General features: G+C 59.6%; 2 protein-coding genes across 2 annotated transcripts; both read right to left on the bottom strand.

The window, feature by feature from the left end:
• Nucleotides 1-3,940: 3,940 nt before the first annotated feature.
• On the bottom strand, nt 3,941-13,416 carry QPRT (quinolinate phosphoribosyltransferase). Its single transcript, XM_085215066.1, is given in 6 exon segments — nt 3,941-4,176; nt 5,071-5,202; nt 7,992-8,044; nt 8,047-9,302; nt 9,621-10,085; nt 13,292-13,416. Coding segments are annotated over 5 exon segments (2,097 nt in total). The 5' UTR covers nt 10,076-10,085; nt 13,292-13,416; the 3' UTR covers nt 3,941-3,975.
• A 3,757-nt stretch (nt 13,417-17,173) lies between these two features.
• Nucleotides 17,174-50,742, bottom strand: LOC146542015 (sarcoplasmic/endoplasmic reticulum calcium ATPase 1; the record flags this gene model as incomplete). Its single annotated transcript, XM_085215076.1, has 12 exons — nt 17,174-17,278; nt 20,783-20,900; nt 25,136-25,253; nt 27,536-27,669; nt 31,019-31,104; nt 34,776-34,978; nt 38,211-38,431; nt 40,490-40,825; nt 42,047-42,265; nt 44,977-45,061; nt 48,684-48,904; nt 50,640-50,742. Coding segments are annotated over 12 exons (1,849 nt in total), but the record flags the coding sequence as incomplete, so codon positions are not given.
• Nucleotides 50,743-52,989: the final 2,247 nt, after the last annotated feature.

Raw genomic sequence — 52,989 nt, 5'->3', positions numbered from 1 at the left:
ATAATGGGACCCCACAACAACGGGACGCCATAACGGGACCCCATAACAGCGGGACCCCATAACGGGACCCCATAACGGCACCCCATAACAACGGGACCCCATAATGGGACCCCATAACGGGACCCCATAACTGAGGGACCCCATAACAGCGGGACCCCATAACGGCACCCCATAACAACGGGACCCCATAATGGGACCCCATAACACCGGGACCCCATAACAACGGGACCCCATAACGGGACCCCATACCGGGACCCCATAACAACGGGACCCCATAAGGTGACCCCATAAGGTGACCCCATAAGGTGACCCCATAAGGTGACCCCGTACCGGCAGCCCGGGCTGGGATCCCATAAAGGGACCCTCGCGATTGTCCCAATAAAGCAGCGCTGTTTCCAGATCTCGGATTTATTTGGGGTGGGGGGTTTATGGGGTTTATGGGGTCTTATGGGGTCTTATGGGGTGGGGGGGTTTATGGGGTCTTATGGGGTCTTATGGGGTGGGGGGGTTTATGGGGTCTTATGGGGTCTTATGGGGTGGGGGGTTTATGGGGTCTTATGGGGTCTTATGGGGTCTTATGGGGTGGGGGGGTTTATGGGGTCTTATGGGGTCTTATGGGGTTCCATGGGGGTCTTGTGGGGCTCTGTGGGTCTTATGGGGTTCTGGGGGTCTTATGGGGTCTTATGGGTTCTTATGGGGTTCCATGGGGTTCTGGGGGGTCTTATGGGGTCTTATGGGGTCTTATGGGGTCTTATGGGGTTCTGGGGGGTCTTATGGGGTCTTATGGGGTCCTATGGGGTTCCATGGGGTTCTGGGGGGGTCTTATGGGGTCTTATGGGGTCTTATGGGGTGGGGGGGTTCATGGGGTCTTATGGGGTCTTATGGGGTCTTATGGGGTGGGGGCTTTATGGGGTGGGGGGGTTTATGGGGTGCTGGGGGGTTTATGGGGTCTTATGGGGTCTTATGGGGTTCTGGGGGGTCTTATGGGGTCTTATGGGGTCTTATGGGGTGGGGGGGTTTATGGGGTCTTATGGGGTCTTATGGGGTGGGGGGTTTATGGGGTTTATGGGGTCTTATGGGGTGGGGGGTTTATGGGGTCTTATGGGTCTTATGGGGTGGGGGGTTTATGGGGTCTTATGGGGTCTTATGGGGTTTAGGGGGTTTATGGGGTTATGGGGTCTTATGGGGTCTTATGGGGTGGGGGGGTTTATGGGGTCTTATGGGGTCTTATGGGGTCTTATGGGGTGGGGGGTTTATGGGGTCTTATGGGGTCTTATGGGTGGGGGTTTATGGGGTGGGGTTATGGGGTCTTATGGGGTCTTATGGGGGTTTATGGGGTCTTATGGGGTTTATGGGGTGGGGGGTTATGGGGTCTTATGGGTTATGGGTTTGGGGGTTTATGGGTCTTATGGGGTCTTTATGGGGTCTTATGGGGTTTGGGGTGGGTTTATGGGGTCTTATGGGGTCTTATGGGGTCTTATGGGGTGGGGGGGTTTATGGGTCTTATGGGGTCTTATGGGGTCTTATGGGTGTGGGGGGTTTATGGGGTCTTATGGGGTCTTATGGGGTCTTATGGGGTGGGGGGGTTTATGGGCGTCTTATGGGGTCTTATGGGGTGGGGGGTTTATGGGGTCTTATGGGGTCTTATATGGTCTTGGGGGGTCTTGTGGGGTCTTGTGGGGTCTTGTGGGGCTCTGGGGGTCTTGTGGGGTCTTATGGGGTTCTGGGGGGTCTTATGGGGTCTTATGGGGTCCTATGGGGTTCCATGGGGTTGGGGGGGTCTTATGGGGTCTTATGGGGTCTTATGGGGTTCTGGGGGGTCTTATGGGGTCTTGGGGTCTTGGGGGTCTTATGGGGTTTGGGGGGGTTTATGGGGTCTTATGGGGTTCCATGGGGCTCCATGGGGGTCTTATGGGGTTCTGGGGGGGTTCAATGGGATAGTGGGGTTGGGTTGACCCCATAGAATGATTTTGGGGTCTCATTTCCATAGGACGACCCAATGCCCCTTTTGGGGTTCCCACAGCCCCGAGTTGACCCCAATGTCCCTTTTTGGGGTCCTACAGCCCCGAGTTGACCCCAATGTCCCTTTTTGGGGTCCCATTTCCATAGGACGACCCCAATGTCCCTTTTTGGGGTCCCAGAGCACCGAGTTGACCCCAATGCCCCTTTTTGGGATCCCATCTCCATAGGACGACCCCAATGTCCCTTTTTGGGGTCCCATTTCCATAGGATGGGGTTGGGTTGACCCCATATGATGATTTTGGGATCCCATTTCCATAGGACGACCCCAATGTCCCTTTTTGGGGTCCCATTTCCATAGGACGACCCCAATGTCCCTTTTTGGGGTCCTACAGCCCCGAGTTGACCCCAATGCCCTTTTTGGGGTCCCATTTCCATTGGACGACCCCAATGTCCCTTTTTGGGATCCCAGTGCCCCGAGTTGACCCCAATGCCCCTTTTGGGGTCCCATTTCCATAGGACGACGCCCATGCCCCTTTTTGGGATCCCACAGCCCCGAGTTGACCCCAATGCCCCTTTTTGGGGTCCCATTTCCATAGGACGACCCTAATGTCCCTTTTTGGGTCCCATCTTCATAGGACGACCCCTATGCCCCTTTTTGGGATCCCATTTCCATAGGACGACCCCAATGCCCCTTTTTGGGGTCCCATCTCCATAGGACGACCCCAATGCCCCTTTTTGGGATCCCATTTCCATAGGACGACCCCAATGCCCCTTTTTGGGGTCCCATTGCCATAGGATGGGGTTGGGTTGACCCCATAGAATGATTTTGGGGTCCCATTTCCATAGGACGACCCCAATGCCCCTTTTTGGGATCCCATTCCATAGGACGACCCCAATGCCCTTTTTTGGGGTCCCATTTCCATAGGATGGGGTTGGGTTGACCCCATAGAATGATTTTGGGGTCCCATTTCCATAGGACGACCCCAATGCCCCTTTTTGGGGTCCCTGAGCCCCGAGTTGACCCCAATGTCCCTTTTTGGGATCCCATTTCCGTAGGACGACCCCAATGCCCCTTTATGGGATCCCATTGCCATAGGATGGGGTTGGGTTGACCCCATAGAATGATTTTGGGGTCTCATTTCCATAGGACGACCCCAATGCCCCTTTTTGGGGTCCCATTTCCTTAGGACGACCCCAATGTCCCTTTTTGGGGTCCCATTTCCATGGGGCGACCCCAATGTCCCTTTTTGGGATCCCGCAGCCCCGAGTTGACCCCAATGTCCCTTTTTGGGGTCCCATTTCGGGGTCCCATTTCCATAGGACGACCCCAATGCCCCTTTTTGGGATCCCATTGCCATAGGATGGGGTTGGGTTGACCCCATAGAATGGTTTTGGGGCCCATTTCCATAGGACGACCCCAATGCCCCTTTTGGGGTCCCTGAGCCCCGAGTTGACCCCAATGCCCCTTTTTGGGGTCCCATTTCCATGGGACGACCCCAATGTCCCTTTTTGGGATCCCATTTCCATGGGACGACCCCAATGTCCCTTTTTGGGGTCCTACAGCCCCGAGTTGACCCCAATGCCCCTTTTTGGGGTCCCATTTCCATAGGACGACCCCAATGCCCCTTTTTGGGGTCCCAGAGCGCCGAGTTGACCCCAATGTCCCTTTTTGGGGTCCCATTTCAATAGGACGACCCCAATGTCCCTTTTTGGGATCCCACAGCCCCGAGTTGACCCCAATATCCCTTTTTGGGATCCCATTGCCATAGGATGGGGTTGGGTTGACCCCATAGAATGATGTTGGGATCCCATTTCCATAGGACGACCCCAATGCCCCTTTTTGGGATCCCGCAGCCCCGAGTTGACCCCAATGTTCCTTTTTGGGGTCCCACAGCCCCGAGTTGACCCCAATGCCCCTTTTTGGGATTCCATCTCCATAGGACGACCCCAATGCCCCTTTTTGGGATCCCGCGGCCCCAGAGTTGACCCCAATGCCCCTTTTTTTGGGAACCTTTAATCCCCACCGCGTTCCCCCCGCACAACTCGGAGGGTGAAATCAATGGGGTGGGCGCTGTGGGTCAGCGACCCCATAGAGACGACGTCGACGTGCGGCCCTATAAAGAGGGGCAGCGCCGCCTCCGTGATTCCACCGCTGGCCTCAACCAGAACCCCGGGATGCCGGGCCTTCAGAGCCGCCGCCGCCGCCTGCAGCGCCTGCGGGAAACCCCACACTTAGGGGGCAGCCCCATAGGGAAGGGGGGTCAGTTATGGGGTCAGTTATGGGGCCGGTTATGGAGCCGGGTAATGGGCCGGTTATGGAGCTGGTTATGGGGTCACTTATGGGGTCAGCTATGGGGCCGGTTATGGGGCTGGTTATGGGGTCACTTATGGGGTCAGCTATGGGGCCGGTTATGGGGCTGGTTATGGGGTCAGCTATGGGGCCGGTTATGGGGCCGGTTAAGGGGTCAGTTATGGGGCCGGTTAAGGGGTCAGCTATGGGGTCAGATATGGGGCCGGTTATGGGGCCGGTTATGGGGTCAGCTATGGGGTCACTTATGGGGTCAGCTATGGGGCCGGTTATGGGGCTGGTTATGGGGTCAGCTATGGGGCCGGTTATGGGGCCGGTTAAGGGGTCAGTTATGGGGCCGGTTAAGGGGTCAGCTATGGGGTCAGATATGGGGCCGGTTATGGGGCCGGTTATGGGGTCAGCTATGGGGTCACTTATGGGGTCAGCTATGGGGCCGGTTATGGGGCTGGTTATGGGGTCAGCTATGGGGCCGGTTATGGGGCCGGTTAAGGGGTCAGTTATGGGGCCGGTTAAGGGGTCAGCTATGGGGTCAGATATGGGGCCGGTTATGGGGCCGGTTATGGGGCCGGTTATGGGGTCAGCTATGGGGCCGGTTATGGGGCCGGTTATGGGGTCAGCTATGGGGCCGGTTATGGGGCCGGTTATGGGGTCAGTTATGGGGTTGGCTATGGGGCCGGTTATGGGGTCAGCTATGGGGTTGGCTATGGGGCCGGTTAAGGGGTCAGCTATGGGGTCAGCTATGGTGCCGGTTATGGGGCCGGTTATGGGGCCGGTTATGGGGCCGGTTATGGGGCCGGTACCTGCGGCTCCATGTTATCCAGCAGGACGATGTCGGCTCCGCTCAGCGCCGCTTCCAGCGCCTCGGCTGCAGTTCCGCACTCCGCCTCTACGCGGCGGCTGAAACCCGCGGCGCGGCGGGCGGCGGAGATCAGCTGGGGGAGACCGGGTTGTGGGGTCACGTGGGTTGTGGGGTCACGTGGGTTGCGGGGTCACGGGGGGGTGTGGGGTCACGTGGGTTGTGGGGTCACGTGGGTTGTGGGGTCACGTGGGTTGTAGGGTCACAGGGGGTGTGGGGTCACATGGATTTATGGGGTCGGGGGTCGTGGGGTCGGGGGGTGTGTGGGGTCACGTGGGTTGTGGGGTCACATGGATTTATGGGGTCTGGGGTTGTGGGGTTGTGGGGTCGGGGGGTTGTGGGGTCACGTGGGTTGCGGGATCACGTGGGTTGTGGGGTCACGGGGGGGTGTGGGGTCACGTGGGTTGTGGGGTCACGGGGGTGTGGGGTCACATGGATTTATGGGGTTGGGGCTTGTGGGGTCGGGGGGTTGTGGGGTCACGGGGGTTGTGGGGTCACGTGGGTTGTGGGGTCACGGGGGTGTGGGGTCGGGGGGGGTTGTGGGGTCACGTGGGTTGTGGGGTCACATGGATTTATGGGGTCTGGGGTTGTGGGGTTGTGGGGTCGGGGGGTTGTGGGGTCGGGGGTTGTGGGGTCACGGGGGTTGTGGGGTCGGGGGGGGTTGTGGGGTCACGTGGGTTGTGGGGTCACGTGGGTTGTGGGGTGTGGGGTCGGGGGTTGTGGGGTCACGTGGGTTGCGGGGTCACGTGGGTTGTGGGGTCACATGGATTTATGGGGTCTGGGGTTGTGGGGTTGTGGGGTCGGGGGGTTGCGGGGTCACGTGGGTTGTGGGGTCACGGGGGATGTGGGGTCAGGGGTTTTGGGGTTGTGGGGTTGTGGGGTCACGTGGGTTGCGGGGTCACGTGGGTTGTGGGGTCACGGGGGTTGTGGGGTTGGGGGGTTGTGGGGTCACGGGGTTGTGGGGTCACGTGGGTTGTGGGGTCACGGGGGTTGTGGGGTTGGGGGGTTGTGGGGTCACGGGGTTGTGGGGTCACGTGGGTTGTGGGGTCACGTGGGTTGTGGGGTCACGGGGGTTGTGGGGTCACATGGATTTATGGGGTTGGGGGTTGTGGGGTCGGGGGGGTTGTGGGGTCAGGGGGTTGTGGGGTCATGTGGGTTGTGGGGTCATGTGGGTTGTGGGGTCGGGGGGGGTTGTGGGGTCACGTGGGTTGTGGGGTCACGTGGGTTGTGGGGTCACATGGATTTATGGGGTCACGGGGGTTGTGGGGTCACATGGATTTATGGGGTTGGGGGTTGTGGGGTCGGGGGGGTTGTGGGGTCATGTGGGTTGTGGGGTCGGGGGGGGTTGTGGGGTCACGTGGGTTGTGGGGTCACGTGGGTTGTGGGGTCACGGGGGGTGTGGGGTCGGGGGTTGTGGGGTCATGTGGGTTGTGGGGTCACGGGGTTGTGGGGTCACAGGGGTTGTGGGGTCACATGGGTTGTGGGGTCGGGGGTTGTGGGGTCACGGGGGTTGTGGGGTCACATGGATTTATGGGGTTGGGGGTTGTGGGGTCGGGGGGGTTGTGGGGTCATGTGGGTTGTGGGGTCGGGGGGGGTTGTGGGGTCACGTGGGTTGTGGGGTCACGTGGGTTGTGGGGTCACGGGGGGTGTGGGGTCGGGGGTTGTGGGGTCATGTGGGTTGTGGGGTCACGGGGTTGTGGGGTCACAGGGGTTGTGGGGTCACATGGGTTGTGGGGTCGGGGGTTGTGGGGTCACGGGGGTTGTGGGGTCACATGGATTTATGGACTCCGGGGTTGTGGGGTCACAGGGGTTGCAATTGCCTCTCCCACCCCACCCCCGATATTGTCCACTCCGGAAGTGCCCCTCCCCCACCGGAAGTGCCCCCTCCCCCACCGGAAGTGCCCCCTCTCCCTCCGGAAGCACCTCTCCCCCCTCCGTTATTACCCCTCCTCACTCCTTAATTTCCCCCCCTCCCCCGTAATTGCCCCTCCTCCCCGGAAGTGCCCCTCCCTCACCGGAAGTGCCCCTCTCCCACCGGAAGTGCCCCCTCTCCCTCCGGAAGCACCTCTCCCCCTCTGTTTTTACCCCTCCTCACTCCGTAATTTCCCCCCCCCCCCCCGTAATTGCCCCTCCTCCCCGGAAGTGCCCCTCCCTCACCGGAAGTGCCCCCTCCCCCACCGGAAGTGCCCCCCCCCCCAGCGGATGTGCCCCCTCTCCCACCGGAAGTGCCCCCTCTCCCTCCGGAAGCACCTCTCCCCCCTCTGTTATTACCCTCCTCACTCCGTAATTTCTCCCCCCCCCGTAATTGCCCCTCCTCCCCGGAAGTGCCCTTCCCTCACCGGAAGTGCCCCCTCCCCACCGGAAGTGCCCCCTCTCCCTCCGTTATTACCCCTCCCCCCTCCATTATTACCCCTCCTCACTCCGTATTTTCCCCCCCCCGTAATTGCCCCTCCTCCCCGGAAGTGCCCCCTCCCTCACCGGAAGCACCTCTCCCCCCTCCGTTATTACCCCTCCTCACTCTGTAATTGCCCCCCCTCCCCCGTAACTGCCCCTCCCCCACCGGAAGTGCCCCCTCCCCCACCGGAAGTGCCCCCTCCCCCACCGGAAGCGCCCATCCCCCCTCCGTTATTACCCCTCCTCACTCTGTAATTGCCCCCCTCCCCCGTAATTGCCCCTCCCCCACCGGAAGTGCCCCCTCCCCCACCGGAAGTGCCCCCTCTCCCACCGGAAGCGCCCCTCCCCCCTCCATTATTACCCCTCCTCACTCCGTAATTGCCCCCTCTCCCCCGTAATTGCCCCTCCCCCACCGGAAGTCCCCCCTCCCCCACCGGAAGTGCCCCTCCCCCCCGGAATCTCCATGCTTACCTCCGTCATCGGGACCCCCGCTGCATCCCTGTGGGTGTCCTTCACCATCAGCATCCCCCGAGGTCGTAACGGTGGGGGTCGGCTCCTCCCACCCACAGCCCGTATTTCTCCACCAATCGGAAGCCGGGCGTGGTCTTCCTGGTCCCGCCCACCACCCCGCCCCACCCCATCCCCCTCCCCACCTCCACTGCCCTCCGGGCCGCCGTCGCCGTCCCGCTGCACCTCCCCAACACCTCCAGCACCACCCGCTCCCCCTGCAGGATCCGAGCAGCCGACCCCCAAATTTCCGCCACCACCGTCCCGGGGGTCACGTGACTTCCTTCCGGAACTTTCCAACTCGACCGACAACCCAACTCTGCCCAAACGGCGTCGACGAAGGGCAGGCCGGCCAGAAGCCCCTGGGATTTGCAGACGATGCGGGCGAGGCGTGGGCTCAAACCAACCAGTAGGGCGGCGGGGTCGAGGCCCGGGCAATCTTCCTGCAGCCAATGGCGGGCCAGGGTGTGCAGGTGGGGAGGGGGCAGCAGGGAGGACAGAGGGGGAGGGGTGGCGGGGTTCATGGTGGGGTTGGGGTTCATGGTGGGGGTGGGGTTGGTGGTGGTGGTGGTGGGATTCATCATGGCGGTGGGGTTCATCATGGTGGGGGTGATGGCGGGGGTGGGGTTCATCATGGCGGTGGGGTTGGTGGTCATGGTGGGGCTGGTGGTGGTGGTGGGGTTCATCATGGCGGAGGGGTTGGTAGTGGTGGTGGGGTTGGTGGTGGTGGTGGGGTTCATCATGGCGGAGGGGTTGGGGGTCATGGTGGGGTTCATCATGGTGGGGTTCATGGTGGGGGTGGGATTCAACATGGCGGAGGGGTTCATCATGGCGGGGTTCATCATGGCGGTGGGGTTGGTGGTGGTGGGGCTGGTGGTGGTGGTGGAGTTGGTGGTGGTGGTGGGATTCATCATGGCGGAGGGGTTGGGGGTCATGGTGGGGTTCATCATGGTGGGGTGGGTGGTGGTGGTGGGATTCATCATGGCGGGATTCATCATGGTGGCGGGGTTCATCATGGCGGTGGGTTTCATCATGGCGGAGGAGCTCATCATGGCAGGATTCATCATGGAGGTGGGTTTCATCATGGCGGGATTCATCATGGCGGAGGAGTTCATCATGGCGGAGGGGTTCATCATGGCGGGATTCATCATGGAGGCGGGTTTCATCATGGCGGGATTCATCATGGCGGAGGGGTTCATCATGGCGGGATTCATCATGGCGGGGTTCATCATGGCGGCAGGGTTCATCATGGCGGGGTTCATGTTGGTGTCGGCCCTGTTGGTAGTGTCGGCCTTGGAAGTGTCAGCCATGTTGATGACGTCAGCCGTGTTGGTGGTGTCAGTCTTGGTAGTGTCGGCCATGTTGGTGTCAGCCATGTTGATGATGTCAGCCTTGGCGGTGTCAGCCTTGGCGGTGGGCTTGGTGAGGTCGGCCATGTTGGTGAGGTCAGCCATGTTGGTGGTCTTGGTGACGTCGGCCATGTTGGTGATGTCAGCCATGTTGGTGATGTCAGTCTTGGCAGTGTCGGCCATGTTGGTGAGGTCAGCCATGTTGGTGGTCTTGGTGACGTCGGCCATGTTGGTGAAGTCAGCCATGTTGGTGGTGTCAGTCTTGGTGACATCAGCCATGTTGGTGAGGTCAGCCATGTTGGTGGTCTTGGTGACGTCAGCCATGTTGGTGAAGTCAGCCATGTTGGTGGTGTCAGTCTTGGCGGTGTCGGCCATGTTGGTGAGGTCGGCCATGTTGATGGTGTCAGTTTTGGTGACGTCGGCCATGTTGGTGTCAGCCATGTTGGTGGTGTCAGTCTTGGTGGCGTCGGCCATGTTGGTGAGGTCGGCCATGTTGGTCTTTGCAGTGTCGGTCATGGTGAGGTCAGCCATGTTGATGGTGTCAGTCTTGGCGGCGTCGGCCATCTTGGTAGTGTCAGCCATGTTGATGACGTCAGCCATGTTGGTGGTGTCAGTTTTGGTGACGTCGGCCATGTTGGTGTCGGCCATGTTGGTGGTGTCAGTCTTGGCGGCGTCGGCCATCTTGGTGACGTCGGCCATGTTGGTGGTGCTGCTCGTGGTGATGGTGGTGCTGTTGGTTTCAGCCCCATAGATCTGGGGGTCCTGACTCCAATCCCGCCCCATAGTCTATGGGTCCTGACCCATAAATCTGGGGGTCCTGGCCCCAATCCCGCCCCATACATCCATGGATCCTGGCCCCCCATCTGCCCCACATCAGCCCATATCAGCCCCATAGCTGCCCCACATCAGCCCCATATCAGCCCCATATCTGCCCCACATCTGCCCTATATCTGCCCCACATCTGCCCTATATCTGCCCCATAGCTGCCCCACAGCTGCCCTATATCAGCCCCATAGCTGCCCCACATCTGCCCCACATCTGCCCCACATCTGCCCCATAGCTGCCCCACAGCTGCCCTATATCAGCCCCACATCAGCCCCCTAGCTGCCTCATAGCTGCCCCATAGCCACCCCATAGCTGCCCTATATCAGCCCCACATCTGCTCCACATCTGCCCCATATCAGCCCCATCTGCCCCATAGAAGCCCCATAGTGACCCCACATCTGCCCCATAGCTGCCCTATATCAGCCCCACATCTGCCCCACATCAGCCCCATATCAGCCCCACACCTACCCAACATCTGCCCCATAGCTGTCCCGCATCAGCCCCACATCTGCCCCATAGCTGCCCATCATCAGCCCCACATCTGCCCCATATCAGCCCCATACCTACCCTGCAGCTGCCCTATATCAGCCCCACATCTGCCCCATATCGGCCCCTCATCAGCCTCACATCAGCCCCATTTGAGCCCTGTAGCTGCCCCACATCTGCCCCACATCAGCCCCACATCAGCCCCAGCTCAGCCCCACATCTGCCCCATATCAACCCCACATCTTCCCCACATCAGCCCCACATCTGCCCCATATCAGCCCCACATCAGCCCCACACCTTCCCCACATCAGCCCCACCTCAGCCCCACATCTTCCCCACATCTGCCCCACATCAGCCCCACATCGGCCCCACATCAGCCCCATATCAGCCCCGTAGCTGCCCCACATCTGCCCCACATCAGCCCCACCTCAGCCCCACATCAGCCCCACATCAGCCCCACATCTGCCCCATATCAGCCCCACATCTGCTCCACATCAGCCTCACCCCCCCCAGCCCCATATCAGCCCCGTAGCTGCCCCACATCTGCCCCACATCTTCCCCACCTCAGCCCCACATCTTCCCCACATCTTCCCCACATCTGCCCCACATCTGCCTCACATCGGCCCCACATCAGCCCCATATCAGCCCCACATCTGCCCCGCATCAGCCCCACATTGGCCCCACATCTGCCCCATAGCAGCCCCACATCTTCCCCATATCAGCCCCACATCTTCCCCACCTCAGCCCCACATCAGCCCCACATCTTCCCCACATCTGCCCCACCTCAGCCCCACATCAGCCCCACATCTGCCCCATATCAGCCCCACATCTTCCCCACATCAGCCCCACCTCAGCCCCACCCCCCCAGCCCCATATCAGCCCCGTAGCTGCCCCACATCTGCCTCACATCGGCCCCACATCAGCCCCACATCTTCCCCACATCTTCCCCACATCAGCCCCACATCAGCCCACATCAGCCCCACATCAGCCCCACATCAGCCCCACATCTGCCCCATATCAGCCCCACATCTTCCCCACATCAGCCCCACATCAGCCCCTCATCTTCCCCACATCTTCCCCATATCAGCCCCACATCTTCCCCATATCAGCCCCACATCTTCCCCACCTCAGCCCCACATCAGCCCCACATCTTCCCCACATCTGCCCCACCTCAGCCCCACATCAGCCCCACATCTTCCCCACATCTGCCCCACCTCAGCCCCACATCAGCCCCACATCTGCCCCATATCAGCCCCACCTCAGCCCCACATCAGCCCCACCTCAGCCCCACCCCCCCCAGCCCCATATCAGCCCCGTAGCTGCCCCACATCTGCCTCACATCGGCCCCACATCAGCCCCACATCTTCCCCACATCTTCCCCACATCAGCCCCACATCTGCCCCACATCAGCCCCACATCAGCCCCACATCTGCCCCATATCAGCCCCACATCATCCCCACATCAGCCCCACATCAGCCCCACATCAGCCCCTCATCTTCCCCACATCTTCCCCATATCAGCCCCACATCTGCCCCATATCAGCCCCACATCTTCCCCACCTCAGCCCCACATCAGCCCCACATCTTCCCACATCTGCCCCACCTCAGCCCCACATCAGCCCCACATCTTCCCCACATCTGCCCCACCTCAGCCCCATATCAGCCCCACATCTGCCCCATATCAGCCCCACATCTTCCCCACATCAGCCCCACCTCAGCCCCACCCCCCTCAGCCCCATATCAGCCCCGTAGCTGCCCCACATCTGCCTCACATCGGCCCCACATCAGCCCCACATCTTCCCCACATCTGCCCCACATCAGCCCCACATCAGCCCCACCTCAGCCCCACATCTTCCCCACATCTGCCACACCTCAGCCCCACATCAGCCCCACATCAGCCCCACATCTGCCCCACATCAGCCCCACATCAGCCCCACATCTGCCCCACATCAGCCCCTCATCTTCCCCACATCTTCCCCACATCAGCCCCACATCTGCCCCATATCAGCCCCACATCTTCCCCACATCTTCCCCATATCAGCCCCACATCTTCCCCACATCAGCCCCACATCTTCCCCACATCTTCCCCATATCAGCCCCACATCAGCCCCATATCAGCCCCACATCTTCCCCACATCTTCCCCACCTCAGCCCCACCTCAGCCCCACATCAGCCCCACCCCCCCAGCCCCACCCCCCCCCAGCAGCGGGGGTCCAAAGTCCGCCCCAAAACCTCCACGTCCCCAACCCCCCCCGAGACCCCACAGCTATGGGGCAGAGCCCTCCGCTATGGGGCAGAACTCACAGCTATGGGGCAGAACTCACAGCTATGGGGCAGAACTCACAGCTATGGGGCTGAACGCACCTCTATGGGACGGAACCCACAGCTATGGGGCCGAACCCTCCACTATGGGGCGGAACCCGCTGCTATGGGGCTGAATCAACCTCTATGGGGCAGAGCTAACTGCTATGGGGCAGAGCCTAGTGCTATGGGGCAGAACTCGGCGCTATGGGGCAGAACGCACAGCTATGGGGGCAGAACTGACCGCTATGGGGCAGAACGCACAGCTATGGGGCAGGACTCACGGTTATGGGGCAGGACTCACCTGTTTAGGGCCGAACCCGGCGCTATGGGGCAGAACCCGGCGCTATGGGGCAGAGCTGTGGGTCCCTCTGACCTTCAGGGCAGCAGAGGGAGCCATAGGGCGGTGGGGGGGGGGAGTCAGGGGGGCTCGGCCCCATAACTCCGCCCATAGGGGGGTGGGAGCCCGGAAATGTGGGGCGGGGTGTGTGGGGCTGAGCCCTGGGGGCTGCAGCCCCATAAGTGTGGGGCACCGCCGGTGTGGGGCAGCCCATATGCGTGGGGCAGCCCCATAAGTGTGGGGTAGACCCTAAATGTGGGGCACCCCATAAGTGTGATGCAGCCCCAAAGTGTGGGGCACCGCCGGGTGTGGGGCAGCCCATAAATGTGGGGCAGCCCCATAAGTGTGGGGTAGACCCCAATAAATGTGGGTCAGACTCGATAAGTGTGGGGCAGCCCCATAAGTGTGGGGCAGACCCCAAATGTGGGGCAGACCCCATAAGTGTGGGTCAGACCCCATAAGTGTGGGGCACCCCATAAGTGTGTGGGGCAGCCCCGTAAGTGTGGGTCAGACCCCACAAATGTGGGGCACCCCATAAGTGTGTGGGGCACCCCATAACTGTGATGCAGCCCCATAAGTGTGGGTCAGACCCCACAAATGTGGGTCAGATCCCATAAGTGTGGGGCACCCCATAAGTGTGTGGGGCAGCCCCATAAGTGTGGGTCAGACTCCACAAATGTGGGTCAGATCCCATAAGTGTGGGGCACCCCATAAGCGTGGGGCAGTCCCCATAAGTGTGGGTCAGACCCCACAAATGTGGGTCAGATCCCATAAGTGTGGGGCACCCCATAAGCGTGGGGCAGACCCCATAAGTGTGGGGCACCCCATAAATGTGTGGGGCAGCCCCATAAGTGTGGGTCAGACCCCACAAATGTGGGGCACCCCATAAGTGTGTGGGGCAGCCCCGTAAGTGTGGGTCAGACCCCGCAAATGTGGGGCACCCCATAAGTGTGGGACACCCCATAAGTGTGTGGGGCAGCCCCGTAAGTGTGGGTCAGACCCCACAAATGTGGGTCAGATCCCATAAGCATGGGGCACCCCATAAGCGTGTGGGGCAGACCCATAAGTGTGGGGCAGCTCCCGTAAGTGTGGGTCAGACCCCATAAGTGTGGGGCACCCATAAGTGTGTGGGACACCCCATAAGTGTGGGGCAGCCCCAATAAGACGCCACCAAAGCGGGTGTTTGGGGTTCCCTTTATTGGCAATAAATTAGCAGGGGCCATTTGGGGCCGCCCCATAGACTTGTGGGGCCGCCCCATAGCGGGTTGTAGGGCCGCCCCATAGACTTGTAGGGCAGCCCCGTAACGGGTTGTGGGGCCGCCCCATAGACTTGTAGGGCCGCCCCATAGCGGGTTGTGGGGCTGTGGGCTCACTTCCGCTTCTTCCGGAGCTCCTCGCCATAGCCTGTGGGGCGGAAATGGGCCAGTTATGGGGTCACTGGGGGGCGGATTTTGGGGCGGTTCTGTGGTCACAATAGGGTCAGGGGTCACATTGGGGCCATAGGGTCGGTTATGGGGTCACCAGGGGTTATGGGGTCACAATGGGGTTACAATGGGGCGGGTTTGGGGTCACCATAGGGTTATGGGGTCACAATGGGGTTACAGTGGGGCAGATATGGGGTCACAACGGGGTTATTGGGTCACAATGGGGTCAGCAGGGCGGTTATGGGGTAACAGGGGGGTTTTGGGGTCACAAGGGGGCAGATATGGGGTCACAACGGGGTTATGGGGTCACAATGGGGTCACAATGGGGCAGATATGGGGTCACAATGGGGTCAGCGGGGTGGTTATGGGGTCACAATGGGGTTTTGGGGTCACAATGGGGCAGATATGGGGTCACAACGGGGTTATGGGGTCACAATGGGGTCAGCGGGGCGGTTATGGGGTCACAACGGGGTTTGGGGTCACAATGGGGTGCAGTGGGGCAGTGGGGTCACAACAGGGTTATGGGGTCACAATGGGGCGGATATGGGGTCACAACGGGGTTATGGGGTCACAATGGGGTCACAGTGGGGCAGATATGGGGTCACAATGGGGTCAGTGGGCTGGTTATGGGGTCACAACGGTGTTATGGGGTTACAATGGGGTCACAGTGGGGCAGATATGGGGTCACAACGGGGTATGGGGTCACAATGGGGTCAGCGGGGCAGATATGGGGTCACAACGGGGTTATGGGGTCACAATGGGGTCACAGTGGGGCAGATATGGGGTCACAATGGGGTCATGGGCGGTTATGGGGTCACAATGGGGTGTGGGGTCACAATGGGGTCACAGAGGGGGTTATGGGGTCACAAGGGGGCAGATATGGGGTCAGAAGGGGTTATGGGGTCACAGTGGGGCAGATATGGGGTCACAACGGGGTGTGGGGTCACAATGGGGTCAGCGGGGCGGTTATGGGGTCACAAGGGGTAATGGGGTCACAATGGGGTCACAATGGGGCAGTTATGGGGTCACAATGGGGTTATGGGGTCACAATGGGGTCACAATGGGGTAGATATGGGGTCACAACGGGGTTATGGGGTCAGAATGGGGTTAGCAGGGCAGTTATGGGGTCACAATGGGGTTTTGGGGTCACAGGGGGGCGGATATGGGGTCACAATGGGGTTATGGGGTCACAATAGGGTCACAATGGGGCAGATATGGGGTCACAATGAGGGCCAGTGGGGCAGTTATGGGGTCACAACGGGGTTTGGGGTCACAATGGGGTGCAGGGTGGTCATGGGGTCACAACGGGGTTATGGGGTCACAGTGGGGCAGATATGGGGTCACAACGGGGTGTGGGGTTACAATGGGATCAGCGGGGCGGTTATGGGGTCACAACGGGGTTATGGGGTCACAATGGGGTCACAGTGGGGCAGATATGGGGTCACAATGGGTTATGGGGTCACAATGGGGTCAGAGAGGCGGTTATGGGGTCACAACGGGGTTATGGGGTCACAATGGGGCAGATATGGGGTCAGAAGGGGTTATGGGGTCACAGTGGGGTAGATATGGGGTCACAATGGGGTCACAATGGGGCAGATATGGGGTCACAATGGGTCACAAGGGGTTATGGGGTCACAATGGGGCAGATATGGGGTCACAACGGGGTGTGGGGTCACAATGGGGTCAGAGGGGCGGTTATGGGGTCAGAAGAGGTTATGGGGTCACAATGGGGTCACAATGGGGCAGATATGGGGTCACAACGGGGGGTCAGCAAGGCGGTTATGGGGTCACAATGGGGCAGATATGGGGTCACAACGGGGTGTGGGGTCACAATGGGGTCACAATGGGGCAGATATGGGGTCACAACGGGGTGTGGGGTCACAATGGGGTCACAAGGGGGCAGATATGGGGACACTTATGGGGTGACAGTTATGGGGTGACATTTGGGGTGACGGGGTGACAGTTATGGGGTGGCAGTTATGGGGTGACACTTATGGGGTGACACTTATGGGGCGACACTTATGGGGTGAGAGTTATAGGGCGACACTTATGGGGCGACACTTATGGGGTGAGAGTTATGGGGTGAGAGTTATGGGCTGACACTTATGGGGTGAGAGTTATGGGGTGACACTTATGGGGTGAGAGTTATGGGATGAGAGTTATGAGGCGACACTTATGGGTTGACACTTATGGGGCGAGAGTTATGAGGCGACACTTATGGGGTGACACTTATGGGGTGAGAGTTATGGGGCGACACTTATGGGGTGACACTTATGGGGCGACACTTATGGGGTGAGAGTTATGGGGTGACACTTATGGGGTGACACTTATGGGGCGAGAGTTATGGGTTGACACTTATGGGGTGGCAGTTATGGGGCGACACTTATGGGGCGACACTTATGGGGCGTCAGTTGCGGGGTGACACACGGGGCTGCGGTGGGGTTGCAGTTGCTCTGGGGTGACACACGGGGTCGCTGTGGGCTCAGCGTTACCTCGGCGGTCGCCAACGGAGGGATGCGGAGTTACGCTGTGAGGGGACAGCAGGGCGGCGTTATGGGGTGGCGCGGGACTATTATGGGGTGGCGCGCTGGGCATGATGGGATGGCGCGTGATGGGCGATGACGGGACGGCACCGGAGCATCATGGGATGGGACGTGGGTTATTATGGGGTGGCTCAGGATGATTATGGGATGGAGCGCTGGGCATTATGGGATGGCGCATGGATTATTATGGGGTGGCACCGGAGCATTATGGGATGGGACGCTGGGTATTATGGGATGGCACATGGATTATTATGGGGTGGAATAGGATGATGGGGGATTATGGGGTGGCTCAGGATGATTATGGGATGGAGCGCTGGGCATTATGGGATGGCGCATGGATTATTATGGGGCGGAATAGGATGATGGGGAATTATGGGGTGGCACCGGAGCATCATGGGATGGGACGCTGGGTATTATGGGGTGGCACATGGATTATTATGGGGCGGAATAGGATGATGGGGGATTATTATGGGATGGCACGCTGGGCATTATGGGATGGCACAGGAGTATTATGGGATGGGATGTGGGTTATTATGGGGTGGCACCGGAGCATTATGGGATGGGACGTGGATTATTATGGGATGGCACAGGATGATGGGGGATTATTATGGGGTGGAGCACTGGGCATTATGGGATGGGACAGGAGTATTATGGGGTGGCACAGGAGCATTATGGGATGGGACGTGGATTATTATGGGATGGAATAGGATGATTATGGGATGGAGCGTGGGCTATTATGGGATGGCACAGGAGTATTATGGGGTGGCACGTGAGCTATTATGGGATGGCTCAGCATGCTGGGCGATTATCATGGGATGGCGCATGGATTATTATGGGATGGCACCGGAGCATTATGGGATGGGACGTGGGTTATTATGGGGTGGCTCAGGGTTATTATGGGATGGAGCGCTGGGCATCATGGGATGGCGCATGGATTATTATGGGGTGGCACGGGATGATTATGGGGTGGCACCGGAGCATTATGGGATGGGACGTGGGTTATTATGGGGTGGCTCAGGGTGATGGGGGATTATTATGGGATGGAGCGCTGGGCATTATGGGATGGCACAGGAGTATTATGGGATGGGATGTGGATTATTATGGGGTGGCACAGGAGCATTATGGGATGGGACGTGGATTATTATGGGGTGGCACTGGAGCATTATGGGATGGTGTATGGATTATTATGGGATGGCACCGGAGCATTATGGGATGGGACGTGGGTTATTATGGGGTGGCACCAGAGCATCATGGGATGGGACGTGGGTTATTATGGGGTGGCTCAGGGTTATTATGGGATGGTGAGCTGGGCATTATGGGATGGCGCATGGGTTATTATGGGGTGGAATAGGATGATGGGGGATGATGGGGTGGCACCAGAGCATTATGGGATGGCGCGCTGGGAATTATGGGATGGCGCATGGATTATTATGGGGCGGAATAGGATGATGGGGAATTATGGGGTGGCACCGGAGCATTATGGGATGGGACGTGGGTTATTATGGGGTGGCTCAGGGTTATTATGGGATGGAGCGCTGGGCATTATGGGATGGCGCATGGATTATTATGGGATGGCACCGGAGCATTATGGGATGGGACGTGGGTTATTATGGGGTGGCTCAGGATGATGGGGAATTATGGGGTGGCACCAGAGCATTATGGGATGGCGCATGGGTTATTATGGGATGGCACCGGAGCATTATGGGATGGGACGTGGATTATTATGGGGTGGCTCAGGGTGATGGGGGATTATTATGGGATGGAGCGCTGGGCATTATGGGATGGGACAGGAGTATTATGGGATGGCACCGGAGCATTATGGGAGGGGACGTGGGTTATTATGGGGTGGCACGGGAGCATTATGGGATGGAGCGCTGGGCATCATGGGATGGTGCATGGATTATTATGGGGCGGAATAGGATGATGGGGAATTATGGGATGGCAACGGAGCATTATGGGATGGCGCGCTGGGCATCATGGGATGGGATGTGTATTATTATGGGGTGGCGCAGGACTATTATTGGGTGGCAGAGAATGATGAGGGATTCTGGGATGGCGCAGGATGATGGGGGATTATTATGGGATGGCACAGGATTATTATGGCATGGCACGGGGGGGGGATATGGGGTCATTGGGGTCAATGGGGTCAATTGGGGGGGGACAATGGGGTCATTGGGGTCAATGGGGTCAATGGGGGGATGTGGGATCAGTGGGGGGGGACAATGGGGTCAGTGGGGTCAATGGGGGGGGTCAATGGGGTCAATGAGGAGATATGGGGTCAATGGGGGGATATGGGGTCAGTGGGGTCAATGGGGGGATGTGGGGTCAGTGGGGGGGGTCAATGGGGTCAATGGGGTCAATTGGGGGGGTCAATGGGGTCAGTGGGGTCAATGGGGTCAATGGGGGTCAATGGGGTGCATGGAGGGGGTCAATGGGGGGATATGGGGTCATTGGGGGGAATATGGGGTCATTGGGGTCAATGGGGTCAGTGGGGGGGGACAATGGGATCAATGGGGTCAATTGGGGGGGACAATGGGGTCAATGGGGTCAATGGGGGGGTGCATGGAGGGGGTCAATGGGGTCAATGGGGTCAGTGGGGTCAATTGGGGGGGACAATGGGGTCAGTGGGGTCAATTGGGGGGGGACAGTGGGGTCAGTGGGGTCAGTGGGGGGGGTCAATGGGGTCATTGGGGTCAATGGGGGGGTTATTGGGGTCAATGGGGTCAATGGGGTCAGTGGGGGGGGACAATGGGGTCAATGGGGTCAATTGGGGGGGTCAATGGGGTCAGTGGGGGGGGACAATGGGGTCATTGGGGTCAATGGGGGGGTTAATGGGGTCATTGGGGTCAATTGGGGGGGTCAATGGTGGGGGTCAATGGGGTCAATGGGGGGATGTGGGGTCAGTGGGGGGGGACAATGGGGTCAGTGGGGTCAATTGGGGGGGGACAGTGGGGTCAGTGGGGTCAATTGGGGGGGACAGTGGGGTCAGTGGGGTCAGTGGGGGGGTCAATGGGGACATTGGGGTCAATGTGGGGGTCATTGGGGTCATTGGGGTCAATGGGGTCAATGGGGGGATACGGGGTCAATGGGGGGATATGGGGTCAGTGCGGTCAATGGGGTCAATGGGGGGATGTGGGGTCAGTGGGGGGGGACAATGGGGTCAGTGGGGGGAATATGGGGTCATTGGGATCAATGGGGTCAGTGGGGGGGGACAATGGGGTCAATGGGGTCGATTGGGGGGGTCAATGGGGTCAGTGGGGGGGGACAATGGGGTCATTGGGGTCAATGGGGTCAATGGGGTCATTGGGGTCAATGGGTCAATGGGGGGGATATGGGGTCAGTGGGGTGAATGGAAGGGATGAGAGCATCCCGGTGACACGATGACGTCAGAGGCGGCGCTGACGTCACAAGTGATGACGTCACAGGTGATGACGTCACCGGGGGGGGGGGGGGCTTATGGGGGGGGGGGGGTGGGGGGCAGCACTGACCCTCCAGGTAATTCCGGGCGATGAATTTCAGCACCTCGTCCAATAGGATCACAGGGAAGGAAATGCGGAGCACAACCAGCCAATGGGCCAAGTCCAGGTGGGTCAGCTTAAAGATCATCTGTGGGGCACAGGGAGACCCCATAACGACCCATAACGGCCCCATAACGGCCCCATAACAACGGCCCCATAGAGATCCCATAATAACAGCCCCATAGAGACCCCATAGAGACCCCATAGAGACCCCATAGAGACCCCATAGAAACCAGGTCCAGGTGGGTCAGCTTAAAGATCATCTGTGGGGCACAGGGAGACCCCATAACGACCCCATAACGGCCCCATAACGGCCCCATAACAACGGCCCCATAGAGATCCCATAACAACGGCCCCATAGCGGCCCCATAGAGATCCCATAACAACGGCCCCACAGAGACCCCATAGAGACCCCATAGAAACCAGGTCCAGGTGGGTCAGCTTAAAGATCATCTGTGGGGCACAGGGAGACCCCATAATGACCCCATAAGGACCCCATAACGGCCCCATAACAACGGCCCCATAGAGATCCCATAACAACGACCCCATAGAGGTCCCATAGAGACCCCATAGAACCCAGGTCCAGGTGGGTCAGCTTAAAGATCATCTGTGGGGCACAGGGAGACCCCATAACGACCCCATAACGGCCCCATAACGGCCCCATAACAACGGCCCCATAGAGATCCCATAATAACAGCCCCATAGAGACCCCATAGAGACCCCATAGAGACCCCATAGAAACCAGGTCCAGGTGGGTCAGCTTAAAGATCATCTGTGGGGCACAGGGAGACCCCATAACGACCCCATAACGGCCCCATAATGACCCCATAACGGCCCTATAGCGGCCCCATAGAGATCCCATAACAATGGCCCCATAGAGATCCCATAAAGACCCGGATCCACGTATAGGATGACGAAGTGCAGGGACATGGAGAGGCCCCATATCCCCCCTCCAGACCCCATATCCACCCCATACCGCCGTCACCCCATAACCCCGTGACCCCATGACCCCCTGACCCCATGACCCCGTGACCCCATGACCCCGTGACCCCGTACCGGAAGCGGATCCACGTATAGGATGACGAAGTGCAGGGACATGGAGAGGCCCCAAATCCCCCCCTCCAGACCCCATATCCACCCCATACCCCTGTGACCCCATGACCTCGTGACCCCATGACCTCGTGACCCCATGACCCCGCGACCCCGTACCTGCAGCGGATCCACGTATAGGATGACGAAGTGCAGGGACATGGAGAGGCCCCAAATCCCCCCTTCCTGTCCCCATATCCCCCTTCTGACCCCATAACCCCGTGACCCCATGGCCTCGTGACCCCATGACCCCGTGACCCCATGACCTCTTGACCCCGTGACCCCGTGACCCCGTACCGGCAGCGGATCCACGTATAGGATGACGAAGTGCAGGGACATGGAGAGGCTCCATATCCCCCCTTCCTGACCCCATATCCACCCCATACCCCCGTGACCCCATGACCTCGTGACCCCATGACCTCGTGACCCCATGACCTCGTGACCCCGTGACCCCGTGACCCCGTACCGGCAGCAGATCCACGTATAGGATGACGAAGTGCAGGGACACGGAGAGGCCCCATATCCCCCCTCCAGACCCCATATCCACCCCATACCCCCGTGACCCCATGACCTCGTGACCCCATGACCTCGTGACCTCATGACCTCTTGACCCCGTGACCCCGTGACCCCGTACCGGCAGCGGATCCACGTATAGGATGACGAAGTGCAGGGACATGGAGAGGCTCCATATCCCCCCTTCCTGACCCCATATCCACCCCATACCCCCGTGACCCCATGACCTCGTGACCCCATGACCTCGTGACCCCATGACCTCGTGACCCCGTGACCCCGTGACCCCGTACCGGCAGCGGATCCACGTATAGGATGACGAAGTGCAGGGACATGGAGAGGCCCCATATCCCCCCCTCCAGACCCCATATCCACCCCATACCCCCGTGACCCCATGACCTCGTGACCCCATGACCTCGTGACCTCATGACCTCTTGACCCCGTGACCCCGTGACCCCGTACCGGCAGCGGATCCACGTATAGGATGACGAAGTGCAGGGACATGGAGAGGCTCCATATCCCCCCTTCCTGACCCCATATCCACCCCATAGTACCCCCGTGACCCCATGACCTCGTGACCCCATGACCTCGTGACCCCGTGACCCCGTGACCCCGTACCGGCAGCGGATCCACGTATAGGATGACGAAGTGCAGGGACATGGAGAGGCCCCATATCCCCCCCTCCAGACCCCATATCCACCCCATACCCCCGTGACCCCATGACCTCGTGACCCCATGACCTCGTGACCCCATGACCTCGTGACCCCGTGACCCCGTGACCCCGTACCGGCAGCAGATCCACGTATAGGATGACGAAGTGCAGGGACACGGAGAGGCCCCATATCCCCCCCTCCAGACCCCATATCCACCCCATACCCCCGTGACCCCATGACCTCGTGACCCCATGACCTCGTGACCTCATGACCCCGTGACCCCGTGACCCCATGACCCTGTGACCCCCTGACCTCATGACCCCGTGACCCCATGACCCCACAGATAACCCCATGCCCCCCGTTGACCCCGGGACCCTGTGATGTCATCACCTCATGACCCCACTGACCCCGTGACCCCGTGACCTCGTGACCCCGTACCGGCAGCGGATCCACGTATAGGATGACGAAGTGCAGGGACATGGAGAGGCCCCATATCCCCCCCTCCAGACCCCATATCCCCCCCTCTGACCCCATAACCTCTTGACCCCATGACCCCGTGACCCCGTGACCCCGTGACCCCGTGACCCCGTACCGGCAGCGGATCCACGTATAGGATGACGAAGTGCAGGGACACGGAGAGGCCCCATATCCCCCCCTCCAGACCCCATATCCACCCCATACCCCCGTGACCCCATGACCTCGTGACCCCATGACCCCGTGACCCCATGACCTCGTGACCCCGTGACCCCGTGACCCCGTATCGGCAGCGGATCCACGTATAGGATGACGAAGTGCAGGGACATGGAGAGGCCCCATATCCCCCCCTCCAGACCCCATATCCCCCCCTCTGACCCCATAACCTCTTGACCCCATGACCCCGTGACCCCATGACCTCGTGACCCCGTGACCCTGTGACCCCGTGACCCCGTGACCCCGTACCGGAAGCGGATCCATGTATAGGATGACGAAGTGCAGGGACGTGGAGAGGCTCCATATCCCCCCTTCCTGACCCCATATCCCCCTTCTGACCCCATAACCCCGTGACCCCATGACCTCGTGACCCCATGACCCCGTGACCCCGTGACCCCGTGACCCCGTGACCCCGTACCGGAAGCGGATCCATGTATAGGATGACGAAGTGCAGGGACACGGAGAGGCCCCATATCCCCCCCTCCAGACCCCATATCCCCCTTCTGACCCTACAACCCCGTGACCCCATGACCTCGTGACCCCATGACCCCGTGACCCCGTGACCCCGTGACCCCGTGACCCCGTACCGGAAGCGGATCCATGTATAGGATGACGAAGTGCAGGGACACGGAGAGGCCCCATATCCCCCCCTCCAGACCCCATATCCCCCTTCTGACCCTACAACCCCGTGACCCCATGACCTCGTGACCCCATGACCCCTGACCCCGTGACCCCATGACCCCGTACCGGCAGCGGATCCACGTATAGGATGACGAAGTGCAGGGACACGGAGAGGCCCCATATCCCCCCCTCCAGACCCCATATCCACCCCATACCCCCGTGACCCCATGACCTCGTGACCCCATGACCTCGTGACCTCATGACCCCGTGACCCCGTGACCCCATGACCCTGTGACCCCCTGACCTCGTGACTCCATGACCCCACAGATAACCCCATGCCCCCCGTTGACCCCGGGACCCTGTGATGTCATCACCTCATGACCCCACTGACCCCGTGACCCCGTGACCTCGTGACCCCGTGACCCCGTGACCCCGTACCGGAAGCAGATCCACGTAAAGGATGACGAAGTGCAGGGACATGGAGAGGCCCCATATCCCCCCCTCCAGACCCCATATCCCCCCTCTGACCCCATACCCCCGTGACCCCATGACCCCCTGACCCCATGACCTCTTGACCCCGTGACCCCGTGACCCCGTACCGGCAGCGGATCCACGTAAAGGATGACGAAGTGCTTGGACATGGAGAGGCTCCATATCCCCCCTTCCTGACCCCATATCCCCCTTCTGACCCCATACCCCCGTGACCCCATGACCCCGTGACCCCATGACCCCGTGACCCCATGACCCCGTGACCCCGTACCGGCAGCGGATCCACGTATAGGATGACGAAGTGCAGGGACATGGAGAGGCAGATGGATCCCACCAGCCAGATGTTCACCCACGGCGGCATCCGCACCAGGGACTGGTTTTCGGATAGGCTGCGGTGGGAGGGGGGGGGGAAACGGCGTCACCCCATAGGGCACAGCGACCCCATAGGGCATCGGTGACCCCATAGAGCATCATGGGGAACACAGGGACCCCATAGGGAACGCTGTGACCCCATAGGGCCTCAATGACCCCATAAAGCCCCATAGGGAACACAGTGACCCCATAGGGAACACCCTGACCCCATAGGGCCTCGGTGACCCCATAAAGCCCCATAGGGAACACAGTGACCCCATAGGGCCTCAATGACCCCATAGAGCCCCATAGGGAACATAGTGACCCCATAGGGAACGCTGTGACCCCATAGGGTCTCAACGACCCCATAAAGCCTCATAGGGAACACAGTGACCCCATAAGGAACGCTGTGACCCCATAGGGAACACCATGACCCCATAGGGCCTCGGTGACCCCATAGAGCACCATAGGGAACACAGTGACCCCATAGGGAACGCTGTGACCCCATAGGGCCTCAATGACCCCATAAAGCCCCATAGGGAACACAGTGACCCCATAGGGCCTCGGTGACCCCATAGAGCCCCATAGGGAACACAGTGACCCCATAGGGAACACCCTGACCCCATAGGGCCTCAACGACCCCATAAAGCCCCATAGGGAATGCAGTGACCCCATAAGGAACGCTGTGACCCCATAGGGATCACCGTGACCCCATAGGGCCTCGGTGACCCCATAGAGCCCCATAGGGAACACAGTGACCCCATAGGGAACGCTGTGACCCCATAGGGCCTCAATGACCCCATAAAGCCCCATAGGGAACACAGTGACCCCATAGGGCCTCGGTGACCCCATAGAGCCCCATAGGGAACACAGTGACCCCATAGGGAACACCCTGACCCCATAGGGTCCCCATGGATCTCAATGGAACTCAGTGAGTCTCTATGGGATCTCTATGGGTCTCTGTGGGTCTCTATGGGTCTCTATGGGTCCCTATGGGTCTCTATGGGTCCCTGTGGGTCCCTATGGGTCTCTATGGGTCTCTATGGGTCTCTATGGGTCCCTATGGGTCTCTATGGGTCCCTGTGGGTCCCTATGGGTCTCTATGGGTCTCTATGGGTCTCTATGGGTCCCTATGGGTCTCTATGGGTCCCTGTGGGTCCCTATGGGTCTCTATGGGTCTCTATGGGTCTCTATGGGTCCCTATGGGTCTCTATGGGGCTCAATGGGTCCCTATGGGTCTCTATGGGTCTCTATGGGTCCCTATGGGTCTCTATGGGTCTGCATGGATCTCTATGGGTTCCCATGGATCTCAATGGAACTCAATGGGATCTCTATGGGTTCTGTATGGGATCTCTACGGGGCGGCTATGGGGCGGCTATGGGGCAGCTATGGGGTCCCTATGGGTCCCTATGGGTCTCTATGGGTCTCCATGAATCTCTATGGGTTCCCATGGATCTCAATGGAACTCAATGGGATCTCTACGGGTTCTGTATGGGATCTCTACGGGGCGGCTACGGGGCGGCTATGGGGCGGCTATGGGGCAGCTATGGGGTCTCTATGGGGTCTCTATGGGGTCTCTATGGGTCTCTATGGGGTCTCTATGGGTCTCTATGGGTCTCCATGGATGTCTATGGGTTCCCATGGATCTCAATGGAACTCAATGGGATCTCTATGGGTTCTGTATGGGATCTCTACGGGGCGGCTATGGGGCGGCTATGGGGCAGCTATGGGGCAGCTATGGGGTCTCTATGGTGTCTCTATGGGTCCCTATGGGTTCCTATGGGTCCCTATGGGTCTCTATGGGTCTCCATGGATGTCTATGGGTTCCCATGGATCTCAGTGGAACTCAATGGGATCTCTATGGGTTCTGTATGGGATCTCTATGGGGCGGCTACGGGGCGGCTATGGGGCGGCTACGGGGCAGGTTTGGGGTCCCTATGGGTCCTATGGGTCCCTATGAGTCCCTATGGGTCTCTATGGGTCTGCATGGATGTCTATGGGTTCCCATGGATCTCAATGGAACTCAATGGGATCTCTATGGGTTCTGTATGGGATCTCTATGGGGCGGCTACGGGGCGGCTACGGGGCAGCTATGGGGTCTCTATGGTGTCTCTATGGGTCCCTATGGGTCCCTATGGGTCCCTATGGGTCTCTATGGGTCTCCATGAATCTCTATGGATTCCCATGGATCTCAATGGAACTCAATGGGATCTCTATGGATTCTGTATGGGATCTCTACGGGGCGGCTACGGGGCGGCTATGGGGCGGCTATGGGGCGGCTATGGGGCGGCTATGGGGCGGCTAGGGGTCCGTGCGTTACCTGTTGAGGGCGTTGCACATCTCGATGGTGACGAGGACGGACAGAGCCATGGTCATCGGCACCGGGGACTCGAAGATGTCGCAGTCGATGCCCTCGAACTCGGCGCTGTGGTGGGTGCACTGCATGAAGTGCGTCTGTGGGGCGGGTATGGGGTCAGTTATGGGGTGATATGGGGTGGTATGGGGTCAGTTATGGGGTGATATGGGGTGGTATGGGGTGGTATGGGGTGGTATGGGGTGATATGGGGTGGTATGGGGTGGTATGGGGTCAGTTATGGGGTGGTTATGGGGTGTGCACTGCATGAAGTGCGTCTGTGGGGCGGGTATGGGGTCAGTTATGGGGTGATATGGGGTGGTATGGGGTGGTATGGGGTCAGTTATGGGGCGGTATGGGGTCAGTTATGGGGTGATATGGGGTGGTATGGGGTGGTATGGGGTGGTATGGGGTGATATGGGGTGGTATGGGGTGGTATGGGGTCAGTTATGGGGTGGTTATGGGGTGTGCACTGCATGAAGTGCGTCTGTGGGGCGGGTATGGGGTCAGTTATGGGGTGATATGGGGTGGTATGGGGTGGTATGGGGTCAGTTATGGGGCGGTATGGGGTCAGTTATGGGGTGATATGGGGTGGTATGGGGTGATATGGGGTGGTATGGGGTGGTATGGGGTGGTATGGGGTGTTATAGGGTCAGTTATGGGGTGGTTATGGGGTGTGCACTGCATGAAGTGCGTCTGTGGGGCGGGTATGGGGTCAGTTATGGGGTGATATGGGGTGTTATAGGGTCAGTTATGGGGTGTGCATTGCATGAAGTGTGTCTGTGGGGCGGTTATAGGGTCAGTTAATGGGGTGATATGGGGTCAGTTATGGGGTGGTATGGGGTCAGTTATGGGGTGATATGGGGTAAGTTATGGGGTGTGCACTGCATGAAGTGCGTCTGTGGGGCAGGTATGGGGTCAGTTATGGGGTGGTATGGGGTGGTATGGGGTGGTATGGGGTGGTATGGGGTCAGTTATGGGGTGATATGGGGTGGTATGGGGTGGTATGGGGTCAGTTATGGGGTGATATGGGGTGATATGGGGTGTTATAGGGTCAGTTATGGGGTGTGCACTGCATGAAGTGCGTCTGTGGGGCGGTAGGGGGTCAGTTATGGGGTGGTATGGGGTGTTATAGGGTCAGTTATGGGGTGTGCACTGCATGAAGTGCGTCTGTGGGGCGGGTATGGGGTCAGTTATGGGGTGGTATGGGGTGGTATGGGGTGTTATGGGGTGGTATGGGGTGATATGGGGTGGTATGGGGTCAGTTATGGGGTCAGTTATGGGGTGGTTATGGGGTGTGCACTGCATGAAGTGCGTCTGTGGGGCGGGTATGGGGTCAGTTATGGGGTGATATGGGGTGGTATGGGGTGGTATGGGGTCAGTTATGGGGCGGTATGGGGTCAGTTATGGGGTGGTATGGGGTGATTTGGGGTCAGCTATGTGGTCAGTTATGGGGCGGTATGGGGTCAGTTATGGGGTCAGTTATGGGGTGGTATGGGGTCAGTTATGGGGTCAGTTATGGGGTCAGCTATGGGGTCAGCTATGGGGTCAGTTATGGGGTCAGCTATGGGGTGGTATGGGGTCAGCTATGGGGTCAGTTATGGGTAGATGTTGGCCCCGTGACACCACAAATGAACCCATAACCCCTGTTGACCCCGTGACCCCACAGATGACCCCGTGACCCCTGTTGACCCCAGGACCCTGTGATGTCGTCACCCCATGACCCCACTGACCCCATGACCCCGTGACCCCATGACCCCATGACCCTATGACCCCATGACCCCACAGAAGACCCCATGACCCCCGTTGACCCCGGGACCCCTTGATGTCATCAGGCAATGACCCCACTGACCCCGTGACCCCACTCACCCCGTGACCCCACTGACCCTGTGACCCCATGACCCCGTGACCCCCTGACCCTGTGACCCTATGACCCCACAGATGACCCCGTGACCCACGTTGACCCCGGGACCCCGTGATGTCATCACCCCATGACCCCATTGACCCGTGACCCCACTCACCCTATGACCCTATGACCCCGTGGCCCTGTGACCCCATGACCCCATGACCCCACAGATGACCCCATAACCCCTGTTGACCCCAGGACCCCGTGATGTCATCAGGCAATGACCCCATGACCCCGTGACCCTGTGACCTCGGGACCCCATGACCCCATGACCCCATGACCCCCTGACCCCACAGAAGACCCCATGACCCCCGTTGACCCCGGGACCCCTTGATGTCATCAGGCAATGACCCCACTGACCCCGTGACCCCACTCACCCCGTGACCCCACTGACCCTGTGACCCCATGACCCCATGGCCCTGTGACCCCATGACCCCCTGACCCCACGGTTGACCCCGTGACCCCCATTGACCCCAGGACCCCGTGATGTCGTCAGGCAATGACCCCAGACCCGCTGACCCCATGACCCCGTGACGTCGAGACCCCATGACCCCACAGATGACCCTATGACCCCTGTTGACCCCAGGACCCCGTGATGTCATCAGGCAACGACCCCATTGACCCTGTGATCCCACTCACCCCATGACCCCATGACCCCATGACCCCTGTTGACCCCGGGACCCCATGATGTCATCACCCCATGACCCCACTGACCCGCTGACCCCATGACCCCATGACCGTGTGACCCTGTGACCCCGTGGCCCTGTGACCCCACGGTTGACCCTGTGACCCCTGTTGACCCCGGGACCCCGTGATGTCATCACCCCATGACCCCACTGACCCCGTGACCCCACTGACCCCATGACCCCGTGACCCCATAGACCCCGTGACCCTATGTCCCCACAGATGACCCCGTGACCCCCATTGACCCCAGGACCCCGTGATGTCGTCAGGCAATGACCCCAGACCCGCTGACCCCATGACCCCATGACCCCGTGACGTCGAGACCCCATGACCCCACAGATGACCCTATGACCCCTGTTGACCCCAGGACCCCGTGATGTCATCAGGCAACGACCCCATTGACCCTGTGATCCCACTCACCCCATGACCCCATGACCCCATGACCCCTGTTGACCCCGGGACCCCGTGATGTCATCACCCCATGACCCCACTGACCCGCTGACCCCATGACCCCATGACCGTGTGACCCTGTGACCCCGTGGCCCTGTGACCCCACGGTTGACCCTGTGATCCCTGTTGACCCCGGGACCCCGTGATGTCATCACCCCATGACCCCACTGACCCCGTGACCCCACTGACCCCGTGACCCCGTGACCCCCTGCCCCCGTGACTCATGACCCCACAGATGACCCCGTTGACCCCCGTTGACCCCCGGACCCCGTGATGTCGTCAGGCAATGACCCCAGACCCGCTGACCCCATGACCCCATGACCCCGTGACGTCGGGACCCCATGACCCCATGACCCCACAGATGACCCCGTGACCCCGTGACCCCGTGACCCCGTGACCCCGCAGCTCACCAGTTGGTGGTAGGTCAGACTGGGGCCGTCCTCAGCATAAAGGAACCACCAGGCAGCGGCGCCCACCGTGGCCGCCCCCACGTAACCTATAGGGCACAGCGTCTCAGCGACCCCATAGGGCCTCGGCGACCCCATAGGGCCCCACAGGGCACCCAGCGACCCCATAGGGCCCCACAGGGCACTCAGCGACCCCATAGGGCCCCACAGGGCACCCAGCGACCCCATAGGGCCCCATAGGGCCTCGGCGACCCCATAGGGCCACATAGGGCCACACTGACCTCATAGGGCCATATAGGGCACTCAGCGACCCCATAGGGTCTCAGTGACCCCGTAGGGCCCCACAGGGTACCCAGCGACCCCATAGGGCCCCACAGGGCACTCAGCGACCCCATAGGGCCCCACAGGGCACCCAGTGACCCCATAGGGCCACACTGACCCCATAGGGCCCCATAGGGCCTCACAGACCCCATAGGGCCCCATAGGGCACCCAGCGACCCCATAGGGCCACACTGACCCCATAGGGATCCAAAGGGCACCCAGCGACCCCATAGGGCCCCATAGGGCACCCAGCGACCCCATAGGGCCCCACAGGGCACCCAGCGACCCCATAGGGCCCCATAGGGCCTCGGCGACCCCATAGGGCCACATAGGGCCACACTGACCCCATAGGGCCCCATAGGGCACTCAGCGACCCCATAGGGTCTCAGTGACCCCGTAGGGCCCCACAGGGTACCCAGCGACCCCATAGGGCCCCATAGGGCACTCAGCGACCCCATAGGGCCCCACAGGGCACCCAGCGACCCCATAGGGCCCCATAGGGCCTCGGCGACCCCATAGGGCCACATAGGGCCACACTGACCCCATAGGGCCCCATAGGGCACTCAGCGACCCCATAGGGTCTCGGCGACCCCATAGGGCCCCACAGGGTACCCAGCGACCCCATAGGGCCCCACAGGGCACCCAGCAACCCCATAGGGCCTCGGCGACCCCATAGGTCCCCATAGGGCACCCAGCGACCCCATAGGGCCACACTGACCCCATAGGGCCCCACAGGGCACCCAGGGACCCAATAGGGCCACACTGACCCCATAGGGATCCAAAGGGCACTCAGCGACCCCATAGGGCCACACTGACCCCATAGGGCCCCATAGGGCACTCAGCGACCCCATAGAGCCTCAGCGACCCCATAGGGCCCCACAGGGCACCCAGCGACCCCATAGGGCCCCATAGGGCACTCAGTGACTCCATAGGGCCTCAGCGACCCCATAGGGCCACACTGACCCCATAGGGCCCCATATGACCCTACAGCTGACCCGATGACCCTACAGACAACCTGATGACCCCACAGCTGACCCGATGACCCTACAGCTGACCCGATGACCCCATAGGTGACCCAATGACCCCATAGAGGATCCAACAACCCTATAGCTGACCCGATGACCCTACAGACAACCTGATGACCCCATAGATGACCCGATGACCCTACAGCTGACCCGATGACCCCATAGCTTTCCCAATGACCCCATAGAGGATCCAACAACCCTACAGCTGACCCGATGACCCTACAGACAACCTGATGACCCCACAGCTGACCCGATGACCCTACAGACAGCCTGATGACCCCATAGACGACCCGATGACCCCACAGTTGACCCGATGACCCCATAGAGGATCCAACGACCCTACAAACAACCCGATGACCCCACAGCTGACCCGATGACCCTACAGACAACCCGATGACCCCACAGCTTTCCTGATGACCCCACAGCTGACCCGATGCCCCTACAGCTGACCTGATGACCCCACAGCTGACCTGATGACCCTACAGACAACCTGATGACCCCACAGCTTTCCTGATGACCCCACAGCTGACCCGATGACCCCACAGCTTTCCTGATGACCCCACAGCTGACCCGATGACCCCACAGCTTTCCTGATGACCCCACAGCTGACCCGATGACCCCAAGGTTGACCCGATGACCCCATAGGTGACCCATTGACACCATAGAGGATCCAACGACCCTACAGCTGACCTGATGACCCTACAAACAACCCGATGACCCCACAGCTGACCCGATGACCCTACAGACAACCTGATGACCCCACAGCTGACCCGATGACCCTACAGACAACCTGATGGCCCCATAGGTGACCCAATGACCCTACAGCTTTCCTGATGACCCCATAGGTGACCCAATGACCCCATAGGTGACCCATTGACCCCATAGAGGATCCAACGACCCTACAGCTGACCCGATGACCCTACAGACAACCCGATGACCCCATAGACGACTCGATGACCCCACAGCTGTCCTGATGACCCCATAGGTGACCCGATGACCCCACAGCTGACCCGATGACCCTACAGACAACCTGATGGCCCCATAGGTGACCCAATGACCCCATAGAGGATCCAACAACCCTACAGCTGACCCGATGACCCTACAGACAACCTGATGACCCCATAGATGACCCGATGACCCTACAGACAACCTGATGACCCCGTAGATGACCCGATGACCCCACAGTTGACCCGATGACCCCATAGAGGATCCAACCACCCTACAAACAACCCGATGACCCCACAGCTGACCCGATGACCCTACAGACAACCTGATGACCCCACAGCTTTCCTGATGACCCCACAGCTGACTCGATGATCCCAAGGTTGACCCGATGACCCCACAACTGACCCGATGACCCTACAGACAACCTGATGACCCCACAGCTTTCCTGATGACCCCACAGCTGACCCGATGACCCTACAGACAGCCTGATGACCCCATAGACGACCCGATGACCCCACAGTTGACCCGATGACCCCATAGAGGATCCAATGACCCTACAAACAACCCGATGACCCCACAGCTGACCCGATGACCCTACAGACAACCCGATGACCCTACAGACGACCCGATGACCCCACAGCTTTCCTGATGACCCCATAGGTGACCCGATGACCCTACAGACAACCTGATGACCCCATAGACGACCCAATGACCCCACAGTTGACCCGATGACCCCATAGAGGATCCAATGACCCTACAAACAACCCGATGACCCCACAGCTGACCCGATGACCCTACAGACGACCCGATGACCCCACAGCTTTCCTGATGACCCCATAGGTGACCCGATGACCCTACAGACAACCTGATGACCCCATAGACCACCTGATGACCCCACAGCTTTCCTGATGACCCCACAGCTGACCTGATGACCCTATAGACCACCCGATGACCCCACAGCTTTCCTGATGACCCCACAGCTGACCTGATGACCCCACAGACAACCTGATGACCCCATAGATGACCCGATGACCCTACAGACAACCTGATGGCCCCATAGGTGACCCAATGACCCCACAGCTTTCCTGATGACCCCACAGCTGACCCGATGACCCCAAGGTTGACCCGATGACCCCATAGGTGACCCGATGACCCTACAGACAACCTGATGACCCCATAGACGACCCAATGACCCCACAGCTTTCCTGATGACCCCATAGGTGACCCGATGACCCTACAGACAACCTGATGACCCCATAGACGACCCGATGACCCCATAGGTGACCCAATGACCCCATAGAGGATCCAACGACCCCACAGCTGACCCGATGACCCTACAGACAACCTGATGACCCCACAGCTGACCCGATGACCCTACAGACAACCTGATGACCCCACAGCTTTCCTGATGACCCCAAGGTTGACCCGATGACCCCATAGGTTGACCCCTTACCCCTCTCCCAACTCACCCCCGATGGCCAAATAGCGGAAGAAGAGCCAACCGCTGATCAGGGGCTCTTTGGGGCTTCGGGGGGGTTTGTCCATAATGTCCAAATCGGGGGGGTTGAAACCCAAAGCCGTGGCTGGGAGTCCATCGGTCACCAGATTGACCCACAGCAGCTGAACCGGGATCAGAGCCTCCGGCAGCCCCAGGGCGGCCGTCAGGAAGATGCTGGGGGGTGGGAGTGGGGGGGGGGAAGGGGGGGGAACGGGGGGGTGGGGGGGAAGGAAATGGGGAGAAATGGGGGGGGGTCGGGGGGTTGGGGGGGTGGGAAAGGGGAGGGAAGGGGGGAAAAGGGGGAAAAGGGGGGAATGGGGGGGGATGGGGGAGGTGGGGGAGGTGGGAAAGGGGAGGGAGGGGGGAGAAAGGGGGTAAAAAGGGGGGAATGAGGGGAGATGGGGGAGGTGGGGGGGTGGGGGGGTGGGAAAGGGGAGGGAGGGGGGAGAAAGGGGGTAAAAAGGGGGGAATGGGGGGGGATGGGGGAGGTGGGGGGAGATGGGGGGTGATGGGGGGGTGGGGGGGTGGGAAAGGGGAGGGAGGGGGGAGAAAGGGGGTAAAAATGGGGGAATGGGGGGAGATGGGGGAGGTGGGGGGAGATGGGGGGAGATGGGGGAGGTGGGGTGGGGGGGAAGGAAATGGGGAGAAATGGGGGGGGATCGGGGGGTTGGGGGGGTGGGAAAGGGGAGGGAAGGGGGGAAAAGGGGGTAAAAAGGGGGGAATGGGGGGGATGGGGGAGGTGGGGGAGGTGGGGGGTGGGGGAGGTGGGGGGGGTTGGGGGGGTGGGAAAGGGGAGGGAGGGGGGAGAAAGGGGTAAAAAGGGGGGAATGGGGGATGGGGGGAAATGGGGGGTGGAAAAAAGGAGGGAGGGGGGAGAAAGAGGGGTAAAAATGGGGGAATGGGGGGAGATGGGGGAGAATTGGGGGAACTGCGGGGGACTGGGAGGCACTGGGAGGGACTGGGGGCAAACTGGGAGGAACTGGGAGGGACTGGGAGGGACTGGGAGGGACTGGGAGGAAGTAGATGGGAAATGGAGGGGAGTGGAGGGGAAATGGTGGGGAATGGTGGGACTGGGTGGTACTGGGAGGGACTGGGAGGCACTGGGAGGGACTGGGAGGAAGTAGATGGGAAATGGAGGGGAGTGGAGGGGAAACGGTGGGGAATGGTGGGACTGGGTGGTACTGGGAGGGACTGGGGGCAAACTGGGAGGAACTGGGAGGCACTGGGAGGAAGTAGATGGGAAATGGGGGGACTGGAGGGGAAATGGTGGGGAATGGTGGGACTGGGTGGTACTGGGAGGGACTGGGAGGCACTGGGAGGGACTGGGAGGAAGTAGATGGGAAATGGAGGGGAGTGGAGGGGAAATGGTGGGGAATGGTGGGACTGGGTGGTACTGGGAGGGACTGGGGGCAAACTGGGAGGAACTGGGAGGCACTGGGAGGAAGTAGATGGGAAATGGGGGAACTGGAGGGGAAATGGTGGGGAATGGTGGGACTGGGTGGTACTGGGAGGTACTGGGAGGGACTGGGAGGCACTGGGAGGAAGTAGATGGGAAATGGAGGGAAGTGGAGGGGAAACGGCAGGGAATGGTGGGACTGGGAGGCACTGGGAGGCACTGGGAGGCACTGGGAGGCACTGGGAGGCACTGGGAGGCATTGGGAGGCACTGGGCATTACTGGGAGGGACTGGGAGGGACTGGGAGGAAGTAGATGGGAAATGGAAGGAATGGAGGGGAAACGGTGGGGAATGGTGGGACCGGGAGGCACTGGGAGGCACTGGGAGGGACTGGGAGGCAGTGGGAGGCAGTGGGAGGCATTGGGAGGCACTGGGCGTTACTGGGGGGACTGGGAGGGACTGGGAGGAAGTAGATGGGAAATGGAAGGAATGGAGGGGAAATGGAAGGAATGGTGGGACCGGGAGGCACTGGGAGGGACTGGAAGGGACTGGGAGGCACTGGGAGGCACTGGGAGGCATTGGGAGGCACTGGGCATTACTGGGAGGGACTGGGAGGGACTGGGAGGAAGTAGATGGGAAATGGAAGGAATGGAGGGGAGTGGAGGGGAAACGGCGGGGAATGGTGGGACCGGGAGGCACTGGGAGGCACTGGGAAGCACTGGGAGGCACTGGGCGGGACTGGGAGGCATTGGGAGGCACTGGGCATTACTGGGAGGGACTGGGAGGGACTGGGAGGAAGTAGATGGGAAATGGAAGGAATGGAGGGGAAACGGTGGGGAATGGTGGGACCGGGAGGCACTGGGAGGCACTGGGAGGGACTGGGAGGCAGTGGGAGGCAGTGGGAGGCATTGGGAGGCACTGGGCGTTACTGGGAGGGACTGGGAGGGACTGGGAGGAAGTAGATGGGAAATGGAAGGAATGGAGGGGAAATGGAAGGAATGGTGGGACCAGGAGGCACTGGGAGGCAGTGGGAGGCAGTGGGAGGCACTGGGAGGCACTGGGCGTTACTGGGAGGGACTGGGAAGGACTGGGAGGAAGTAGATGGGAAACGGTGGGGAATGGAGGGGAGTGGAGGGGAAACGGCGGGGAATGGTGGGACCGGGAGGCACTGGGAGGCACCGGGAGGCACTGGAAGGGACTGGGAGGGACTGGGCGTTACTGGGCGTTACTGGGAGGACTGGGAGGCACTGGGAGGCACTGGGAGGAAGTAGATGGGAAATGGAAGGAATGGAGGGGAAACGGCGGGGAATGGTGGGACCAGGAGGCACTGGGAGGCACTGGGAGGCACTGGGCGGGACTGGGAGGGACTGGGAGGACTGGGAGGGACTGGGAGGAAGTAGATGGGAAACGGTGGGGAATGGAGGGGAGTGGAGGGGAAACGGCGGGGAATGGTGGGACCGGGAGGCACTGGGAGGCACCGGGAGGCACTGGAAGGGACTGGGAGGGACTGGGCGTTACTGGGCGTTACTGGGAGGACTGGGAGGCACTGGGAGGCACTGGGAGGAAGTAGATGGGAAATGGAAGGAATGGAGGGGAAACGGCGGGGAATGGTGGGACCAGGAGGCACTGGGAGGCACTGGGAGGCACTGGGCGGGACTGGGAGGGACTGGGAGGACTGGGAGGGACTGGGAGGAAGTAGATGGGAAACAGTGGGGAATGGAGGGGAGTGGAGGGGAAACGGCGGGGAATGGTGGGACTGGGAGGCACTGGGAGGCACTGGGAGGGACTGGGAAGCACTGGAGGCACTGGGAGGAAGTAGATGGGAAATGGAAGGAATGGAGGGGAAATGGCGGGGAATGGTGGGACCGGGAGGCACTGGAAGGGACTGGGAGGCACTGGTCAGAACGGTTGGGCTCTGCTGGGTTCTGCTGGGCGCCTTTGGGTGCCGCTGGGTGCCGCTGGGTGCTGAGGGGGGGAGGGAGGTTTTGGGGGGGGGGGGGGGGGGGCTCACCAGACCACCTCCCCGACGTTGGAAGAGATGAGGTAGCGGATGAACTGCTTCATGTTGTTGTAGATGGCGCGGCCCTCCTCCACCGCCGCCACGATGGTGGAGAAATTGTCGTCGGCCAGCACCATCTCCGAGGCCGTTTTGGCCACGGCGGTGCCGGATCCCATGGCGATGCCGATCTCGGCCTTCTTCAGAGCCGGGGCGTCGTTCACACCATCGCCTGTCTGGGGGGCGGAGGGGAGTTGGGGGTCAGTGGGGTCGTGGGGGCGTGGTGGGACTCGATGGGGTCATGGTGGGAGTCAATGGGGTCATGGTGGGACTCAATGGGGTCATGGTGGGACCCAACGGGGTCAATGGGGTCATGGTGGGACTCAATGGGGTCATGGTGGGACTCGACGGGGTCATGGTGGGAATCAATGGGGTCATGGAGGGACTCAGTGGGGTCATGGTGGGACTCCATGGGGTCAGCAGGACTCAATGGGGTCATGGTGGGACCCAATGGAGTCAACGGGACTCAATGGTGTCATGGAGGGACCCAATGGGGTCAACGGGACTCAATGGGGTCATGGAGGGACTCAATGGGGTCATGGTGGGACCCAATAGAGTCAACGGGACTCAATGGGGTCATGATGGGACTCAGTGGGGTCATGGTGGGACTCAGTGGGGTTGTGGTGGGACCCAAAGGGGTCAGTGGGACCCAATGGGGTCATGGAGGGACTCAATGGGGTCACGGTGGGACCCCGTGTGGTCATGGAGGGACTCAATGGGGTCATGGTGGGACCCAATGGGGTCAATGGGACTCAATGGAGTCATGGAGGGACCCAATGGGGTCATGATGTGACCCAGTGGGTCATGGAGGGACCCAATGGGGTCATGGTGGGACTCAATGGGGTCATGGTGGGACTCAATGGGGTCATGGTGGGACCCAATGGAGTCAACGGGACTCAATGGTGTCATGGAGGGACCCAATGGGGTCAACGGGACTCAATGGGGTCATGGAGGGACTCAATGGGGTCATGGTGGGACCCAATGGAGTCAACGGGACTCAATGGGGTCATGGTGGGACTCAGTGGGGTCATGGTGGGACTCAATGGGGTCATGGAGGGACCCAGTGGGTCATGGAGGGACCCAATGGGTCATGGAGGGACTCAATGGGGTCATGGAGGGACCCCGTGTGGTCATGGTGGGAACAATGGGGTCATGGTGGGACTCAATGGAGTCAGCAGGACTCAATGGGGTCATGGTGGGACCCAATGGGGTCATGGTGGGACTCAGTGGGGTCATGGAGGGACTCAATGGGGTCATGGAGGGACCCAATGGGGTCATGGAGGGACTCAATGGAGTCATGGAGGGACCCAACGGGGTCAACGGGGTCATGGTGGGACTCAATGGGGTCATGGTGGGACCCAATGGGGTCATGGTGGGACCCAATGGGGTCATGGTGGGACTCAGTGGGGTCATGGAGGGACTCAATGGGGTCATGGTGGGACTCAATGGGGTCATGGAGGGACTCAATGGGGTCATGGTGGGACCCAACGGGGTCAACGGGGTCATGGTGGGACTCAATGGGGTCATGGTGGGACCCAATGGGGTCAATGGGACTCAATGGAGTCATGGAGGGACCCAATTGGGTCATGGAGGGACCCAAAGGGGTCAATGGGACTCAATGGAGTCATGGAGGGACCCAATGGGGTCATGGTGGGACCCAGTGGGTCATGGAGGGACCCAATGGGGTCATGGTGGGACCCGTGTGGTAAATGGGACCCAATGGGGTCATGGAGGGACTCAATGGGGTCATGGTGGGACTCAATGGGGTCATGGTGGGACCCAATGGAGTCAACGGGACCCAATGGGGTCATGGAGGGACCCCGTGTGGTCAATGGGACCCAGTGGGGTCATGGTGGGACTCAATGGGGTCATGGAGGGACCCAAAGGGGTCAACGGGACCCAATGGGGTCATGGTGGGACCCAAAGGGGTCAATGGGACTCAATGGAGTCATGGAGGGACCCAATGGGGTCATGGAGGGACCCAGTGGGTCATGGTGGGACCCAATGGAGTCAACGGGACTCAATGGGGTCATGGTGGGACCCAAAGGGGTCAATGGGACTCAATGGAGTCATGGAGGGACCCAATGGGGTCATGGAGGGACCCAGTGGGTCATGGTGGGACCCAATGGAGTCAACGGGACTCAATGGGGTCATGGTGGGAACAATGGGGTCAATAGGTTCATGGCGAGACCCTATGGGATCAATGGGACCCAGTGGAACTCCCCGCCACCCACCATGGCCGTGATCTCGTCGAAGGACTGCAGGAACTCGACGATCTTGGATTTGTGGGTGGGTTCGACTCGGGCGAAGCAGCAGGCCCGGCGGCAGGCCTCCCTCTGCTCGGCTGGGGGGAGGTCGTCGAACTCCCTCCCCGTGTACGCCTTCCCCGACACCTCCTCGTCCTCCGAAAAGATCCCGATGCGGCGACAGATGGCGATGGCCGTCCCTTTGTTGTCCCCTGTGATCATGATGACTCGGATGCCGGCGTCGCGACACAGTTGGATGGAACCCATCACCTCCTTCCGGGGTGGGTCCAACATCCCAACGCAGCCCACGAAGGTCAGGTCGGTCTGTTTGGGGTGGAAAGGGAGGAAGGGGGGTGGGGGGGGAGGTTGGGGTTGGGGTTTGTGGGGTTGCGGGCTGTTGGGTGAGCTAGAGCTTCACTCAGGTGATACTGTGAGCTGTTGGGTGGCCTAGAACCTCACTGAGATGACATTTCCCAGTTATTGGGTGACCTAGAACCTCACAGAGGAGGCTTTTTCGTTATTGGATAACCTAGAACCTCACAGAGATGACGTTTCCCATTGTTGGGTGACCTAGAACCTCACAGAGGAGGCATTTCCCAGTTATTGGGTGGCCTAGAACCTCACAGAGGAGGCGTTTCCCACTGTTGGGTGACCCAGAACCTCACAGAGGAGGCATTTTCGTTATTGGCTAACCTAGAACCTCACAGAGATGACGTTTCCCACTGTTGGGTGACCTAGAACCTCACAGAGGAGGCGTTTCCCACTGTTGGGTGACCCAGAACCTCACAGAGGAGGCTTTTTCGTTATTGGATAACCTAGAACCTCATAGAGGGGGCATTTCCCACTGTTGGGTGGCCTAGAACCTCACAGAGGAGGCATTTCCCACTGTTGGGTGGCCTAGAACCTCACAGAGGAGATGTTTCCCATTGTTGGGTGGCCCAGAACCTCACAGAGGGGGGCTTTTTCGTTACTGGCTAACCTAGAACCTCACAGAGGAGGCATTTCCCACTGTTGGGTGACCTAGAACCTCACCGAGATGACATTTCCCAGTTATTGGGTGACCTAGAACCTCACAGAGGAGGCATTTCCCACTGTTGGGTGACCTAGAACCTCACCGAGATGACATATCCCAGTTACTGGATTACCTAGAACCTCACAGAGATGACATTTCCTACTGTTGCGTGACCCAGAACCTCACAGAGATGACATTTCCCACTATTGGGTGACCTAGAACCTCACAGAGATGACATTTCCCACTATTGGGTGACCTAGAACCTCACCAAGATGACATTTCCCAGTTATTGGGTGACCTAGAACCTCACAGAGATGACATTTCCCACTGTTGGGTGACCCAGAACCTCACCGAGACGACACCGCCCCCTGTTGGATCCCCAGAACCTCACCGAGGAGCCGTTTCCCACCCGCTGGCTGCCCCAGAACCTCACCCAGACGCCCCGACCCACCTCCAGAAACCCCCCAAGCCCCCCCCAAAGACGCCCCCAGCCCCCTCCCACCCCCCCACCCTCCCCCCGCCCCCCAACTCACCTCATACTCGGCGAATTTGGTGGAATCCTCCAGCATCATCTCCTCCTTCTTGGGCGGGGTGTCCCGCGTGGCCAAGGCCAGGCAGCGCAGGGTGTCCCTCCCCGTCCCCCACTCCTTGATGACCGCCAGGATTTTCTCCTTCACCGCCGGCGTCAGCGGGACGCGCGTCGTCCCAACCCGCACGTAATTGCAGCGGTCGATGACGCCCTCGGGGGCACCCTGGGGTGGGGGCGGGGGGGGGTCAGTGGGACGCAATGGGGTCAGTGGGACACAAAGGGGTCAGCGGGACACAATGGGGTCATGGTGGGAACCAATGAGGTCAATGGGGTCATGGTGGGACCCCAAAAAGCATCGTCCCAACCCGCACGTAATTGCAGCGGTCGATGACGCCCTCGGGGGCACCCTGGGGTGGGGGCGGGGGGGTCAGTGGGACACAATGGTGTCAGTGGGACGCAATGGGGTCAGTGGGGTCATGGTGGGACTCAATGGGGTCAGTGGGGTCATGGTGGGACCCAATGGCGTCAGTGGGGTCATGGTGGGACTCAATGGGGTCAGTGGGGTCATGGTGGGACTCAATGGGGTCAGTGGGGTCATGGTGGGACCCAATGGCGTCAGTGGGGTCATGGTGGGACTCAATGGGGTCAGTGGGGTCATGGTGGGACCCAATGGGGTCAGTGGGGTCATGGTGGGACCCAATGGGGTCAGTGGGGTCATGGTGGGACTCAATGGGGTCAGTGGGGTCATGGTGGGACCCAATGGGGTCAGTGGGGTCATGGTGGGACTCAATGGGGTCAGTGGGGTCATGGTGGGACCCAATGGGGTCAGTGGGGTCATGGTGGGACCCAATGGGGTCAGTGGGACACAATGGGGTCAGTGGGGTCATGGTGTGACTCAATGGGGTCAGTGGGGTCATGGTGTGACTCAATGGGGTCAGTGGGACCCAATGGGGTCAGTGGGGTCATGGTGTGACTCAATGGGGTCAGTGGGGTCATGGTGGGGACCAATGGTGTCAGTGGGACACAATGGGGTCAATGGGAACCAATGGGGTCAATGGAGTCAATGGGAACCAATGGGGTCAATGGAGTCAATGGGAACCAATGGGGTCAATGGGACCCACTGGGGTCAATGGGAACCAATGGAGTCAATGGAGTCAATGGGAACCAATGAAGTCAATGGAGTCAATGGGAACCAATGGGGTCAGTGGGACGCAATGGGGTCAGTGGGGTCATGGTGGGGACCAATGGTGTCAGTGGGACACAATGGGGTCAATGGGAACCAATGGGGTCAATGGAGTCAATGGGAACCAATGGGGTCAATGGAGTCAATGGGAACCAATGGGGTCAATGGGACCCACTGGGGTCAATGGGAACCAATGGAGTCAATGGAGTCAATGGGAACCAATGAAGTCAATGGAGTCAATGGGAACCAATGGGGTCAATGGGGTCAATGGGGTCATGATGAGACCCCAAAAGCGTCGTCCCAACCCGCACGTAATCGCAGCGGTCGATGACGCCCTCGGGGCACCCTGGGGTGGGGCGGGGGAGGGGTCAGTGGGACACAATGGGGTCAGTGGGACACAAAGGGGGCAGCGGGACACAATGGGGTCATGGTGGGAACCAATGGGGTCAGTGGGACGCAATGGGGTCAGTGGGGTCATGGTGGGAACCAATGGGGTCAGTGGGACGCAATGGGGTCAGTGGGGTCATGGTAGGAACCAATGGGGTCAGTGGGACGCAATGGGGTCAATGGGGTCATGGTGGGACTTAATGGGGTCAGTGGGGTCATGGTGGGGACCAATGGTGTCAGTGGGACACAATGGGGTCAATGGAGTCAATGGGAACCAATGGGGTCAATAGGGTCATGGTGGGAACCAATGGGGTCAGTGGGACCCAATGGGGTCATTGGGGTCATGGTGGGAACCAATGGGGTCAATGGGACCCAATGGGGTCAGTGGGAACCAATGGAGTCAATGGAGTCAATGGGAACCAATGGGGTCAATGGGAACCAATGGGGTCAATGGGAACCAATGGAGTGTCAATGGGAACCAATGGGGTCAATGGGAACCAATGGGGTCAATGGGATCAATGGAGTCAATGGGACCCAATGGGGTCAATGGGAACCAATGGGATCAATGGGAACCAATGAAGTCAATGGAGTCAATGGGACCCAATGGGGTCAATGGGAACCAATGGGGTCAATGGGACCCAATGGGGTCAATGGGGTCATGGTGGGACCCAAAAGCATCGTGCACGTAATCGCAGCGGTCGATGACGCCCTCAGGGGCACCCTGGGGTGGGGGCGGGGGAGGGGTCAGTTGGGACACAATGGGGTCAGTGGGACGCAATGGGGTCAGCGGGACACAATGGGGTCATGGTGGGAACCAATGGGGTCAGTGGGACGCAATGGGGTCAGTGGGGTCATGGTGGGGACAATGGGGTCAGTGGGAACCAATGGAGTCAATGGAGTCAATGGGAACCAATGGGGTCAATGGGAACCAATGGGGTCAATGGGACCCAATGGGGTCAATGGGGTCAATGGGGTCATGGTGGGAACCAATGGGGTCAGTGGGACCCAATGGGGTCAATGGGGTCAATGGGAACCAATGGGGTCAATGGGAACCAATGGGGTCAATGGGAACCAATGCAGTCAATGGAGTCAATGGGACCCAATGGGGTCAATGGGACCCAATGGGGTCAATGGGGTCATGGTGGGACTACGGGGTGGATCTATGGGGTGAGTCTATGGGGTGATGTGTGGGGCGGATCTATGGGGTGAATCTATGGGGTGGATCTATGGGGTGATGTATGGGGTAGATCTATGGGGTGGGTCTATGGGGCGGATCTATGGGGCGGATCTATGGGGTGATGTATGGGGTAGATCTATGGGGGGATCTATGGGGCGGATCTATGGGGTGATGTGTGGGGTCAGACCTTAACGAACATCTTGGGCCGCCGCGAGGCTTTGGCGGGGGAGCAATAAACCGACATGGACTTCCGGTCCCGGGAAAACTGGGGTTAATTGGGGTCAGTGGGGTCAGGGGGGTCAGTGGGGGTCATGGGGTCATTGGGGTCTGTGGGGTCTGTGGGGTCTGTGGGGTTGGAGAGGGGGGAATGGGGTCAGTGGGGTCTTGGGGTCATTGGGGTCTGTGGGGTCAATTGGGGTAATGGGGTCATTGGGGTCATTGGGGGTATGGGGTCATGGGGTCATTGGGGGTAATGGGGTCAATTGGGGGTAATTGGGGTCGGTGGGGTCATTGGGGGGTAATGGGGTCATTGGGGTCATTGGGGTCAATGGGGTCATTGGGGGGGGTAATGGGGTCATTGGGGGGTAATGGGGTCATTGGGCGTCATTGGGGTAATGGGGTCATTGGGGTAATGGGGTCATGGGGTTGGGGGCATGGGGTAATGGGGTCAGTGGGGTCATGTGGGGGTCATTGGGGTCAGTGGGGTCATTGGGGGTATTGGGGTCATTGGGGTCAATGGGGTCATTGGGGTCATTGGGGTCATTGGGGTCTAGTGGGGTCAATTGGGGTAATGGGGTCATGGAGTCATGTGGGTCAGTGGGGTCTGGGGGTATGGGGGGGGAATGGGGTCATTGGGGGCAATGGGGTCATTGGGGTCATGGGGTCATTGGGGGCATGGGGTCATTGGGGGTCATTGGGGGGTATGGGTCATTGGGGTCAGTGGGGTTGTGGGGTCATTGGGGGTAATGGGGTCATTGGGGGGTAAATGGGGTCATTGGGGTCATTGGGGTAATGGGGTCATTGGGGTCATTGGGGTCAATGGGGTCATTGGGGGGTAATGGGGTCATTGGGGGTAATGGGGTCATTGGGGTCATTGGGGGTCAGTGGGGTCATTGGGGTAATGGGGTCATTGGGGTCATTGGGGTCAATGGGGTCATTGGGGGGTAATGGGGTCATTGGGGTCATTGGGGTCAGTGGGTCTGTGGGGGTCAGTGGGGTCATTGGGGGGTAATGGGGTCATTGGGGTCATTGGGGGTAATGGGTCATTGGGGTCATTGGGTCAGTGGGGTCATTGGGGGGTAATGGGGTCATTGGAGGCAATGGGGTCATTGGGGTCATTGGGGTCATTGGGGACATTGGGGGTAATGGGGTCATTGGGGTCAATGGGGTCATTGGGGTCATTGGGGGGTAATGGGGTCATTGGGGTCAGTGGGGTCACTGGGGGTAATGGGGTCATTGGGGTCAGTGGGGGTAATGGGGTCATTGGGGTCATTGGGGTCAGTGGGGTCATTGGGGGGTAATGGGGTCATTGGGGTCATTGGGGTCAGTGGGGTCATTGGGGTCATTGGGGGGTAATGGGGTCATTGGGGTCATTGGGGTCAGTGGGGTCATTGGGGGGTAATGGGGTCATTGGGGTCATTGGGGTCAGTAGGGTCATTGGGGGGTAATGGGGTCATTGGAGGCAATGGGGTCATTGGGGGCAATGGGGTCAGTGGGGTCATTGGGGGGTAATGGGGTCAGTGGGGGTCATTGAGGTCATTGGGGTCATTGGGGGTCAGTGGGGTCAGTGGGGTTGGAGGGGGGGGGAATGGGGTCATTGTGGGTCAATGGGGTCTGTGGGGTCTGTGGGGTTGGAGGGGGGGAATGGGGTCATTGGGGTCAGTGGGGTCATTGGGGTCTGTGGGGTTGTGGGGTCAGTGGGGCTGGGGGGGGGAATGGGGTCATTCGGGGTCATTGGGGTAATGGGGTCATTGGGGACACTGGGGGTCAGTGGGGTCAGTGGGTTGGGGGGGGAATGGGGTCATTGGGGTCAGTGGGGTCATTGGGGGTAATGGGGTCATTTGGGGGTTAGGAATAATGGGGTCATATATGGGGTTATATGGGGATATATGGGGATTTATGGGGATATATGGGGATTTATGGGGTTATATGGGGATTTATGGGGATACATGGGTTTATATGGGGATTTATGGGGATATATGGGGATATATAGGGCCATATGGGGTTATAAGGGGATTTATGGGGATTTATGGGGATACATGGGGTTATATGGGGATTTATGGGGATATATGGGGTTATATGGGGATTTATGGGGATACATTGGGTTATATGGGGATTTATGGGGATACATGGGGTTATATGGGGATATATGGGGATATATGGGGTTATATGGGGATTTATGGGGATACATGGGGTTATATGGGGATTTATGGGGATACATGGGGTTATATGGGGATATATAGGGATATATGGGGATATATGGGGATTTATGGGGATATATGGGGATATATGGGGATACATTGGGTTATATGGGGATTTATGGGGATACATGGGGTTATATGGGGTTATAAGGGGATATATGGGGATTTATGGGGATATATGGGGATATATGGGGTTATATGGGGATACATGGGGTTATATGGGGATTTATGGGATTTATGGTGTTATATGGGGATACATGGGGTTATATGGGGATTCATGGGGATATAGGGATGCGTGGGGATACATGGGGGTACAGGGATGTGTGGGGCCGTGTGGGGCACTATGGGGATATATAGGGCCATATGGGGATACATGGGGTTATATGGGGATTCATGGGGATACATGGGGTTATATGGGGATTTATGGGGATACATGGGGTTATATGGGGATTTATGGGGATATATGGGGTTATATGGGGATTTATGGGGATACATGGTGTTATATGGGGATTTATGGTGTTATATGGGGATATATGGGGATACATGGGGTTATATGGGGATTTATGGGGATTTATGAGGATACATGGGGTTATATGGGAATTTATGGGGATTTATGGGGTTATATGGGGATATATGGGGTTATATGGGGATTTATGGTGTTATATGGGGATACATGGGGTTATATGGGGATTTATGGTGTTATATGGGGATACATGGGGTTATATGGGGATTTATGGGGTTACATGGGGTTATATGGGGATTTATGGGATTTATGGGGATATATGGGGATATATGGGGATTTATGGGGATACATGGGGTTATATGGGGATACATGGGGTTATATGGGGATTCACGGGGATACATGGGGTTATATGGGGATTTATGGGATTTATGGTGTTATATGGGGATACATGGGGTTATATGGGGATTCATGGGGATATAGGGATACGAGGGGATACAGGGATGTGTGGGGATGTGTGGGGCCGTGTGGGGCACATAGGGGATATATAGGGCCATATGGGGATACATGGGGTTATATGGGGATTTATGGGGATACATGGGGTTATATGGGGATTTATGGGGATACATGGGGATATATGGGGTTATATGGGGATATATGGGGTTATATGGGGATATATGGGGATATATGGGGATTTATGGGGTTATATGGGGATATATGGGGATACATGGGGTTATATGGGGATTTATGGGGATACATGGGGTTATATGGGGATATATGGGGTTATATGGGGATTCATGGGGATACATGGGGTTATATGAGGATTTATGGGATTTATGGTGTTATATGGGGATACATGGGGTTATATGGGGATTCATGGGGATACATGGGGTTATATGAGGATTTATGGGATTTATGGTGTTATATGGGGATACATGGGGTTATATGGGGATTCATGGGGATATATGGGGTTATATGGGGATTTATGGGATTTATGGTGTTATATGGGGTTACATGGGGTTATATGGGGATTCATGGGGATATAGGGATACAAGGGGATACAGGGATGTGTGGGGATGTGTGGGGCCGTGTGGGGCACTGACGGAGTTGCAGGCGTTGGCGCGCTCCACTTTGGAGAGGCTGCGGACGTCGGTGTTGAAGACGTTCATCTTCTCCACCAGGCAGGTCAGCGCCGTCTCCGTGGCCTCCCCCACCTTCTCGTAAATCCCTTTGGCCTGCGGGGGCGCAGTGGGGTCAGCGGGGTCGTGGTGGGACTCAATGGGGTCAGTGGGACCCAATGGGGTCAATGGGGTCATGGTGGGACCCAATGGGGTCAGTGGGACCCAATGGGGTCAATGGGGTCAGTGGGACCCAATGGGGTCAGTGGGACCCAATGGGGTCAATGGGGTCATGGTGTGTCCCAATGGGGTCAGTGGGGTCATGGCGTGTCCCAGTGGGGTCAACGGGGTCACGGTGTGTCCCAGTGGGGTCAACGGGGTGAATGGGACCCAATGGGGTCGTGGTGGGACCCAATGGGGTCAATGGGAACCAATGGGGTCAATGGGGTCAGTGGGACCCAATGGGGTCAATGGGGTCATGGCGTGTCCAGTGGGGTCAACGGGGTCACAGTGTGTCCCAGTGGGGTCAATGGGGTCATGGCATGTCCCAATGGGGTCAATGGGGTCACGGCGTGTCCCAATAGGGTCAACGGGGTGAATGGGACCCAATGGTGTCGTGGTGGGACCCAATGGGGTCAATGGGAACCAATGGGGTCAATGGGGTCAGTGGGCCCCAATGGGGTCAATGGGGTCACGGCGTGTCCCAGTGGGATCAACGGGGTCACGGTGTGTCCCAGTGGGGTCAATGGGGTCATGGCATGTCCCAATGGGGTCAATGGGGTCACGGCGTGTCCCAGTGGGGTCAACGGGGTGAATGGGACCCAATGGGGTTAGTGGGACCCAATGGGGTCAATGGGGTCATGGTGTGTCCCAATGGGGTCAATGGGGTCATGGCGTGTCCCAATGGGGTCAATGGGACCCAGTGGGGTCAGTGGGGTCAGTGGGACCCAATGGGGTCAATGGGGTCATGGTGGGACCCAATGGGGTCAATGGGGTCACGGTGTGTCCCAGTGGGGTCAATGGGGTCATGGCATATCCCAATGAGGTCAATGGGGTCACGGCGTTTCCCAGTGGGGTCAACGGAGTGAATGGGACCAATGGGGTCAGTGGGACCCAATGGGGTGAATGGGGTCATGGCGTGCCCCAATGGGGTCAGTGGGGTCATGGTGGGACCCAGTGGGGTCAATGGGACCCAATGGCGTCAACGGGGTCATGGTGTGTCCCAATGGGGTCAATGGGGTCATGGCATATCCAATGAGGTCAATGGGGTCACGGCGGTCCCAGTGGGGTCAACGGGGTCACGGTGTGTCCCAATGAGGTCAATGGGGTCACGGCGTGTCCCAGTGGGGTCAACGGGGTGAATGGGACCCAATGGGGTCAGTGGGACCCAATGGGTTCAATGGGGTCATGGTGTGTCCCAATGGGGTCAATGGGACCCAATGGGGTCAATGGGGTCATGGCGTGTCCCAATGGGGTCAATGGGACCCAATGGGGTCATGGGGTCAGTGGGACTCAATGGGGTCAATGGGGTCATGGTGTGTCCCAATGGGGTCAATGGGACCCAATGGGGTCAATGGGGTCATGGTGTGTCCCAGTGAGGTCAATGGGGTCACGGCGTGTCCCAGTGGGGTCAACGGGGTGAATGGGACCCAATGGGGTCAGTGGGACCCAATGGGGTCAATGGGGTCATGGTGTGTCCCAATGGGGTCAATGGGACCCAATGGGGTCAACGGGGTCATTGTGTCCCAATGAGGTCAATGGGGTCACGGCGTTTCCCAGTGGGGTCAACGGGGTGAATGGGACCCAATGGGGGGGTTTTGGGGCGGGATGTGGGGGGAGATGTGGGGCTGACCTCGTTGTAATCCAAGGAGGAGTCGTTGCAGAGGGCGCAGATGGTGGCCAACTCCACCAGGCCGTCGTATTGGCCGGCCTTGACGTGCTTCTCATTCTTCAGCCTGGGGGGCGGGGGGAGACCCCGAAATGTGGGGTGAGGGGGGGGAGGGACCCATATGTGGGGGGAGGGGGGAGGGACCCATATGTGGGGGGAGGGAGGGGAGGGACGCAAATGAGGGGGGAGAGGGGAGGAGGGACCCAAATGTGGGGGGGGGGGGGGGAGACCCCAAAATGTGAGGGGAGGGGGAGGAGGGACCCATATGTGGGGTGAGGGGGGGGGGGAGACCCGAAATGTGGGGGGGAGGGGGGAGGGACCCAAATGTGGGGTGAGGGGGGGGGGGACACCGAAATGTGGGGGGAGGGGGGAGGGACTCAAATGAGGGTGGGGGGGGGTGACCCCGAAATGTGGGGGGATGGGGGAGGGACCCATATGTGGGGTGAGGGGGGGGGAGACCCCGAAATGTAGGGGGGAGGGGGGAGGGACGCAAATGAGGGGGGAGGGGGGGAGGGGAGACCCCGAAATGTGGGGGGGAGGGGGGAGGGACCCAAATGTGGGGGGAGGGGGAGGAGACCCCGAAATGTGGGGGGAGGGGGGGGAGGGACCCATATGTGGGGTGAGGGGGGGGAGACCCGAAATGTGGGGTGAGGTGGGGAGGGACCCAAATGTGGGGGGAGGGGGGAGATCCCAGAATATGGGGTGGGGGGGAGTAGGGACTCAAATGGGGGGGAGGGGGGGAGGGACCCATATGTGGGGTGAGGGGGGGGGGAGACCCAGAAATGTGGGGGGGAGGGGGGAGGGACGCAAATAAGGGGGGAGGGGGGAGGAGGGACCCAAATGTGGGGGGAAGGGGTGAGGGACCCCAAAATGTGGGGGGAGGGGGGGGGAAGGAACCAATATGTGGGGGGGAGGAGGGGGGGGGACACCCCGAAATGTGGGGGGAGGGGGGGGAGGGACCCATATGTGGGGTGAGGGGGGGGAGACCCCGAAATGTGGGGTGAGGTGGGGAGGGACCCAAATGTGGGGGGAGGGGGGAGATCCCAGAATATGGGGTGGGGGGGAGTAGGGACTCAAATGAGGGGGGAGGGGGGGAGGGACCCATATGTGGGGTGAGGGGGGGGGGGAGACCAGAAATGTGGGGGGGAGGGGGGAGGGACGCAAATAAGGGGGGAGGGGGGTGGGGGGAGGAGGGACCCAAATGTGGGGGGAGGGGGGAGAGACCCAAATGTGGGGGGAGGGGGGAGGAGACCCCAAAATGTGGGGGGAGGGGAGGAGGGACCCAAATGTGGGGTGAGGTGGGGAGGGACCCAAATGTGGGGGGAGGGGGGAGGGACCCAAATGTGGGGTGGGGGAGGGACCCAAATGAGGGGGAGGGGGGGGGAGACCCCGAAATGTGGGGTGGGGGAGGAGGGACCCAAATGAGGGGGGAGGGGGGGAGGGGAGACCCCGAAATGTGGGGTGAGGTGGGGGAGGGACCCAAATGTGGGGTGAGGGGGGGAGTGAGGGACGGCATAGGTGGGTGGACTAATTAGCGGAGTGGGTAGGTGGGAAGGCACCGAATTAGGGGTGGGTTGAGGGGGGAAGGGCACAAACGTGGGTTTAGGTGGGGAGGAGCACTAATTGCGGGGGGTCATGGTGGGGGAGAGTGGCACTAATAGCGGCACGGGTATTAGGTGGGAATGGACCACTAATTAGCGGCAGTGGGTCATTAGGTGGGAAATGGCACTAATTAGCGGCACGTCGGGTCATTAGGTTGGGAAATGGCACTAATTAGCGGCACGTTGGGTCATTAGGTTGGGAAATGGCACTAATTAGCGGCACGTCGGGTCATTAGGTTGGGAAATGGCACTAATTAGCGGCACGTCGGGTCATTAGGTTGGGAAATGGCACTAATTAGCGGCACTACGGGTCATTAGGTTGGGAAATGGCACTAATTAGCGGCACGTCGGGTCATTAGGTTGGGAAATGGCACTAATTAGCGGCACGTTGGGTCATTAGGTGGGGAAATGGCACTAATTAGCGGCACGTCGGGTCATTAGGTTGGGAAATGGCACTAATTAGCGGCACGTTGGGTCATTAGGTTGGGAAATGGCACTAATTAGCGGCACGTCGGGTCATTAGGTTGGGAAGTGGCACTAATTAGCGGACAACGGGTCATTAGGTTGGGAAATGGCACTAATTAGCGGCACGTCGGGTCATTAGGTTGGGAAATGGCACTAATTAGCGGCACGTCGGGTCATTAGGTTGGGAAATGGCACTAATTAGCGGCACGTTGGGTCATTAGGTGGGGAAATGGCACTAATTAGCGGCC

Source organism: Meleagris gallopavo, unplaced genomic scaffold, assembly GCF_905368555.1.
Source record: "Meleagris gallopavo unplaced genomic scaffold, MGAL_WU_HG_1.1 scaffold_3, whole genome shotgun sequence".
Classification (NCBI taxonomy): domain Eukaryota; kingdom Metazoa; phylum Chordata; class Aves; order Galliformes; family Phasianidae; genus Meleagris; species Meleagris gallopavo.
The sequence above is the reverse complement of the archived record's forward strand: the minus strand, read 5'-3'. Positions and strand labels throughout refer to the sequence as shown.